At 40.2% G+C, this 72,089-nt stretch overlaps 1 pseudogene; it reads right to left on the reverse strand.

The window, feature by feature from the left end:
- Positions 1-20,564: 20,564 nt before the first annotated feature.
- Positions 20,565-20,682, reverse strand: LOC126459147 (5S ribosomal RNA; annotated as a pseudogene).
- Between the last annotated feature and the right edge of the window lie 51,407 nt (positions 20,683-72,089).

Below are 72,089 nucleotides of genomic sequence, written 5' to 3' on the forward strand. Positions count from 1 at the left end.
ATACAGAGTGCCCCAGGGGACATCTGTAACAGGTGAGTATTACTAGCTGTTTCTGCAAAATGTTCTGCGCCCGAAAATTCGTCAAAGAAAGCCTGATATCCTTGCAGCTGGCGTCCTCATTTTACACAATAATGCAACATCTTGCACAATAATGCAAGACCACATATTGCCATGCCAATGAGAGAAATTATCTACAAATATGGATGGGAGAAGCTCCCCCACCCGCCATACAGTCCTTATTTAAGCCCAGCTGAAGGAACAACATCATGAAAACGCTTTCATACAACTGATGAAGCTTTCAGTGCGGTGACCCAAGTAATCAGACAGCTCAACAATGAACGTGGCATATGGCGATTATATTGCACACCCTTAAAGATATTATGTAAAATGCACTATTTTTCTTCAATTCTGTCGTACAGTGTGCACAACCTGTGAGAAGACCATCGTGTAATCTGGAGAATTATCTGGCTACATAACTACGTCTTTTTGTGAGACAATCAGAATCCTATGTGAAGGATTCGACTCTCTTAGTTCAAAATTATACATGAGCAGCAAGAATAGCAAATTGATATAAAGGCAAACTTTGAAAGTCTTTCTTCACCAACACCTATATAACAAAATAAGCTTGATGGGAGCTGCAAGTTGTCTATCTAATGTCTTCCACCGCAACCAAATTCTGATTTTCATTATTTATTATAACTGTTGACAGAATTTAAAATTTTAAAACGTTTTCGAAATCTACTCACTAAGAGGTATAATGTTACATTAAAAGTTTAACACACTAAGACCGAAATTACTGTTACATATTGAGTATACGTCGTGAGGCAACGTAACTCAGTGCCCAAATTAGCCACAGTATATTTATGCAGTATTAGAGCTGGACAGCACTTAGCAACTTCCAACGAACTTTACACATAATATCTAACCTTCATTAACTTTTTCTCGCTGACAATCCCCATACGAACACACACAAAATGGTGAAATGAAAAAAGATTATCACTTACTACACTTTCGCTGTTCATGGAGTAAAACTTCAACAACAGGAGTGACATTTTAATTTATTCTACACCTATATTTATATCAATACTCCGCGAGTCACTTGACTGTATGCACTGGAGGATACTTCTGGGATCACTAACTGATGTCCCCTTCCCTGTTCTAAACGCGAAAGGGAAAAATGATTGTTGGCGAGCCTCGGTATTGCCTCTAATTTCTTGAATTTTCTGCTAGTGATCATTACGGGAGAAGTTATGAGGAGAAGTAATATGTTGTTCGACTCTTCACGGAAAAAATTCTCTCGAAATTTCAGTAGCAAACCTCTATTTGTTTTATGCGGTTACTCGACTTAAGGTCGCTCTGGATAGTTACTCGTAGATATTTTATGGCAAATACTGTTCTCAGCAACTTGTTGTCAACAGTGTAGTTGTACAGTAGTGGATTTAGTTTCCTAGAGAATTTATACTCCCTCACTCACTTCGGGTAATCCGGAAATTAGCTTTACATCTTTCGATTGTGTTCCTCGAAGAACGACATGTTGAGTTCTGTTTGCAAGGAAGTGTTGAATCTAGACGTGAATCTGGCCAGATACTTGGTAAGCTCGTATTTTTTTCACTAAACGGCAGTGCGGGACAGTGTCAAATGCGTCCCTCAAGTTAAGGAACATGGCATCAACCGGAGCGCCGTTGTTTATTATCTCGTCGAGTTATTGCATCTGACGCGGTAAGTATTGTGAACAAGAGGTCTGAGGGACAAAGGGATCTCCCCTCTCTCCTATAAAAACAGGTATATTTTCAAAAAGCGTTTGAGAAAACTGCCTCAAGTTCCAGGGAGCTGTTGACTACAATGCGTGGCCGTAACGGTCGTCGCCTTGCGCTAGGATAGGCAGAGCTACATAAGTTACATAAGCATATTAACAGCCTGCATAATAACATCCAGTGCACGTTAGAACAGGAAAGTAATGCTGCGATTCCGTTCCTGAAGCTGGAGGTCTACAGAACCATCATCAGGAAAGTGGGAAACCATGTCCACCAGAACCCCACCCACTCCAGTCGGGATCTACACCCTGAATCCCACCATCTTCCGGCTCAGAAGTGTTCCGTTCTGATTACGCAGACCGCCTGAACCCTTCATATCAATGATAAAACTATATCAAACATGCATTGGAAGAAGTGCATTGCTCCTTCAGTGCCAGTGGGTGCGGCAGCAAAGCAGCAAGAAGAACTACAGGAAGCCAGAAACTGAAAATAAAGGAATACTGCCGTGGCGCACTAACCTAACGTCAAAGGCGTCAGTGCTCACGTAGCCAAGGTGATTCCCTGAGGAGGCTACAAGCCAGTTTTACGGAGTGAATGGAAGATGCAGGGTTTGGCAGCGTCCATTAATTATGCTGTAAAAGCCCTCAAAGACGCGTGTGTATAAGAGGTAACATTGCGAGCGCTGTGATGTCTACATTGAGGAAACCACGAGGCCTCTTAGTACTTCAACAGCACAGCATGAGCGCTACGTTCCGCTGGGGCAGCACAACAGATCATCACGTTTGGATCATCATTGCGACAGATTATTAAATTCCAAGAAGCACGATTACGTGCAAAATAAGTGGGGCGGCTGAAATACTGAAGCAGCCAGACGTCATCAATAGAGAAGGTGGCTATAGGCTCCCGGTCGTCAGCAGTCCCGGGACGACGGGCCGTGTGTGATCGCAGGGAATTGGCCTCACCAGCAACAAACAGCGACCCACAACCGGCATCACTTCTTTCCAGGTGGGGACAGAGAAATGCGGCTTCCCGCTGATCTGTAGTGAGCTATCAGTCCCCTACAATCCCTCTAATCCACAAACAGTCTGCCACAAATCCCCTCCCTTTCCGGCAACCTCATTCAGTGGTATATTATGGCTGATAAAATTCTGAAGAAGGTGCAACAAATACAACATATCGAAACACTCACTCTCCAGTTATCTAGGAAGGCCTCCGTAACACAATCGAAACGTTGGTTACTTTACTGTCTTGACGATATCAGCACTCCCGGAAGGACTTAAGTGAGAGTGACACGGACCGCAGAAGCGAAGGGATTTATAAGTTCCCTGATACTGAATGTAGTGGCCGTGGTCGTTTAGCGGGTATAGGACTCTGTGCCTGATGGTCCCAGCTTCAGTCCTTCAATCCACGGTACGAACGGGGTTTTTCTTTGTTCCAGTCACTCCTGTACGGCCCAGATTCACTTAGCTTGCTATCAGATTTGGTTCCGGGGATATTTCCCGTAAAAAAAAAAAAAAAAAAAAAAAAAAAAAAAAAAAAAACATTGTTTCGCCACTGTCACCCATCTAATGCCGTGGAGAACGAAAGTTGCACTCTATCTGTAGGTAAGCCAGGAATCTGACCACGAGGTGGGCACCAAACACTTTACTATTTTTGTATTCATATACCACTGCCAAACGCTTACTGCAGTTTATTAACAATTTTTCTCAATTATTACACAGGCCACCGGAATTAAGAGTAATACAGTGGAAATTAGTAAGAGTGAACTGTAGTTAGTTTTCATAAAAGTAATCGAAGCTATGAAGTATTATCATCTACGAAAAATACTGGATACTATGGGAGGGTCTCATCTCTCTTCTTCACCCTGTATTAGATGACACCACGAGTGATTGCAGTCAAGCAATGTGAGCGATACTAGAAAAGACGTGGACAAATGTGTAACTGCCGCCCGCGGTGGCCGTGCGGTTCCAGGCGCTACAGTCCGGAACCGCGGGACTGCTACGGTCGCAGGTTCGAATCCTGCCTCGGGCATGGATGTGTGTTATGTCCTTAGGTTAGTTAGGTTTAAGTAGTTCTAAGTTCTAGGGGACTGATGACCTAAGATGTTAAGTCCCATAGTGCTCAGAGCCATTTTTTGAAATGTGTAGCTACCATTTTTACACCGCTTTGTTTCAGCAAGTTCTGGAAATGACACGACTGAAATTCTGAGATAATGCATTTGTCTTTTCTTATTGACTGAGGGACAAGTTCGAATAAGTCGTCCTTGGAACGAAGAAGTGACCGTCATCTATATCCTTCTCCATGTCGTCAATACGCGAGTGGATGGAACCTCAACGCACTTAACCCTAGAACAGGAAAGGGGAAGAAATGTTACATTCCTACTAAACCATCGTAAAGTTTACTACTTCACATTTTATTCAAACGAAGTCATAGTTTATAGGTTACGCATTAGTTAATTACAGTTGTTAGGTCTCCAGTGTTACGCTACATATCAAATTAAGCACAGAATTTCTTGTTTCGTATTACTGTAATCGTAAATTTTGCCAATGTTTAGTAATCTATGGTTAACAGAAGCTCGTATATGTTGTGGCAACGTGAGCTCCTTGTTATACAAAAAAAAGTTTTTCAGCTGTAGTTTTGAGGCGAAAATATTATATGCTGTCGGTTTTGAACCTAATGTGTTCCATCATTTTGCATCTTTATTTGAATAAGTTTCAACTCCTGTACATAAATCTGTATTGCTGTACATAAGCACGAGCTTCAAACCGATGTACCTCCCCATCTGCTTCACTGTATATACTCTTACAGCGGAGACTGCGCCAGGTAATGACATTCCACTCCCATCGTAATAGTATTTTCCAGAAATCTATTAATTATTTAATACATGTTACGTACACTGCAAACTATGCAAAAGCAGCGAAAGCGTTCGCGCTGTTGTAGCGAAGTATTCCACGGTTTTTATATAAGGGAATCATGATGAACTTCGGTTCATTTAACATTCTGAACAATGTAATCATGTTTCCGTCAGCAAATAAGTATTCACATTTAAAAAACATAAACGTGTTTACACACAAAAATGAACATAAAACTACTACTTTCTGCTATGCTATAATACAGTGATTTCGAGAAGGAATGGCAGTATTCATAGATGAGACAGAAACCTTCATTCGAAGCAAACCCTTGTACTGCAAGTACTTTGCTCTCGATATTTTTTGAGGAGGTAGTGTGGACCAAAACTAGAAAAAAATGTGGAGTGAACATGGGCTCGAAAATGCTTTCCTTAAGAGCTACGAGAACTTGTTCCATAGAAGAAATGTGTTTCATGGTAGCGAAGATGAATACATGCTCAAAATATGGAAACCAAAGAGCTTGCCGTACAAGACACATGTTTCACAGTATCGAAGATGAATAAATGCTCCTACCCGTTAAGGTATGCATTTTAGAACCTATGTTTACTAGACATTTTTGTTTCGAATGGTCATCCCATTCCCGTCCCTCAATATTGGCCATTCTTCCTGGGACATCTTGCATATCACGTCTACATAATTCGAGGCTAGTAAACTCTAAACTGTAAAACGTCCCATGGTTTGAATGATATTAGTTACTGCTTGCGTTGTGGAACACATGATTATTTTAGTGAGAAGCTATTAAATGTTACCAAGGAGACGATTTTCGTTCCAGCAACGAAGACGATCCTTTCCTCGTCGAACTGTTAATAATTAATGCTTGCGTTGTAACATGGAGCTGATTCGGCGGGAATGAGAAAACATAGTAGGGGCGCTAATAATGCTCAGGTCACAGGAAATGGAGGGAGGGAATGTTGTATTTAACATCCCGTCGACATCGAGGTCATTAGGGACGGATAACAAGCTCCGATTTTGTCAAGGATGGGGAAGGAAAGCGGCCGTACCCTTTCAAAGGAACGAAACCGGCATTTGCCGGGATGGATTTAAGGAAATCACGTAAAACCTAACTGTGTATGACCGGACGCGGGATTGAACCGCCGTCGTCCAGAATGAGAGTCCGGTGTGATAACCAGTGCACCACCTCACTCGGTTCCAGAGGGAAACATTGGTGCGGAACAGACTACGCGATGGAACTCTTCCGACTGCCTATTACTGTGATAAAGGGCGAATGGCTTTCGTTTGCCTTAAATTACTGAAATCCTAACACCAATGAGAGAAGTATTGTAATGAAATCTGTAAAATTTTCCTACGAAAATCAAAAATTCGAGTGACTGCTAGAACTCGCTTTTTTCATGAATATTAACACAGTAAAAATTTAATACGCTCAAGTGTGAAACATATCATTTCCTGTATAGTAAATGCAGTTGTGCAGTTGCGAGAGATTAGTGCATCGGATACAGAAGTTCTTAATTGAGCCTATTGCCATCGTCTGTACCAGCTGTAGGTCTGTTCAGCAGACAGATTCGTTCAGCTACGTCATGAAATGTAGAATAACAAGATGTCACCTATCAATTAGGCGTTATTTATTTCATGATTATTCTGAAGATTTTCTTACTGTTTTGTAAAATAACTCCTTCGTGTGAAAGGCCCTTCAACACTTGGCATTTTTGTAACGCTGTCATTGCTTTTGATCTCCTTGTCCCCCAATGCACCCCTAGCTACCACCCTCTCCGCCGAAGGCAAAGCATCCAAATAAAAATAAAACTGTATACTGCATAACTCAGTTTCATAACCTTAATATGGTGAAATTTGCTAAGCAGACTATGTATATTCTCATTGCTGCTTCAGTCAACGCCGATAAAAAGGGTTGTGAAAGACTAGACTATTGGTTCGTCACTAGAGAAAAAATACGAACATACTCATTCACAACCATACAGCACATTAAGTGTTTATACGAAAGGAAATGCTTCATATGATATGATCTGGCAATTAGTAGGCAAATGCAATGTCCACCAGCCATTTGCAGATTTTCTGTAATAATCTAGGAATTGTTGGAAAGGGCACTGTCTCTTTGATTCTCAGCATGCAGTATTTTGGTCAAGATCATTAATATACTTTTACTATATGCTTTTTTGCAATTCAGGCATTGCTACTGAGAGTAAAATCACATGAAATTTGAAACTGGTTAACGACTGTGCAGATAAAGACGTGCAGTGATTACTGCAGAAGCCTTTGGCACCTTCAAACAAGTTATATTCAGCAGTTGGTGTGCGACATGGATTCAAAATTTTTAACTAACTAATAGCTTGTTAGGATTTTACTTGTGGAAAGAGTTACATAGGTGGTATGCGTTGTTGCGCTCCCTTGTGCAGTTGCGAGAGATCAGTGCATCGGATACAGAAGTTCTTAATTGGGTCCATTTCCATCGTCTATACGAGCTATAGGTCTGACCAAAGATGAATCTCTCCTGCTTGTCACACAGGTAGCGAAGAATTGTGTAATATTTTAGTCTAGTGCTGTGGGTCATTTCCGAGCCATATTTACAGTAATACTTACTTAATTTGTTATATTAATTGATTAGAAAGGCAATTATTGTAAAATAAACAAATTTCTGGCTACATAATTTCAGGTTTAATATAATTTCTTATACAATGATAACTTAAGATACTAAAATCGTATGTCTATGAGTTATGAAATGACGAAAAAAATTCTCTGCTGACGTTCGTTGTCGTGGCAAACAACTCACTGATGTACCAGCGAGTTGTGACGAAGATTTCAGAAGTACCTCAGAGCAATCATGTACTGGTCAGTCACAAAACAATACGTCAAACTTGCGTATCACTCGTCAACACTTCTCACTGCGTCTTATACTTACGTTGGTACATTATTACTAAAAGTGAAAGTAAACCATATCAGCTTACCTCTTTTCTTGAAGGGAATTCCTGCCAGTACGATTTGTTGAAATACCAATAAAAATTAATAGAAAACTTCAGCATACCAAGCATTCGTCATAATTTCTCACGGTGGTTACAGTAATGTTCCGATAATAATAATATGGAACTGCTTCTCCATCTCTTAGTACATCTAGGAGAAAGTCGGTGTGTAGTCATCTCATCTAATCAAGTTAATGTACAGAATCACTAACTGCAAGAAGGTTAATAACCTCTAAATAAATGAATTTCAACATAGCATAAGCTCAAAAATGTTTTTTAATGGAAAACACGGCAAGTATAACGACATTCCTCAGTTACATAGTCCTCTCCTATATCCACTACCACACAAATTTTCCTTCAATTGAACCATGATTTTTTTTACTATATTCTACGAAATGTATTTCTTAACCTCTTCAATTAATAAATAATTACAGTCATTGCAAAAATTACTCTCCTTGCTTACACATCTTACCCTGTAGAAACCACTTAAAAGGAGGGAATGCTTGAATGTACGATTTTATAAAACTACTGTTCACAGATGTTATTATACACAAATTAGCAATTGATTAATGGCTGATACTGATGGTACCTCTGAATCTTTTCTGTCCTTTTACACGACGCGGAGTCGTCCGGAGGGTTTCGCCATCTGACATTCTTCGTTAGAAAAGATACCGCCTGGTTTCTTGCGGCTCTTTCAGAAAGCGCCGTCGTCTGCTAGCTTATTAGACATAAGTGAAACAAAATACAACAGCATCAATATATGCTCCTAGCAGTTCATCCCCTTCTTTCAAGGTTTTTAACCTAACTCCAATAACAAATCTCTCATGTTCATGTTTTTCACAATCAAACAGCACACGTGTAAGATCAACTCGAAATCACCGAAAAAAAAGACAAATAAGGTGAAATGAAGAGTGCAGGACCAATCTGAGCAAACTGCAGTCTTACAATAATTCACGACGAAACAGAATCGTCTAAATTATGGTGATTCAAAATTCCTATTACAGGCTTCTTGGGATTGTAGAGGGAACTTATGAGATGAAGTACTCGTAAGGAACAGATGTACGGAAATATACCGTTTGAATATGAAATAAGCTCCACGGTACACATACAGCGGTCACAATTAGCTCTGACCTGCCTACTGTAGGAGCACACGCAGTATGCAGTGTTTCGCCTACCTGATCTCGGCTTCTCTTCTACATGACGAAGGCTGTCTCTTCAGAGTCGCGAATGGAGAGCGTCTGTGGAGCAGCAGAGCCAACCCACCTACAATCGAACGTCTATTTCCTCGCAGCCGATGTTGTTGTTGGACGAAGGTGTTACGTGATGTCATAATTACATCAAGGACTGACTGTTATATAGTTAGAGAAGGCCGAAATGCACGCTATAAGCTCACGCAGGATGGCGTGAGGTCTGAAACAGGATACGGAATGAATGCTATAAAGAAAAGTACGTAGCTGCTGGAATACTTAATTTTAATACATCATTTGTATACATCGTCCTTGATGAGACATACTTCATACGATAACTATCAATTGCTATGGCGCCTTGCTAGGTCGTAGCCATTGACTTAGCTGAAGGCTAGTCTAACCATCTTCTCTGCAAATAAACGAGGCTTCGTCAGTGTTGCATCGCTAGCTAAGTCGTCCGTACAACTGGGGCGAGTGCTAGTACGTCTCTCTAGACCTGCCGTGTGGTGGCGCTCGGTCTGCAATTACTGACAGTGGCGTCACGCGGGTCCGACATGTATTAATGGACCGCGGCCGATTTAAAGCTACCACCTAGCAAGTGTGGTGTCTGGCGGTGACACCACACTGACAAAGGCGCCCTCTGCCCAGCTTGTGTGCTTAACGTGAAGTGGGGGATTTTAAAGTGATCCAATCTTCAATTTCATTTCACACCCAAAACGTACATTTCCGGTCATGGGTTCCTTATCAAAACGACATGTAATAACTCTGCTCTACACTTATAGTTCTGTAATAGGAATTTTGAATCAACCTGTATAGCTGTATCTCCTTGCTCATGAAGGCATGTATCTGTAAATTTCACAGCATTAGTAACGTGACTTTTGCAAGTAAGTGTAACATTGGAACTGTTTCTGCAATAAAAAGAGATAAAATAAGATGATATTAAATAACAAATCACATTTCATAATAATTCTGAAAATCAATTGAAAAGTGTCATTATGCCTGCGCTTGATAAAGGGGATTTTTAATATGCTCTCATCGCAAAGAAGGAAGCAGAATCTTGATTTACATAACATTGTGACGTTTTTCGTAGCAATTACAGAGAGAAAATGGATCCATTATCTGTATCTCCGTCACTTCATAACATTCAGTGCCGTGGTCAGCATATAGCTCACGTTGCTTTCGATATTTCATACAAGAGAGGTATTATTTAGGTACAATGAGATACAAATATTGCATTCTAAATGGAATTAATGATGTGTATTTATTACTTTCCATGGACGAAACGTAAACATTGAATCGAATGCCAATATAAATTCACGGTGTGCGACGATATTTGCTGGTTTACGTCGCAGCAGTAATTTCATTTCGTCGGTCCGTTGAGTTCGTCATTCAGGCACGAACGTGGCAGCTATTTAACGTGCCGTAATAGGCAAAGCCGAGGCTCCGGTACACAGATTTTATTCACAGGCCGAAGCCTGCAGCACCCGATACATTTAATTCCAAAGGCATCGGCCGTGTACTTATTACCGGATATGACCATCTTTCACTGTTACACTACGGGAAGATTTTCGTACGTTTGGTTATACAGCGGTGGTAGTGTTAGTTTCCATTTATTTACAATGTAAGGAAATAAAAAACTAATGATACGACATAGTCAGAAATGGCAACGTCAACAGAAAACATAATGTCGAAAGAGATCTTTCCTTACCAGTCAATTCAGAGTGTGCCCTACCGCTGAAGTTTCAAGAATTCGGTATTCCTAACGCACAGGACCCGAGCCGTTCTCTAAATCAAAGGCCAGTAACAGTTGACTGTTAAAATATACAGGGTGATTTTTCCCACCTTGTACAAACTCTAGGGATTGATCGACAAGAGGGTAAGGAAACAAAAAGATCTAGAGAACATATTTCCGGAAACGCATGCTTTCCATACTTAATGCTGCAATTTTTATTATTAGAACGGAATCTGAAGTGAGCGATAGTTCGACACGAACATTAGCCTACTTAGCTTATTTTAATTCGCTTAAGTCGTATGGTATTATATTTTTGGGTAACTCTTCCCATTCTAAAGGGATATTTTTGGCTCAGAAACGGGCGGTTCGGGCAATAAGTGGTGTAAGTTCACAAATCTCTTGTCGACCCCTGTTCACGAGGCTAGGTATTTTGACATTGGCCGCTCAATATATATATTCCTTACAGACATTTCTTCTAAAAAGTATTATCTTATTCCCCAGAATAAGCAGCTTTCACTGGGTTAATACTAGGCAGAAATCAAACCTTTATTTGGATCGGACTTTCTTAACTCTTGTGCAGAAAGATGTGCGGTATACCGCTGCATCCATTTTCAATAAGGTACCATTCGAATTCAAAAACCGTAGCAGTAATCCACGCACTTTCAAATCGAAACTAAAGAGTTTCCTCATGGGTAACTCCTTCTATTCTGTCGAGGAATTCCATGAATAATTAAGCTAATTCTTGTATTGTTGACTGCGTTTACTTAAACTTATGGATTGATTTTTTTCGGGTTCATAAAGATTTTATTTTTAAGTGTTATTACTTTTATGTTGTAATTTCATGAACTGACACATTCCATGACCTTGCAGATTTGCTCCTCAATTTGGTCCTACGGAATTTGATGTCTAAATAAAAATTAAAATAGAGAGCATTTATTCAGTTATACATTGTTACAGAGACTGTGGCCTAATACGCGCCCTACCATGCAGCCATGTGATGACAATGGTTTCCATGTGCATCAACGAATGCACGTACGCGCCGTAGTACGTTCTGTCTTTCATGTTCATATCGGTCAGGCTGCATCCGAACACTGTCAGATGCAGCATGAACACTCTGTTCCAGTGTCTCCACATCTGGAATGGGTACACCATACTTTTGATATGGACCCATAACCAGAAACCGCACTGGATGAGATACGATAAACGAACAGGCCATGTGATTGGACCCCCTCGTCCGATCAAGGAAGACACGATTGAGATGCGTCCTGACGTTAACGCGATGTAGGCTGGAGCACCATCAAGTGTCAGACACATAACCCTTCGAACCATCAATGACACTCCTTCCAGCTTGGGAAGCAAAGTCACCCGCAAGGAAACGCCGGTGGTTCCGGCCTGTGGCGACGTGGAAAGAAGACTGGTCCCAAAATACGGTCGCCAGTTATCCCGACCCACGCATTCCGGCTACACCGATGCTGATGATTCGCTGTCACCATAACATGGAGTTTCTGCAAAGTATCCCACAGATGACTGTTATGAACTCTGAAGATACCACTCCGCCTAAAGGTCGCCTCATCTGTGAATAGGTTGGATAACACGAACCCCGGAATCGTAATTGCCTGGTGAAGAAACCAGTGACAAAAGTGCTCCCGATATGGGAAGTCTGCCGCTAGTAAGCCTTGCACATGCTGTAAGTGATATCGGTAGTAACAACTGTCATGGACGATGTTCCACATGGGTGTCTGGCTTACCCTGTACTGGCGGGCCAACTGCCTGGTACTGACAAGGCGCTCACCTTCCATAGTGTTAATCACATTTTCCACCAGGTCTGGTGTCCGAACATTTCGGGTACCTCTTTCATGATATCCTTCTTCCTAGAACGGCCCTGTCTCAGGCAAACGGCGAAAGACTGTTGCAAACATTGAATGCTGTGTCTGTTGTCGGTAGAGATAGATCTCCTGATACAACTCGCTGCCCGCCGCCAGTTGCCATTTGCCTTTCAGTATGTAAACATCGTGTTGGCAAGCTCTCGATTCGAATACGGAACCATTGTGTACAACACTGTACCACCTCCACTAGAAGGTGAGTCAACAAGAGAAGTGAATCGGAGACAACTTTACCAATTACGGCGACAGAGTAGGACGCTAGGTTGAAAATGGTTCAGATGGCTCTAAGTACAATGGGACTTAACATCTGAGGCCATCAGTCCCTAGACTTAGAACTACTTAAACCGAACTAACCTAAAGACATCATACTCCCATGCCCGAGGCAGGATTCGAACGTGCGACCGCAGCAGCAGTACGATTCCGGACTGAGGCGCCTAGAACCGCTCGGCCACAGCGGCCGGCTAGGACGCTATCGCATGACCTATGAGGAAAAGTACCACCCTCTTGGAGGAAACCACGCATACTGTATGTGTGGCTGCATGGTACAGCGCGTATTAGACAGCAGTCTCTGTAACAAAGTATGATTGAAGAAATGGCCTCTAGGATGGAAACCATGCATTTCCTGACATAAGTTTATTAGACCCTTTTTGTTGCGTATCCCCTTATCGATCAACCCCTAGAGTTTGTACACGGCGGAAAAAATCACCCTGTATTTACTCTTGCAGGTAGAAACATTAACGTTTGAACTTGTATTCATTAAATTCCTAATCAAAATATTCAAAAAACTGATTTAGAAGAGCATACGCCTTTCGGTCAATATTAGTACCTTGGGTGCTTTCTAATGTGCGATTATAAAATATATCTTGGCGTACGCAAATGCAGCGTTATGCACCACTTGGAGACCTCGCGTTCCGTATTTTGGGCACAGTTTCGTAAGCTGAGTTCAAAACAGATGGCGCGGATACATTGCAACACTGCTGGCAGTCTGGCTGTAAGTTCTTGAAGTGGAACGTGTCACGGCGTTGACATTCTATTTTCGATGGCTTTTCTATGTCCTGAAGAGCAACGTACGAGAGACAACAGCGGCTGTATCAAAAGACGAATGCTCTCGCATATGCTGGTCGAGAGGGTAAAGGTGACGGTTCGCTATATTGGTGGTTGCGCTCTTTCGATTATGCTTGCACCAAAAAAGTAGTGTAATCTGTTCGCACAAGAGATCTGATCCACAACGTTCACCTCACCATATGTCACTATCTATCAAATGCCCTGTCTTCTCAACTTCGTGATTTCGTAGCATACAGGCGTATCCATTTAATCACTTCAGTCTGTCAATTATTTCCCCAATATCTGACGCAGAATGGCATGAAAAACATGTGTGCGTTTTTCACATGCACTTATCGATCCAGTTCTGCTGGCACTTATAAGACTAAATTTTTAGTGGATATTGTATGCTATGCTTCCAGTGGATTGTTGAATCAACGTTGAAAAATTGTAGTGCACACAGATCCATGCGTGAGCAGTCTCGGTGCTATTCCTAATCAAGAAATCAGTTCAACTTACCTTTAGTGGCGGTTTATCCACAAACAAAGTTTTGGATCTTCTTCATTAACATTTTCTTAGTGTTTTGCTATGAACCATGTTCTCTGGAAGGTCGCTATAGAGTAACCGCATTTTCAAAAATGGCTCAAATGAGTCTGAACACTATGGGACATAACATCTGAGGTCATCAGTCCCATAGACTTAGAACTACTTGAACCTAACTAACCTAAGGACATCACACACATCCAAGCCCGAGGCAGAATTCGAACCTGCGACCGTAGCAGCAGCGCGGTTCCAGTGTGAAGCCACTAGAACCACTCGACCACAGCGGCCGGGTTATCCGCATTTTGTTTGAGTTCTTACCTGAACTTATTTTGTATTGGTACTGCACTCCAACGCAAACGTCGGTCTCTTATGTTGCGTGATCTTTGTCTTTTCTTTGCTGGTCAACTGCCACTTTTTGTAACAACCTGATGTACACTCAACCGCCAAAGAAACTAGTATAGGCATGCATACTGAAATACAGAGATGTGTAAACAGGCAGAATACGGCGCTGAGGTCGGCAACGCCTGTATAAGACAACGATTGTCTGGCGCAGTTGTTACATCGGTTACTGCTGCTACAAAGGAAGGTTTTCAAGATTTTTGTGAGTTTGAACGTGGTGTTATAGTCGGCACACGAGCAGTGGAGCACAGCTGCTTCACCGAGATAGAGATGAAGTGGGAACTTAACCGAACGATCATTTCGTGAATGTACCGTGAAAATTAGGAAACATCAAATCTCCGATATCGCTGCGGTCGGAGAAAGATCTTGCAAGAACGGAACGAACGACACTGAAGAGAATTCTTCAACGTGACAGATGTGCAGCACTTCCCAAAATTGCTGCAGACTTCAATGCTGGGCCATCAACAAGTGTCAGCGTTTGGCTTTCGGAGCCGAAGGCACACTCGTGTAACCTTGTGACGACACAGAGCTTTACGCGTCGTCTGGGGACGTCAGCACCGATGTTGGACTGTTGATAGTCGGAAACATGTTGCCTGGTCGGACAAGTCTCGTTTCAAATTCTATCGAGCAGATGAACGTGTATGGGTATGGAGATAACCTCATGAATTCATGGACCCTGCCTGTCAGCAGGGGTCTGTTCAAGCTGCTTGAGGCTCTGTAATGGTGAGGGGCGAGTGCTGTTGGAGTGGTATGGGTCGCCTGATACGTTTAGATACGACTCTGACAGGTGACACGTACGTAAGCATCCTGTGTGAACACCTGCATCCATTCGTGTCCGTTGTACATTCCGACGGACTTAGGCAACTCCAACAGGACAATGCGACACCCCAGACATCCAGAAAAGCTACAAGTGGCTCCAGCATCACTCTTCTGAGTTTAAACACTTCCGCTGGCCATTAAACTCCCCAGACGTGAACATTATTTAGCATATATGGGATCCTTTGCAACTTGCTGCTCAGAAGAGATCTACACTCTCCTGCTCTTATGGATTTATGGACAGATATGGTGGATTCATGGAGTCAACTCCGTCCAGCACTGCTTCAGACAATAGTCGAGTCCATTCCACGTCGTGGTGCGAAACTTCTGTTGCTCGCGGCGAACCTACACGATATTTAGCATGCTCGCGGGGAACCTACGCGATATTTAGCAGGTTTAACACTTTCTTTGGCTCTTCAGTGTATTTTCGCAAAGTTCAGGACCTTCTCAGAATTCAATATGATGTCGACAAAGTCAGATTACTCCTCTAAACACAGAAAATTCACTACAGTGGACATGTATTGGATGACCGACGTTTTGAGAATCTATTGATTCTACTTTTCAAACATGGAGTACACACACGTGTACATTCTCGCATACTTTCAATCATACGACAAGTTGACCAAATAAGCCCATCGTAAAGCATAAAGGACCCGCCCGGTTGGCCGTGCGGTCTAACACACGATTTTCCGGGCGGGAAGGAGCGCCTGGTCCCGGTACGAATCCGCCCGGTGGATTTGTGTCGAGGTCCGGTGATCCGGCCATTCTGTGGATGGTTTTTAGGCGGTTTTCCATCTGCCTCGGCGAATGCGGGCTGCTTCCCCTTATTCCGCCTCAGTTACTCTATGTCGGCGATTGCTGCGCAAACAAGTTCTCCACGTACGCGTACACCACCATTGCTCCACCAAGCAAACATAGGGGTTACACTCGTCTCGTGTGAGACGTTCCCTGGGGGATCCACCGGGGGCCGAACCGCACAATAACCCTGGGTTCGGTGTGGAGCGGTGGAGGGGTGAAGTGGACTGCGGTAGTCGTCGTGGGGTTGCGGACCACTGCGGTTGTGGCGGGGACTGAGCCTCTCCGTCTTTTCTAGGTCCCCGGTTGACATACAATACAATACAATACGAAGGTTAACGGTGTGGCGTAACATTGAATGCAAGTATTACATGTATAAGAGATTGCAGTGTTTGTGTTGCTAAGGAATACGGTATGTGTAAAATTTGCACGATGGGCACGAGTGCGAGGTGTGGAGGTGTGGAGGTTGCAGTGAATGCAAGTATAACATCTATGCAATACTGCAGTGCCTGTATTGACAAGGAGAGAGGTGCGACTGGGATTTGCATGATGTGCACAAGAGCGTGTTGTAGGCTTGTGGGGTTGGTGTATGGGGGTCTCCGCGTGACGGGGCTTGGATCTGGCCGTGGGGTGTGGTTGGATGGCAGTGCCGGTTGGGGTGGCTACTCGGTGCGGATGCCTGTGCGGGATTTGCTTGAAGTGTGCGAGTGCGGGCTGTGAGCTTGTGGGGTAGGTTGGGGCGTCGGCGTTTGGGGTCTTGGGTTCGGACATAGGGAGTGCTCGGGGGACACTCTGTGCATGCAGGGTCTGGTCTTCAGTGCGGAACCGGCATAAATTTTGTGTCGTTATTCCATTACATTATTGAGGGTTGTTGATGAATACAAGATCTGTTACTATACAGGGTGTTACAAAATGGTATGGCCAAACCTTCAGGAAACATTCCTCACACACAAAGAAAGAAAATATGTTATGTGGACATGTGTCCGGAAACGCTTACTTTCCATGTTAGAGCTCATTTTATTACTTCAAATCACATTAATCATGGAATGGAAACACACAGCAACAGAACGTACCAGCGTGACTTCAAACACTTTGTTACAGGAAATGTTCAAAATGTCCTCCGTTAGCAAGGATACATGCATCCACCCTCCGTCGCATGGAATCCCTGATGCGCTGATGCGGCCCTGGAGAGTTTCGTGTTGTATCACAGCCGTCCACAATACGAGCACGAACAGTCTCTACATTTGTTACCGGGGTTGCGTAGACAAGAGCTTTCAAATGCCCCCATAAATGAAAGTCAAGAGGGTTGAGGTCAGGAGAGCGTGGAGGCCGTGGAATTGGTCCGCCTCTACCAATCCATCGGTCACCGAATCTGTTGTTGAGAAGCGTACGAACACTTCGACTGAAATGTGCAGGAACTCCATCGTGCCTGAACCACATGTTGTGTCGTACTTGTAAAGGCACATGTTCTAGCAGCACAGGTAGAGTATCCCGTATGAAATCATGATAACGTGCTCCATTGAGCGTCGGTGGAAGAACATGGGGCCCAATCAAGACATCACCAACAATGCCTGCCCAAACGTTCACAGAAAATCTGTGTTGATGACGTGATTCCACAATTGCGTGCGGATTCTCGTCAGCCCACACATGTGGCGGTGAATCGAGGAAGTACAGAACATACTGACGAAGCTAAAATGAGCTCTAACATGGAAATTAAGCGTTTCCGGACACATCCACATAACATCTTTTCTTCATTTGTGTGTGAGGAATGTTTCCTGAATGTTTGGCCGTACCTTTTTGTAACACCCTGTATAATAATTTAATGAACTTCGTTCTTTTCACTGTGTCAGGTCAAACACGTTCGGTTGGCTACAGTCACGAGGATTTCCACTGTCAAATTTCTCATAAAGATAATAATTTATTTCACATACACACTTCCTATCGAATGAAATTTTACTGGTTTAATAATGACATTCATGGGTGTCTGAAGAAATTTTTGCAAGAGGGATAAGATTCAAAAGTTGCCAGTTTTTATATAGCTTATTCTGTGAATCTGGAGACATATCATGTCCAAACAAATAAATATGACTACAAGCACACTAAATTTATTGTGTCTCAAGAGATCGGTAGTTGTCTACTTTATATTTTTAAGGTAGATCAATTTGGTACCTAAACAATAACGATATTTATTCAGTATATGCAAATTACATTTTTATGTGATTAATATTAATATGAATATCACCTAAATTAATTCAGTTTGAAGTTACATCCGCTTACGATTAAATCTAGCCCATGAACAAAAATGCAACATTAATAGACTTCGAAATCTTTCGAAGTGGAGGAACATGGAATAAACTTTAAAAAAGATTTATCCAACTCTGAAGCCAATAGGCCTACCCGACAATTCCAAGAAAGAGAACCGATTTCTGTTGTTTATTACACACAAACTATAAGTGATAGAAAAACATTGTGCATGTCACTGGACAGAAGAAGGTTCAAAGTTTTGATACAGATGCTCTGTTGTTCCTTTGTAGCAATTTGAAGACAACGCAGTGAAATGAATCATTCTCTGTGTTGCAATTTGCACAAAGGCAACCCTTTGTTCAAGTGCAACATGCATTCCGCCATGGACTGAGGAAAGAGAGGCCTCTGCACATGCGGACTTAAAATTGGCGTATATAATTCTTGAAAGTTTGTTGTCCCGTCTACGGCCGTTCTCTTCGAGATCTACGAAATAGAATTGTTGAAGCAGTCGACTCATTAAACAGGGACTTGTTGGTTCCTGTGTGGAATGAAAGGGACCACCGTCTAGTTTCTCGGGGAACACTTGGTGCTGATGTTGAGTGTACGGTGTAGTATCTTTAAGAACATAAAACTCTGAGCGTTCCCCTGTCGAGTGACATGTGCAACCTCTTTCTCTGTCTCACAATTCGTCTGTAATAAACAAACGAACTCAGTTCATTTTACGTTTGAATTACCCTGTACTTCGTTTCCTTATAAACTGATTGATAGATTCTTTGTCCATTTTTCGAACGAAACACATCACTGATTCTGCGTATCAGAAATCCGACAGTTTGTTGGTAGATTTTTGGTGGTAAGCGGCATTAGATCTCTACGCATGCCGGCCGGAGTGGCCTTGCGGCTCTAGGCGCTACAGTCTGGAACCACGCGACCGCTACGACGGCAGGTTCGAATCCTGCCTCGGGCATGGATGTGTGTGATGTCCTTAGGTTAGTTAGGTTCAATTGGTTCTAAGTTCTAGGCGACTGATGACCTCAGAAGTTAAGTTGCGTAGTGCTCAGAGCCATTTGAACCATTTCCTCTACGCACAGCTCATGTAATTCGGGTAAATAACGGACGGCTGATTCGCGTACGGAGTGATGGCACCCGACAGCGACCCAGACGGCTTACATTGGATTTAAGTCGGGCGAATTTGGTTCCCTAAACATCAACGTGAGTTCTACACAATGCTCCTAAAACCACTGTACCAATGGTTCCCGCTCCGGGACACTGCGGAAAGATAACATCTGCATCGACGAAAACATCAAGCATGAAGGAATGCAGGTGGTTCACAGCGGTCAGTTTATCATTGATTACTACCACAGATGCCGTGTAAGCGCAGGACAATGTCTCCCACAGCATAATACTGCTCCCAAGCGGCTGCGTCCGTGGCGCGCTGCACGTTCCGAGCCACCGTTCACCTCGCCGTTTGTGGAGACGAGCAGCAACCTGTTGTAGCAAAAATATGATTTACCCGAAGAGTCGACACGTTTACATTGATCGATGGTCGAATCTCGATGCTCCCGCCGTCACTACAATTGTAATTGACGATGTTGGGTCAACATAAGAGTACGTGGGGATGGTGTGCTGCGGTGCTCTATGTTCAACAATGAACGACGAACGGTGTGCTCCGAAAAACTTGTGCGTGCACCAGCACTGTGCTCTTTCGGCAGAGATTCCACATAGCACCATTTATTCTACTTTACAAAGCCGATAAGCCTCCGAACCCCACGTTCTGTGAAGAGTCGTGGGCGTCCTACCATTTAGGGCCTAGTGGTAATTTCACTGTCCTTCTACCTGTTTCCGTAGATACTCACGGCAGTAGCACGTGAGAATTCAACTAGATTCGCCATTTTAATGGATTTCCCCTTTCTCAGCCCATATCTTCGCTAGGGTGATCCCGCGTCCGTGTCTGCTCCGCTTACAGTATTTCTGTTACAGTATCACGTGACACCCCCCGTCCACCGCCCGCAACGAGACAATACGGCATCCAACGTTGCTGTGGCCATTGTCATGTTTTGGCTCATCAGTGTGAATTTATTGCACCATCTTCCAGCTTTCTGTTATCTAGAAACTAAGAAACTAAACACCTCCAGAACAGAACTTGAAGGCCCAAAGGTACAGACCGGCCGCCATGTCATCATCAGCCCACAGATGTCAGTGGATGTGGATATGGAGAGGTATGTGGTCAGCAGACCGCTCTCCCAGCCCTAGTTCAGTTTCCGAGACCGGAGCCGCTACTTCTCAATCAAGTAGCTCCTCAGTTTCTCTCACAAGGGCTGAGTGCACCCCGCTTGCCAACAGCGCTCGGCAGACCGGACGGTCAGCCATCCAAGTGCTAGCCCAGCCTGACAGCGCTTAACTTCGGTGATTTGACGGAAACCGGTGCTACCACTGAGGCAAGGCCGTTGGCCTAGTGTCGATTGGCACAAGTGAAACTGAACAAAATGCCTCCAGAAAGCAAAATTTTTAGCTTTATTATGTGAATTGTACCTCGGGTCAATATATAACTAGATGAGTTTGGAAAACCACCGAAAATTAATCTTAAAATGGTCATTAGAACCAATATTTTGCGTTCTAGGAACCCACAAAGATAAACTTCGTCTCTCTCGTATATCACGTAATTGTGCAGCATGACAAGTGGAATGCCGAATTCGTAGCTTTGTTAATGCACGTGGCGCTATGCTCCATTCATAGACTGTGAGGATGTTCCAATCCTGGAGAGCACTTTTTTTTAATCCCAAATTTCACATATTTTTCTTTCTTCCAGAGCAGATACCGGTAATTTCGTTTTTCGACTGGTATGTTAGAGATTCAGTATAGAGGAGATACTTGCATTACAGCATGTGTGTTCTTCCGAGTATAGTACAGTAGCTCCGTCATATAAAACTGAGTGCAGAATGCGGAAACCATTATACCTTCTCCTTTTCCACAGACAAATGTAAGATAGAGTTCTGAACCCGTTGTGCAACTCGGATATGCCATTATGGGAACTGAGGATGGATGTGGTGGGCGACTACTGTTGCGATATTAACTGGCTGAGAATCGGCGACGGTATCTGTAGCCAGGATGTTAAGCCGGGTCTCTTCTGCAGCTCGATAAGGGCTGTACGGGTAAGAAACACAAAAAGATTGAAGAGATTATTTCGGAATCGTTATGTGAATTTCGTATCGATCTTGGTTACGGATCAGCGCCGAAATCGCCGCCGCATCAAAGAACAGGCATAATTTACCGCGGAAAGAGTGACAACAAAGAAAACCAAAGATACATAGCGATAGCTGAGCCTACAGTATTTCTCGTCGCGGTCGGCAATGTCAAATCAACAGTGTAGTGGAGTCGCAGACCAAGATTGCTAGAAATTCTAGACAGTTATGTAATGAATAAAACGTTGGTACTCCAATTTCAGGAGAGGACAAGTGCCCTCTCTTGCCTCCCCATCCCCTTCCCACCTTGCGAACGTCTATGATAAATTTCACTAGGCTAAATGACGGCAATGTTTGTGATAATGAAACGTCCCCTTAGAAAATTTATACATGACTGTGCTTAAACTGACACACAAAATTTTTTAGCGTAACGCAATCTGACTTTCAATAATCCCTACAAGAGAATGGCCCTGACTAAATTAACCTATACGTTTCACAAATCACTTACCTCACAAAAATCTTCGTTATTCGAACTACTGCGATACAGCGAGCGCCAATACTGCCAGCTAAATAAAAGATTCAAACTACTGATAGGCACAGTTAGTAAAAGAAAGATTTTGATAGAGAACAAACAATGTATTTACCTTAATATTGTTCAAAAGTCATTATATATATCAGTCCATGATATCCAATATTACAAATTTACTCTTTCTGATGGACACACGTTCAGATCGTCCGCTCTCAAAATTCCACCATCTCTCTCCCCACATCCACCACTGCTGGCGGCTCACCTCCAACTGCGCAACGCTACGCGCTGTTAACAGCCAACTGCCCAACACTACAATAGCCAATTCCAACAATGCCACCCAGCCACAGACTGCATACAGCACAGCCAGTGATTTTCATACAGAGCGCTACGTGGCAGTGGAGTTAGCAATATAAGAACCTAAACAGCCTACTTCCATAGGCTCCATGCTCCCCACAAAAAATTTTACAAACTGTTTTGGGCATTGGCCAATACATATTTGTTAAAATTTTTTCACAATTACAATAACAAAAAAATCTAATGCACACACTTATTGATGCACTGTTGGTCAAAAGCTAAAATTTTCTCACAGTCCATAAAGACAGTCCTGATCATTCATCACAGTAAAATTGCAGTGTTTTTGTCAAAGTCTGAGCAATAAAGGAAAATGCACACGGAAGTAGTGGATTTCCACGCAGTCTTGAAGAAGTAGTGTTGTCCTTCCAACGGAAAGACAGTGCTGACTCTTGACATGCAGACAGGTAATGGGCCACAACAGAGCAAACCCATAGCAGAGTCAGTCGAAGTTTTGAAGAATATTGGTAGACAGGTCGTCACAGAGCAGACCACTGTAGTCTTGTTAGAGACTACGGTATTGGTGGGCCACCAGAGGTGCAACCCACTGCAGTCCTTGTAGAAATAATGGTATTGGCGGGCCATCAAAGATGCAGACCCACTGTAGTCCTTGTAGATACGGCCAACAGTCATCTGTTGCGACTGTGCAGGTGCACAATCACCATCGAAGAGTCTTGCGGTCAATATAGCAAGTCCATAAACCACCACTTGTGCAGTCACAAAGTTTTTGGAATTGTCCTTAGAACCAGCAATGCTGTTAACTAGTCCCTTGCTGAATTATCAACACACGTGCTAACACTAACGGTCCCAACTTCTCACATATTGTGCATATACTATGACCAACAGAATCGTGTGCACTGAAATGAATGCTTACAAGTTACTTAATTTGCTGAACTGGCGTCCATTACAATTGTATAATGTGAGAATACAATTACAAAGATACAGAAAACGTCATTAAAACATTAAAACATACAGATAACATTTGTAGGAATACAGGTTTCAGAAAAGAATAGAAATAAACATATACATCAGTGTTTACAGGAATTATGACATAAGAAAGTATATAAAATAATCAGAATAGTTTTCGAAACATTAATTTCACACATGACCATTGAAACAGAACAGAATTAAAAATGTCTAAACATCTTTACAAAGTAAATAACATATTATTAATGCAAATTATATTTGAGGACAACAGTATTCCTCATCATAGTGAATGTAGCTTAGTAGAAAAATTCTACAACATAAATCGTATTAGCTAAACACATAAAGATAGAAAAAACACAAATACACTGGAGTACACAAACACATAGCAGAATAACACAGGAGGAAAGGACAGGGTTGGTTCTGAGTGTAACACTTGGTACTGCAGTCCAACCCAAAACTTCATTCCATAGATCATTTGTCTCATTTCAACATTTGTTTCCACCACAAAAATCCTATCCAAGCATGCTTTCTGTATTTATATGTTCACATATTTCTTACCTCATTATTTATTTTCCATTATCTTACCTCATCATCTATTTCCAAGAACATCCTACCTAAAGCTGTTTTCCCTAAACCTGTTTCCCTAAACCCTACTTTTTTGTTCATATCCTCTTTCAAAATACTTTTTTTGGCCAAACCATTTTCTTACAGCTTCTCAATGCATTTCTTCCAATTCATCACAACTCGTTCTCTTATATAGCTTACGCCATCTTAAGCTAACTTAAATCTACTGAGATCAGATGCTAAGCTAAGGGACGAGACAATGCAGCAGCACAAAACAATTCAGACAAACAGCAATGACAAAAAAATGGAAATTGGCAAAACAAGCAGCAGTATATCTAAATTAGCAAAGCACATGCAATATTACAACTAACATAAGGCAATGTGCAGCAAATAAGAAAAATAAATCAGTAGGTAAAACTGGATTAACAGAGTAATAAAAAGTGAAATTCAGTAGCACTATGCCTGGCAAACAGCAGCAGCAAATGTAATAACTTATATCTAAACATGAAAAACCCACAAGCAGAAAAAATAGTACACAAAAGACAACAATGCAGATAAGGGAAATGTATATTCACATCTTAATGTCCATGTAATTAAAGTGTTGCACCACAAAAATTTATTCTACAAAGAATTACCAAGTATTTCAAAAGAAAATTATATGTGCAGTTATTGTTATTAGTCCCTTCTTGTTGTTCTTTCCTTTCCAAGTTCTACTTTTTCGAAGAATGTGGATCATAAAATTATTACTTAATAAATCTGTTGACAGAAAGTGTTCACATTAGCAAATGCATTTAATTTTATTTTATATAACCAATGCTGCAGTACAGCTGGAAACTAGATATCAAATGAAATAAGCAACTATGTAAAGCAAAGCATAAAAATATCATTCAATAGCCATGTGGCATTTCATAAGTCAGTAGAAATTCTCTCAAGTCTCATAGAAAGACACTTGTCATAATCAGGTGTACAGATGTAAGAATATTTCCCATCAACTCATAAGCATATGAGCACGTAGCACAAAGTACATGCTCCACAGTACAATCATATGTTTCCAAGTAATAGAGTGTCATTTTTGCGAAGCTTTCTACAAAGGAATGTCAATAGCAAGGTTAATGGCCTCTTTTTCCTCCACTTAATGGCTTTCTCTCCAGGCAGCTGGCACAGCAGTCCGCTCACAACGCATTATGTCAAGGTCACTTGGCTTTCTTACCGAAATATTTATGACAGTAGTTTGCACTACAGTGACAGTCTCATATAAAAAATTTCACAGGTCGAGAATTTCAGTTACAAATGTGTAGAAACAAAATCCTATAATTATAACAGTGTCCAAAAAATTTTTGCTCGAATTGTGATACATTCACGCATTTACACACATTTCATAGCTCTTAAACTACGATTCTTGGTTGCCAACATCCTTTTTCACAAATTAGAGTCCCTAACCAATACTCATTATTCCTTACTTATTTACACATACACATATTCGACGACATTCTTCAATATTTCATCATTATAAATATGTAGCATAATCAAATTCCTCATATAGCATCAGCTTATTGATCATAAACATACCTTAACAGCATAATACACATCGTTGTCATAAAAATAATATCAAACACCTCAGTCAAATCTCAAAATCGTCATAGCTTTCTACAATAATTTCAAAACCTAAAAAGAATCCTCTGCTTATTTCAATAGTGTCATCTACGTCAAACGTATTTTAAAAATCATGCTCCCTTACCAAATACGACATTCAGTGCTCTCATAGTATCACAGTGGTTCCAAAAAAATTTGAACAGTTCACACAGTGCAGATAAAATACAATTTCATAAGTGTGAAGTTATCCAACTACATGATTGCGTAAACATGTGTCACTGACATAGTAATTAAAATTTTTGTTTCTCTTTTAAATAATCAGATAGCTGTGTAATTCAGTGTTAGAGATATATGGTACCGATGTGTAAAGTTGTATAAGCAAATACCATATTAGCTAGGGCTCCTTGTGCATGCCAAACACATGGTACACAAAGTAAGCGTGTACCCCCTGAGGATTAATGTAATTATAACCTCAGGTGTTACAGATTGCAGCAATGGAATGAAATGTATCATGGAAAACTACTTTGCGTATAGATATCTTAGTTATTACGCTTATTTCCGTGATGAAGAAAGTACTGTGCTGTAACATATTGTTGTGCTACGGAAAAGGCTGTCTCATTGTAGCTATACCACAAAAGTTACTACTAAAACATGTTTTACTTTCCAGAATAATATAGAAAAACTGTGCAGATATAAATCAGATACACCGCAAAAGCAACAATGTAAATTGTGTCACATATTAGTAGCGTTGTGATATAATCGTGTAGCTGTCAAAGAAACCAAAAGCTAAGTCATCTTTTATCTCACAGAATACACTTCAAATAAAGAATATCTTTTCCAATAAATCAAAAAGTTTCATTAATATCTCATTAGCAGTATATGTTCTAAGAATGTAAGCTGTATATTCGTTTGATAATCGTGCAACTAACAAGCAAGAATGTACAAATAACACACCGTGTCGTCTGTTCACTATAACAACGCATTCGTAATTTCTGTTTAAATAAGTTATCTTGGTCCTTGACTGGATATTAACTTCAAACATTGTTGCATGTTAACAGTTTCTAAGTCTGACAAAGCATACTAGTAACGTGAAGTGAAAAGTTTTATGGCAAAGACAAAGTTAAAAAGCAGATTATCTTTTAATAAATGGTTTTGCATGTGAAATGTGGTGTAAACCTTTACTCTTCCTAGTAAGCACAGTTTCAACTTCAACGGAATTATTATGTGGTATATGGTACATCGGTAAAGAATGCTCAAATTTTTCTCAAGGTTAGCGTTTATGTTATTTTTCTCTGAGCCAGCCGGCGCACGTGGCTGCCTGTGGTGCGAGTCATTGTGTGTCTCTTTGTTGGGGTGCGTCGTTATTGGGATTTGGAGATCTAACTTCTACAAATTGACCTTGTCGAGAGGGCCCTGCCCTGTTTGAGTCTCGCCAGTTCTGACGAAATTCAGGTCCATCGTTACGATTATATCGTCTGTTGTCATGTCGGTAGTTTACATAGTTTCGTTTTTGTCGGTCATGTGGTGGAGAATTTCTCCTGGAATCGTTACTGCGTAGTGGACCGTTGCGTCTGACGTTATTCTGTCTCCCTTGATAATAGTTATTTTGGTTCCCATATTGTTGGTTTCTCTGATCGTCTCTGTGATAGTCATTACTGCGGAGAGGTGATCTTTCCCTGTAATTATTATTACTCTGCCAACGATTGTCACACGGGTGGTGTCTGTTTTGGTCACGATTTACGTTGTAAGAATAGCTTTGTCGTGTCCAGTTATTATTTCTTTCCTCGCGGAATTGTGACGGATGTGACCTGTAATTGTTGTGTTCCTGTTTTCACGTCCCGCGATTTTTAGTGTCGATTTCCATTTCTTGTAAGTGTCCCTGAAAAGCTTCGATGTCGTCTTTGCAACGTCCTGCCAAAATAATATGTTGTAAATGTTCTGGCAATATGATTAAGCAAATGCGGATGAGTTCTGAGGGGCTGTATGGGTTTGACAGATACTGATTCTTGTGCAACATATCTCCAAATATTTCGCAAGACTGGAAAATTCTGATTGTTCGAAATGTTTCATCATTATGATGCTATGTTTTACTCGGTCTTATGTAGCTTGAGACCAATATGCTGAGAGGAAGGAATGATAAAATTCTCCTTCGCTGTGACAATCGTGAATGACCGATCGCATTCTTACAGATGGTTCATTCTCTAAATAGCCACACACAAATACTAATTTGTGCTCTAATGAACAGTTGGGAGGAAAACAATGAGAGAATTGATGAAGTCACGCTTGTGGATGAATGTCGTTGCCGGAATTCTTAAATGATTTCAATTTACGTGTAGTAATAAACAGCTCATAGTCAAAATCATCATGTAGGCAAGTCGCATATCGGTCATTGTTACTTCGTTTCCGCGGTTCCATCTCAGAATTCGGTGTACCTTGACAATTTCTTTCATAATTTCCGAAGTGTTATTATTTTGTGGCTGTTCCGTATTTCTATATCCCTCTTCCCGTATTGGAGCGCGAGTGTCCTCTGAAATATGTAATTCTTGTATTACCTGTGTCAACTGATCTTGTACTTACCGGATTTCTCTTTTGTACTGTGTATTGATTTGATTTTGATTTTGTTTGAATTTTCTAATTCGTTCATACTCTTCTGCGTCAGTGAAGGCTTCGGGTCTTGTGTCATTCTGATCATCATCTACCTTTGTAGATAAGTTAGTGAACTGATCCGAAAGTTCGGCTACTTTCTCCGACAGTGAACAGATTTCCTCAATGTGTTTTTCTGAACCAAGTTTCAGAGCGTCCATTTGTGTAGAAATCGTATCTACTGTCTCCTTTAAGTTTTCCTGAGTTTTTGCAAGTTGCGTAACCAAATCGGTAGATGCAACTGAGTCAATTTTAGGTTGCAAGGTGTCGTGATTTTCATGAACAATAGTTTGCAGTTGTTTTATTGCTGCTTCGTGATTCTGTAATGCATTTTCATGACGTGAAAAAATAGGTTGAAAATGCTCACAAACTTGTGTTTTTACGTCATTACGGACTTTTTGACATTTCGATTCGATTTTGAGTAACACATCAGTTAAACCTTAACGTGTTTGTTCAAGCGTTTGTTCCAATGAGACTAACTTTTGAAGCTGTTGCTGTGTTTGTCGCTGATTTTGTTCCATTGTATCCAACTTTTGAAGATTTTGTCCCATATGTTTCTGATTTTGTTCAAGGATCGTGTCTAACTTTTGTAGCCTTTTTCCCATTTGTTGCATTAACTGTAATAACAATGCACTGGTGTCTGAAACATGTTCCTCAGCGCTATTCGGCAGTGCATTTGAACCGGCAATATTCGCATTTTGAAAAGCAGAAAATGTGTCTTGGCTTATTTGAGAAAACGGTGAGGACGCAAAACCTGAATCTACAGTGTTTGCAAGATCGTGTCCGGTCATTTCGGATTCCTGATGCGAGCTGTTGCCGACCGATCGATCGGTAATGCTTCCCTGTTCACTAATTGTTTCACTGCCTGCACCATTATTTGCAGCCCACTGCATTTCCCTATGCACAGTTACCAAATTACTACTTTGAACATTAGTTAATTCATTACACGGTGGCGCTAACACACTGCTTCCGTCTTCACTGTCATTTCTTAGTTTACTTTGGAGTCTAGTATTACGTTTCTCGCACGCCATTATTGTCACAATGTTTCACACGATAACACAGAAAAGCACCATTTGAAGAGGAAAATAAGAAAAAACATTGGCATAGCACTGAAAATAATGTCTAGTTAATTGAAAGCGCAGGTGCGAAATACTGAAATACTTGGTGCAAATCTGTATGCATGCCACAACTGTACTACTGTACAAAAATGAAAAACTACAACTACGAAGAAGATTCTCTCTACAATTACGCGCTAGCAATAAACAATACTTACACTAATTACACAAACTACAAGAAAAAATCAGAAGATTTCAGTGAGGTATCCTCAGCTAAGTGTCGACATATGAAACGTCCCCTTAGAAAAATTATACATGACTGTGCTTAAACTGACACACAATATTTTTTAGCGCAACGCAATCCGACTTTGAGTAATCCCTACAAGAGAATGGCCCTGACTAAATTAACCTATACGTTTCACAAATCACTTACCTCACAAAAATCTTCGTTATTCGAACTACTGCGATACAGCGAGCGCCAATACTGCCAGCTAAATAAAAGATTCAAACTACTGAAGGCACTAACTACTGATAGGCATAGTTAGCAAAAGAAAGATTTTGATAGAAAACAAACAATGTATTTAACTTAATATTGTTCAAAAGTCATTTTTTATATATATATATATATATATATATATATATATATATATATATATATCAGTCCATGATATCCAATAATACAAATTTACTCTTTCTGATGGACACACGTCCAGATCGACTGCTCTCAAAATTCCACCATCTCTCTCCCCACATCCACCACTGCTGGCGGCTCACCTCCAACTGCGCAACGCTACGCGCTGTTAACAGCCAACTGCCCAACACTACAATAGCAAATTCCAACAATGCTACCCAGCCACAGACTGCACACAGTACAGCCAGTGATTTTCATACAGAGCGCTACGTGGCGGTGGCGTTACCAATATAAGAACCTAGACAGCCTACTTCCAATAAAACTAAAAGCAGTTTGCGTCTGGCACACTTGGGAGGCTTGTTGTTATTAGTCCTTCAACAATGATGTATTTCTAGCAGTTTCGTACCTCTTTGACGATACTGGCTGTTGCTGTACGCTGCCGGACGTGTGGTATTCTCCTGTCGAAGCCACTTGTCTATTAGTGACGGCGGCTCTTGGTACCCCTTTTGACAAATTACGTAGAACGTATTGTGCAACCAAAATGTTGCTCTTGGGCGTACTCCATTCACAAAGATAAAGGAAATAAAATTCTTAAGCAACGCAAGAGAAACTACAGGGTGAGATATGAAGTGCTGTTTCAGGAAAACGCGATACAGTTGTATCAAACTGTAAAAACCAGATTAGATTGATTTATTTGGCTACATGCTCCCTTATCAAACATTTCAATTCACATAAAACTTCGCGCTGTGTCCTTTCAGACATCAAAGGACCTAGTTTGGTTGTCAAAATTCTGATGTCTGCATAATATTTTACTGCTCCACAAACATAGTTCATTCACTTGCCGGGGTCCCTAAATACGAGGGGGGTTAAATATGTATTTTAACAATTTTTTGTGAAAGCAGGGTGGTTTTATTCAGTATTCGAATACAGCATATCATTCTCCAGTCTTTTGGTTACAAAACCCAATTTTTTTTACCATAGACTCTGTTCAATGCGAGAGCCTTACACCACCTTACCGGGTGGCCCGTTTACACGCATTGTACTACTCTGCTGGTCAATGTCAAAGCCAACGTATTGATGCATTAATAACCACCCGTTCTTCCACGTACTGTTTGCCAAAGAGTGCATCCTTCTATTGCGCAAATAGATGGAAGTTGGAAGACGAAAGATCCGGGCTGTAGAGTGAATGATGAAGAACAGTCCGATGAAGTTTTGTGAGTTCCTTTCGGTTGTGTAAACTTGTGTGAAACTTTGCGTTGTTGTAGACAAGGAGAAGTTCGTTTTTGTGACAACGAATACGTTGAACTCGTTTCTTCAATTTCCTAACGGTAAGACAATAAACTGCAGAGCTGATCGCCTGTGATGGTGTTACAAAAAAAAGAAAAAGTCAAAATCAGCCTCACAGCGTGCAAGCAGTTCCGTACAGATTGTCCTTCGTTGTCCTTTGTGTTGTTCTGTTTGGGAGCGAGGTACTCAGGAGGGACACAGCTCTGAGTACCCCAACGGTGGACGAGTGTGTCAGCACTACCAGCAGAGACATCCAAGTGAGCAGCGAAGTCTGCTATTGCGATCCGTCGATCACATCAAATGAGAGTGTCCGCACGTTCCAACATTGCGGGAGTCACAGCTGCTTGCGGCCAGCCTGCACGCGGAGACCGGAAGGGTTTGCACGATCTTTTCGCAAATTTTTTCAAGCGAAACTGGCCGAGAAAAGAAGTATTGCATTACTTGTTGAACGCTCTCGTAAATCAGCCTATTTGTAACATTATTAATAACGCTTTATCATAATCCTCTCTTCACACTTCCTCCTCCCATTATCCTTGCTGCAGTGTTTCTCAGTAACGTAGCCTAAAAGCTATCCGTCATTAAGATTTCAAAATGTATTGAGCTCCTCTTGCTTGTGTTTATAGCCTTAAAGCTATTCGAATTAACACTTTCAAAATGTCTTTGTCTCTTTTCTTCTCGATTGTGAATCTTCCCTTGTAAGTACTTTTGCCCTCTCTTCAATCTTCCAATCCACTTTACTGCTTTCCTTCTGTATCTCCATATACTCTGAATTTTTTTTAGCTAAGCTGTGGTTAGTATTAAGTCCATCAAACAGCTCTAACTAACCCCATTATGTGCAACTGTAACTCGATGATTTTCAAAACTCAACATCCTCTAATCCGACATCACTCTTTACTACACAGCTAAGCACTTCTTTTAGCACTCCTTTTTGCAAGTCCAATCTACTACTTTTCTTCTGCACCGAGATTTGTAAACTGTACATACTACAGTATTTCCACTCAAACCTACTCTCAACTATCAACTATCGACGGCCTCCTACTTAGTTTAAAAGCAAAGATGACATTTATCCTGTTCCGAACTGAGTGAAATACTTTACTCAATTTCACTAATTGTTACGTCATTCGTATTTAACATATAATAAAAGCCCTCATAAACTAGTTATATCTGTGTAAAAGTATATATGCCAAGTAGCATAATGAGAATATATATTATAAACCAGACAAACAGAGAAAATGAAACAGCTTTCCACATGAACGTATAACTGCATAACCACTTTATTCTTCGCCCTCGAGCTACCATTAAGTGCCGCTTGATTTCTTGGTTTTGTTTTCTCCCCCGTATGAGTAGTTCATTAAATCTTCACTTTCTGTTGTACATTTTGGTACTTGCGTACTACAGGCTTCTCACTAGTGTGAAAATATTTTCACAGAAACAAAGGTAAATGGTTTAACAACGATAAAAAATTACAAGTAAATCCTAAATAAGTTGTTGCTGTGTGATGAATTACCGCAGACTTGGTCTCCCATGAGAAAAAGGACTCAGAAAGTACGTCTGAACAGCCTCTGACCTTTTTTCGACGAAGCTGTGGCCCATAATGCATTTTTAGCTGAACGGATATTTAAGTAATAACGAGTGAAGCTAGTTACTTACGTCCTAAACAGGTTCCCTAATGCTTGTGCGAGTGTGTGTGTGTGTGTGTGTGTGTGTGTGTGGGAGAGAGAGAGAGAGAGAGAGAGATAGAGAGTGGAAGGAGGGATTTCGGGGACAGTGAGGGACGTAGGTATGGATGGAGGGAGGGAATTGAAGGGAGACACCGCCTGGTAGCTGAGGAACGCCAGCTCATTGATCTGTACACCGGTAATTGCTCATCTGAAGTGTTATTGGCAGCTGTCAACGTATTTCCAATACGTCAGGATGCTAATCCATCGAGAAAGGAGAGCTTTTGTGAGTAATGAACAGTGCTCATAAGAGGGCAGGAATTTTCAGACAAAAGTTAACATACAGAAGAGTGAAAAACAGTGAGATCAACCAATCTACCTTTTCGGTAGCTATGGCTCGTCCTTGAGCTTGAATTCCTTCAGTGTATCTGTGTGAGGTCACTGAAGTATGAACGAAAGTTGACCACTGACTGGAATTTTTATAAAACAATCTTTCATTTCCTTCCGAACTCAAAACGCGAGACTATCTTACGAATAGTTAGCTAAGTGATTTTCTCATGTTAATACAAATATCCAGCTGAGATCGGTACTGCAATTCTCTTAATGTTCCCCAGGCCCTTCCAGAGCTGAAGTAGTTTAAAACATTATAAAATGCATACGAAAATTGCAAAAACGATTGTGCAAAAGTTGAACGCTTTACTAGTAAGAAAATTTCCTTGCACGGTTCATGGGCAGACCCATACTTCCATGTGTTCTAGTGTCTACGTTCCATTGTGCTCCCATAGAAGTCGTACCATTCCCACACATAGATAGATAATATTTTGCTCGTGAGATCACTTGGCTTTGACATTAAATACGGTAGGGCAGTATCTGTATTTTATGTGTGTATAGTTCGATGCAGTGTTCCTTCGGAACGTCAAGGACAGCACCTACTGTTCTGGAAGTCAACACTGGCATTACTGTACGCTAGAGATGAGCCTTTTATCGAATGTTCCGAAATACCAGTTGTACTGATTAATATCATCTCTCACTGATTATACAGAAGACCAGTGCAAAAACGTGGAAAGGGAAAAGCAAAAAATTACACACGAACGATCTTCATTGGGCATGAGTTTCGAAGATGTACAACAAATCCGACCTGTACATCGAGGTGGACGCCGCAAGAGACCTTCATTTCTACTTTTTACTGCAGGGAGTAAGCAGAGCTAGCAACCTCAGATGCGGCCTACTTATGGGACGCCAATATTGCAGCAGGCTGGGAGTGGGTCACAGGAAATCTCAACAGGAAATATTTAGGTGGCGGCATGGAGTTCCCAAACTCGCCTGACAAAGAAAACTTTCCAGAAATCTTGGGCAGAACAGGAGGGATTTGACAGTTAACAGCATATCACCAGAAACTTGCACCGCAAATATTGTGGAAATAGAAAATGCCACTGATGTTAGTTTTTCACAGAATGGATTCGTAGTCAGCAGCTCGTATTTTTAGCCAATAGACAGATTGTAACAATACTTACAAAGTGTATTTTTGAGCACGCTACACTTTTTTAACTGCAACATTGCCTATTGACAATAAAAAGCTAAGAGTAGGATGAATTACAATATCAATCGTGTTTGTTGCAGGTTTCTAGTGTGCGCCATTTACGAGACATCGAATTCTGAAAAATTTCCATACCGATACTTGTATGTGATATTCAATCTCAGTAGTTGCTAAGTGTGATGGTGTAATGTTTGCTTACAATGTGCTTGTCTGTTCCTTGAGTGCATTGTGACGTTCTAGTCAATTAGTGTGTGACAGTCCAAGCAATGTGTCGTGTGTGGACGTTGGGACTTACCAATGAGGAAAAAGTCGATCTATGGAAAGTTAACAAGTAATGCAGTTCTTTCTCCAAGGGTATATGCGTCAAGATGTACAGGAAACATCATAAGACGTCAAATGGAAAGCGCATGAGACGCTCGAGATGCTCTCTGATATATAGATCTCTATATAATTTTAATAGTTTGATATGTCGACCACATGCTCTCAACTAGGATTTTTTAACCGAAGACGTTGAAATAGTTCGCTGGTCTCATAAAATAATGTGAATATTGTGCATAAAATTTGGAACTCGTGCTTAGGTGCACTGCAGTAATAAACACGTAACCCTAAATTATATTTACGAATGATTTCTAATTTAAACATGTGCCGAGTGCTCACTGCATTCCTTCAGACGATTTTGTTTGATTTAGTTTATTTATTAGGTCAACATTATGGAATAATAAATTTTTTAATACTTTATTTAATAAATATTTTTCATAAGCACATATTAATGATCACAATTATATTTCGTGTTGATGTGTCATAGCACCTAGTAGGAGTGCTTTCTGAGAACCAGAGCGAGATGTTCCAAACAATCAAAGATGGCAAGCAGACAAAAGTAGATATTCATCTGTTGTTAAAAATTTTCTCATATCAAATATCCGGAAATGTAAGATCTGCAGTAACAATTTTTAAAGCCGTACTGCTGTGCCAGTATGCTATCTGGTGCGTGTGCGCAGCATAGCTCTGGAATACATGGATAAATTCCACTATACTATGTGGAAAAATGGCTTATAGCTATAAGACAGTTGCCACGGTTGTAAAAGTTCCTAGCAGCCTTATTTGTTGGAACTGGGAAGGTGTAACACCATAGTTTGGACACTACGTCCCTTTTGTTGATGCATTTTGCTTTCTATTTTGTTCAACATTCCATTGTTGAGCTTCTGTAAATGTTGTTTGATACAATCGATAACACAAAATTGTATAGTCCTTCCTTTGTAAAAACTTTGATGCCATGATTTGATTCTATGCAATGTAGTGTATCTATCATTTAAGTTCTTTGTCTCATTTGGAGGGAAACAAAACTTACTGTATATATTTGGAATTTGGGTGAATGATTTTTTGTAGAAATGTCAATATGTGCAAATGTTCTTTTTTGTTTAATATGTTTGGTTGCTGTTATGTAAACTGCTGAGCTTCACTAAGGGTTCCTAGTTATTTTGAATGTTAAAGGTGGAGTGGTTCCCTTGGGAACGGAACTGTGTAGCGCGTGCAAAATGTTGTGGGCATGGATAAAAAGGTGCAATCAAGAGTCAGTTGGGGACGAGCTACCAAACTATCAACTGTTCATGTAAAACTTGTGTATTGTGCTGGTTCCAAGAGAGGCTTTTCCTAACGCTTCTCAATGCCTCAGATGGATGGATAAAGAGCTGCAACTATTCTGAAATTAGTATTTATCATCGCCACCAAGAAATGACAGAGTCCAGCAATTTTACCTGAAAATCCACCTACGAACATGCAATCGCCACCACGTTGCGCAATCACCGAAAAGGAACCGAGGAATTATAAAAATGTACATTGAAGGATCAGCTCATGTGAATGATTTATTTGTTTTCAAGAATATGGTACCGAAAAGACTATTTATGAAAACTTACTTTGATTTATCTTCTGTCATATTTCCACTTAGGATCCTTCCCATGCTAAAGTGATTACCGAGTGTTTTTATTGAAAGAACATTTAAGCTCAGTGTTTTACTAATTAATGCCACTTGAAGATAGTAAGAATAAACTAAGTTAAATTTAATGTAGCAGAACTGAGTAATATAGTAAATGATGCTTCCTCAAAATAATTTTTCTATTAAAACTGCCAACTTCTAAAGTAAATATTCCCAAAACTGGGGCTTATAGAGTTTTGCAAATTAAATGATCACAGTGTAGTCTGTTGAAAGTCACCCAATGGTGAGCTATTGTCTTTTAACCACATTAAGTTGTGTTCTACTGCAGTAAAAGTTGAGGACTATTACTGTTGAAGGTTACATGTCCATATTTGTTAAGGGCTTGTTTCTTTAATGTATTGAAAGTGTGTTTAGTTTGCTCTGCTACAGTGGTCAAGATTAAGCCCCCCCCCTCCATTGAAAGTAGTTCAAGTACACAAAGTTACTTAATTATAGAAAGTTTTAATTACTCTTGCTGTTCAAGTCAAATTCTGTACAATATTGGGCTCCTCTTGAGTATTAAAAGTGTATATTAATGGTGTAACAGGATCCACTTTTTGTCTATTATGCTCATGCTAGATAATAATTAATAGAAAGACCACTATCTAAGGAAACAGTAACTTCTTTATTCAAAAGACAATGAGAAATAATTTGTTAGCGAATTCCATTTAATTTTCATTCTAAGTACGAAGATGTTGAGTAGTGAGAGACTTCATCCTTGCACAATAACTAATTTTGCTGTGAACCATATCCATATTTCTTGTCAGGTAGGAATATATTTGAAGAAGTAATATTGAACCTATGTCCATCTTATGATTCTACAGTGAATATTGATAGTAATATTATTGAGACCAGTCAGTTTGACCAAACCTTAAAGGCAAAAGTGTATGTCATTTTCTGTTACCATTATGTAAATAGCCATGTTCTCCTATATCTGTTAGCACTTTCTTTAACGTCAACATCTGCTAGTGGCTCTGTTGCTTTGTACCATTATTGCTTTAACAAGATAGTTCCATTTTACGATCTGCTTCTAACTTTACGGTTATGGTATAACAGTGGCAGGCGTAAGTGTTTTACATGGCTTTTCCATGACAGGACTATTTGTTCTGTTAGGGCATAGTACATAATGAACCGAATTTTGTATTTGATTGCACAAGCTACGTTAGACCAGTTGCAGTGTTATATGTGGCGTCCTGTGACAGGACGATGTTCGCTTTACAGCTACTGATTGGAAAAGCATAAGTATTAACTGTTTTACAAAAGTAAAGGGAGAATAAAACGTCCAGTGCCACAAACCTGTAACTTATTTGACAGAACAGATAGTGAAAGTTCAGCTTAAATTAAAAATAACAATAACTAAAATGGACAGAAAACTAGAAATAACTCTAGACAAGCGAGTACTGAATACAGCCGATAGCAGTTCAGACAACACATCAACAGATGGCACTACGCGCGAGTTAAATTATGTACGATATTACGGGAACGTAAATAAACAGATTGGAGCTATGAATGTCACGCGTATTAAACAAGACAAAACATGTGATGTTACTGAAGACAGTGGCTATGCAAATGAATTGAGGGATATGTTTGAATCTCCAAAACTAGAAAGGGATGTAGAATTTGAACACGAAAATGCAGTAGAAACTAAAAGTGAAAAGAATCCAGATATGACAGAATTGTGAAAAATATTGTCTGCACAAATCGCAGCACAGGGGCAACAAAATGCCCCGCAAAATGACAATATTAAGGCACAAACTGCAGCACACAGTGACAATACTAATGTACGAATAGCAGCACAGGGTACTGATATCAGTTGACAAATGCAAGTGCGAAGGAAGAATCTTAGTGAACAAATCGAGAAGGTAGATGTAAAAGTAGACATTGTGAGTAATAAAATTAGAAACCTTAAAAGCGAAATTACTGTCATCAATGGCAATATTGTCAAAGTACAAGAACAGATTGATGACATTAACGAAAGATTTGGCACTGAAGTAATTTAAATTCAAGATCAAATAGAACCCGTAGTCAGTACTAAAGTGGACGAAAATGTTTTCGGCATTAAATCCGAAACACAAACAGAATGGAATACGGAATTGGCACAGATTAAACAATGTGTAACAGAAACAAGTAGAGAACTAACCAAACAGATTGTTACTTGCGAAAAGAAGTGCGACCACAAGACTTCACAAATCCAAGACAAAATGTATGACTTGGAAAGAAAATTGCAAATAGGAACTACAAATATTACTGAAAGAATACCCCTCAGTAAAATATTAAAGGGAGAGGAAAAATTCGACCCTGCAAAGAGACATAACAGATGGCACCCACTCGATTTTGTTAAAAATTGCGAAAGCAACTTTCCTGAATATTTATCTCAGCAGGAAAAAATTAATCTTGTAATCAGTGCATTAATGGTAGAAGCAAAAATGAGGGGGTTGCATATGCATACTAACCAGATGTCTTTGGAAATCTTTAAACAAAAATTTATTGACGAGTACTGGCCAGAACAAAACCAAGATCACTTGTGGCGTGAGTTCCTAATTGCCAGACTGTATATCAGAGGTAGGCAAACGATGAAAGAATTTTGTGAATCATGGTATAGAAAACTGATACACCTAAAAACTAGAAGGACTGAAGCCGAGATCGTTTGGGTTCTTTGGCAGAAACTGCCTGATGATTGTAAACGATATGTTGGGAGTACCCATAAAAGTTTTTCTGCGTTCTTAGAATGGGTAGAGGATGAAGATCACTGGCGAAGAAATCGTGAGTCTCGTCCCCATAATATCAACAATTATTCACGAGAAAGTAATGACCAAAATGAGGACCTGAAAATGATAGATTTCGTTTAAACACGATTCAAAGAGGTCGCGCGAGAGGAAGGGGAAACTATACGATGCGTGCTGGGGGATACATGGCGCGGAATTTCCAAAATAGAGATGAAGTGGAAAACTGAAAACCGCGTGTGTTACGGGCTGGATTCACGCTGAAACCGGTTTTGTGCTCAAAGATAAGATGTAAAATAATAAATTCTAGAAGGAAGGAGGTAAAATACGGGCAGGAAGGTCAAGGACGCGCCTATGGAAGACGTGCGTGCAGTGATACATAGTGACGAGCCCAGTGCGAATTCATGTGATCGCTTATGCTCGGGACAGCGCTTGCCGAAGCACTGTGCATTGCACATAGTAGCACACAGACATGGCCGAGGTCAGAACAAGATGGCTGCCATAGAGAGAAACAGAAGAGGCGGATTCGGCCACTTCCGTTGGCCGGTTTCAGTAATAGACGAATGTAAAGCTGAAAATAAAATTCATATGTCATATGATAAAGATAACCAAATATCAGAATCATACGAAAAGGCATTATTAAAGAATAAAAGAGAGCAAGATAGTACGATTGGGGAAAAAGATATTTGTACTGATAGTAATGTATATGAGAAAAAGGACATAGATGCAGGGGAGGTTAGTATAAATAAAGATGAAAAGAAAGTGGATTACGCCACCCAAAAGTCATTTGCACAGTTAATGAGAGGTGAATATGATGTAAAGGAGGACGTTAGTAAATATGACGTTATAAACAGTGCAAATAAAATTATTGTTAATGAAAAAATGTTTTGTGATTCAGATACAGAAAAGTCAGGTAGCAGTTTCGCACGATTATCTGAAAATGATAGTATGGAAGGAAGTGAAATGAAGGTTATCAAAGTATATGACGATTTTACTAAGTACGATAGTAGCGCTGAAATCGTTCGAATTGAAACTACAAAAGTACCTGAATGTTCAAACTATGTGCAATGTGTAGAAAGTAATCCGAAAAACGAAGTGAATAAGCATCTAATGATGAATTACTGCACTGTCTGAAAATTGCATTCCTGCTCGAATCTGAGGAAGATTATTAAATCAGTCATAGTTCAGATGATGAAGGGTATATGAATACAGATAAGAAGGAATATACTAACTTTCCCTATTCTTCAAAAGTCGCGTACTTACGTGCCTCTGGTGGTGAGGAAGAGAGTAGTGATGACTCCAGTGAAGATGAATTTTCAGGTGTAAACGAAAGTGAATATATTTTTACAGAAAGAGGCTACGAAAAATTTAATGACATCTTTTCGAAACAAAATCCGGAATGCATAACGGAAACAAAGCTGAAAGAGCCGCCAGATGACACTTTATTAGGGCAAGCCTTACTTAATGTAATGAAAGAAGTAGATTTACAGAAACCTAAAGAACCTCCTGATATAAATATAGTAGAACATGAACTATTGAAAAAGTTTAAAGATGTAGAGGTCAAAAACCCAAAAAGCCACCTGATGAAACAAAACGTTGGCAAGATCTGAATAGCTTAATGAACGATGTAGAAAACAGGAGGCCTAAAAAGCCACCAGTCTTAAGTGACTGTTTTAGTGAACCATAAAAGACTGCCTTGTTAATAAAGCGACTAGGGCAGGATGTTGTATATATTGTTAACATAATGCATGACCTTATTATTGTGTTACTGAGTTTTGCCTAAAAGGGAATTACTGTTTTGCTGTTTTATTGATCTTGAGGCCTGTGGCAGGTTGTTGCTTATTTACTGTAGTGTACGATTTGACTTTGCTTAGGAACTGTTTATTTTCAATTGAATACTTATTATTGCCAGTCTAATTATGAAGATAGGGGCATGTAGTGTGAAAAACCTAAAACCTTTATGAATACTGATCCTTATGGTAAATTAATGAAAGTGCAATGAACTCCACAAGATAATAATTATTTCCTAATGCACTTAAAGAGCTGAAAGTGTCGATGTTTGCAATATGTTGTATATTTGAAGGTACATATTCTCAGATAAGGGTTGTTACTCCTCAGGGGACATGCACTGTTTGCACTGTCAGTTGTCTGATGAGCACCAGGTACCCAGTCGTTGCCGGCACTACTTCCATTTCTTTTTGTGTTGTCAACCTTCCTCTTCTTTCCTTCTTCTCTATCAGAGCAAACTGAATAGTGTGGAAATAATGTATGATACTTTGTACTGTTTGTGGACATGAATATGGATAATGAAATTGGGCACACAAGAAAATGACCAAGAATAATGTAAGTATAGTGGGTACTGTAAAGGGAAAATGTATTGGGAAAGGGAATAAAAAAAATATGGATGACAATAGATAAGGATACTGACGACAAGTTAAATGAATGCTATAATATGACTAAATGTAAATATTTTTGAAAAAAAGGGGTATATATGATGTTGAAAAACTGAGTGTGTGTTCAAAACTGAGTAGCTAAACCTGACTAATGTGTGTAAAATATATATGAGATGTATGTGTCTAGTGACACAAAACATTGGCAGAAATCGCAATAGGATTTAAAATTATTGTCCTGATCTTGACATCTGTGATAACCTAAATGTGTGTGAAAATAATTAAATTGAATATTGCTGATAAAAGAAATATTACTGAGTAAGAAAGTGGGGAGTAAAACCACAAATCTGGGACTCTCAAATATCCCCTTAACATTGTCATTATACCAAAAATGTCATTTTAATTTTCTTTATTAATGATGTGTATGTTACCTAATGTTGTCACGGTGTAAAGGAAGGTTCATTATTATCTTGTTTAAGTGTTTCAAAGTTAGAGGTTTTATGTTTTATACCATTAATGCAATTTGTACCAAAGATGTGATGAAATGATGAAAAAACTTGAAGATGATGGCAATAAACTGCTCATAAATGTGTTATTGGGCAACAAACCAAAACAACGATAATGCCAATTAGTTCTGAAGCTGAGGACTAGCAAATATGTTATGTGAGTAGTAGCAAAACGACTTGCCATTGTGGATAAAGGGGTTGATAAGTGGTCACGAACTGCCAAACCTAAAGGGTGGGGCAGTGTGTCAACTTAAAATGGTGTTATTTTAGTGTTCTTACTCTAAATTCTGTTCCTGTGCCTAAATGTTTACATACAAAGACTGCCAAAACAATAATGGGCAGGATGTGAATTTGTAATGAATTTTTTGTGTTATATGTAGAAAATTGTGTTTAAGTATTTTGAACTTGAACTGCTAGTGCTGAGGCAAGCAGTGAAGTAAGTTCGGTTGTTTGACCAATGTGTTATGGACTGACTATTCTTATTAAAGTGAGTGAAAAGTTACTATAAAATATGTATGGAATTTTATTCAAATGGTTGTAGATGTTTTTGAGACTAGGTTTTCTGGAATCACTTAAAGTTTTGGACTGTCTTGTTTTAAAAGACAGCAGTGATAATTAAAGATAGGTTCTGGATATGTTAGTGTTTTTATGTGCAACAAACATTTGGGCTGCTATAAACGAAGAGTAGCTTTAAAAAATTGATAATTTGGAAAAAACCTTGAAAAGTTACTTTTGTATTTAAAGAATCAGTTGGAAAACGTTCTCATAGCTGTTTGGTCTAAATATTTGTACATATGTGGATTGAAACTAAATTTTTCGACGTTTCATTAATTGCTGAACCTTGTAAAATGTACTATGATCATCAGTGTGCTTCTGTGTCTGTGAATATTTACATTCTTTAAAAATATTGAAAGACAAATTTGTCTTTTGTTAAGCTAAAATGTTCTGTGCTGTTATATATAATGATGAACTTTTTGTTTCCTAAAATGATTTAAAGATGACTTGTTTTGAGTAGTAATGGAAGTGTATGTAAATGTCTTATTTTGGAAATGTTTTAGAAGAAATGTATGAAATTTCTTGGTGTATATACTGTATGTCTATAATACATCTTTTTTTTTTTTTCTCCGAACACCACTTAGGTGTTATAGATGTTTCCTTGAAGTACCCTTATGGGAAACGTCAACAAAACATGGGGCATCGGTAACACCATAGTTTGGACATTACATACCTTTTGTTGATGAATTTTGCTTTCTATTTTGTTCAACATTCCATTGTTGAGCTTCTGTAAATGTTGCTTGATTGAATCGATAACACAAAATTGTATACTCCTTTCTTTGTAAAAAATTTGATGTCATGGTTTGGTTCGATGCAATGTAGTGTATCTATCATTAAAGATCTTTGTCTCATTTGGAGGGAAACAAAACTTACTGTATATATTTGGAATTCGGGAGAATAATTTTTTGTACAGATGTCAATATGTGCATATGTTCTTTTTTGTTTAATATGTTTCGTTGGAGTTACGTCAACTGCTTACCTTCACTAAGGGTTCTTAGTTATTTTGAATGTTAAAGATGGAGTGGTTCCCCTTGGGAACGGAACTGTGTGGCGTGCGCAAAATGTTGTGGGCATGGATAAAAAGGTGGAATCAAGAGTCAGTTGGGGATGAGCTACCAAACTATCAACTGCTCATGTAAGACTTGTGTATTGTGCTGGTTCCAAGAGAGGCTTTCGTGACGCTTTCCAATGCCTCGGATGGATGGATAAGGAGCTGCAACTATTCTGAAATTGGTATTTATCATCGCCACAAAGAAATGACATAGTGCAGCAATTCTACCTGCAAATCCACCTTCCAACATGCAATCGCCACCATATTACGCAATCACTGAAAAGGAGCCAAGGAATTATAAAAATGTACAGTGAAGGATCGGCTCATGTGGATGATTTATTTGTTTTCAATGATAAGGCAAACAAAAGACAATTTATGAAAACTTACTTTGATTTATCTTCTGTCAAATTTCCATTTATGATCCTTCCCATGCTAAAGTGATTACCGAGTGTCCTTATTGAAAGAACATTTAAGCTCAGTGTTTTGCTAATTAATGCCACTTGAAGATAGTAAGAATAAACTAAATTAAAGATAATGTAGCAGAACTGAGTAATATAGTGAATGATGAAACTTCCTGGCAGATTAAAACTGTGTGCCCGACCGAGACTCGAACTCGGGACCTTTGCCTTTCGCGGGCAAGTGCTCTACCATCTGAGCCACCGAAGCACGACTCACGCCCGGTACTCACAACTTTACTTCTGCCAGTATCTCGTCTCCTACCTTCCAAACTTTACAGAAGCTCTCCTGCGAACCTTGCAGAACTAGCACTCCTGAAAGAAAGGATACTGTGGAGACATGGCTTGGCCACAGCCTGGGGGGATGTTTCCAGAATGAGATTTTCATCCAAAGGTGAGCAAATGTCTTGTAACCACATCAAGTTGTGTTCTATTGCAGTAAAAGTTCAGAACTATTACTGTTGAAGGTTACATGTTCATGTTTGTTAAGGGTTTGTTTCTTTAATGTAATGAAAGTGTGTTTAGTTTGCTCTGCTACAGTGGTCAAGATTAAATGCCCCCCTCCATAGAAAGTAGTTCAAGTACACAAAGCTACTTAATTATAGAAAGTTTTAATTACTCTTGCTATTCATGTCAAATTCTGTACAATATTGGGCTCCTCTTGATATAGACTCGCGTGGATACTTGTATCAAACAAATTTTCCTGGAAAAGACCACAACAACAAGGACAGTTACTTTATAGGTCCAAAACTCCCGACAGCAAAATCTTTAGCAGACAGAATTTCAAATTTAGTTTTTGTGCGCTTCTACAGAATGACTTCTGTAACGATTAAACGAGTCAGGAGAAAGGTGAACAGACATGATACAACTATTTCAGTTTTAGAGCTACTAAAAGAGCGGAAATTGAGACTGGCCAGCTCACAAGTAGATCGACAGTGGGCGACACCAGCAGCAGGGCCAGCAGCGGCTCCAAGGGGCGCGAGCAGCCCCGATCAGCGCTCGAAGGTCGTTCTATTTTCTACTTCCGCCGAAAATGAGTTTGAGCGAATCGAACAGCAGTGTCACTTCGCCAGACGACTATAAATGACCTGCGCCGCGATTGCAACGCGCAGTTCCAGCGAAGTCAGACGCATCGGGAAGTCCTCTCCTGGACGGCGCGCTTCCTCGATCAGTTCCCCCTCTCTTCGTCGCGACTGTGAAGTGGAACTCTGCCAACAGGACGCCGCCGAGTGCAGAGGACTTAGTATTCTGTTTCCACTCTACGAAAGTACTGGTCTTGATGCCATCACAAAAAAACTTCAGTCATACAGACTCTAAAAGATTCAACCTGTGACTGTTTCTTTCGGAACTTAATTATTTGAACATTCTCTCAGTAAGAAAGTTTTTTTTGTGTTTCATTTTTCTTCAGGAGTTAAATTGTTGCCCTAATACCACATCTGTGAAGTTGTTTCACGTTTGATGGTATACCTGGTGAACGTTCCGTGTGATATAACCGAAGCGAGGAAGATATCAGAGGTACTGTGTTGTTGCATTATTGTACAAATTTACTCTTCGTTCTTTAAGATGTTTACTTATTACAGTCCTCATTAATATGAAATGCTGGCCAACACGAGAATGACACTAGCTTTTATATGCAGATGAAGGACAGTGCAGAGTCGTGAAACCAAGATGCAGTGCGTTTTCACTCGTGATATAGCGTTACCTTAATTTTCTTGTTAACACTATCAGATAGATCCTATAACCTCGTTTGCAACACAATATGGTAGTATCATATGGGGTAGCCAAACAAACCCTCACAAAAACTGAACGACGAAAATGTATGCAAAACTTGACCAAAAAAAACTGAAATACTTAGTATCCTAATAATGTCATCAGAAAATCTGTATGAGATACAAAATGATTTTAACAAGACATGATATGAAAAACGAAAAATTTTAGGTCCTGGACAAATGCACTAAAATTGCTGTGTTAAATGTTGTTAAGACGACAAATCGTCCAAAATTAAAGATCGTCGATTCACCTAAATACCTAAGCACAGAAATTAGGAGCAACTTCAATTGATTGAACCACACAGAAAATGGTATTGGAAAGCCGACCAGAAACTGCGTTTTGTTGGCAGAATACTTAGAAGAAGCAACAAATCTACTGAAGAGACTGCTTACACTACACTTCTCCAGTCTCTTCTGGAGTATTGCACAGTAAACGACTGCTTACCAGACGCTATTAACGGAGGACATCGCAAAATGTCAAAGACGGGCAGCCCTTTTCGTTTTACCGAGAAGTAGGACGGAGCATGTCACGGATACGATACATTAGGAGTACCAAGGGTTCAATCATGGGTCCACTTCTGTTCTTGATATACGTGAACGACCACCCTTTCTATCTGAAACAGGAAGCTGAAGTGACACTGTTTTCTGATGATACAAGCATTATTATTAATCCAGTAAAAGAAACTCCAATTGGAAGTGATACAAATAAGGTCTTTGGAAAAGTCATTAACTGGTTTTCTGCAAATGGGCTTGCTCTAAACTTTGAAACAACACAGTACATCCAGTTTTCTGCTGCAAAAAGTACAAATCCTCCAATAAACATAACACATCAACAGAAGTCAGTAGAATGAGTAGAGCATATTAAGTTTTTGGGTGTACATATAGATGAGAATCTTAATTGGAAAACTCATATTTTGGATCTTCTAAACGACTAGGTTCAGCGACTTTCGCAATCAGAATAATTTCCAATTTTGAGGATATAGAAATCAGTAAGCTAACATACTTTGCATTCCTTCACTCTCTTATGTCATACGGAATAATATTTTGGGGTAACTCAACGTTTAGACAAAAAGTATTCACTCCTCGAAAGAAAGTGGTTAGAATAATGTGTGGGTTCATAGTCGTACATCTTGTAGGCATTTTCCTAAAAGATTGGAAATTCTTACAACAGCCTCAAAGTACATTTACTCACTAATGAAATTTGTTCTCAGCAACATGGACCAGTTTAAAAACAACAGTGACATTCATGATTATAATACCAGAAAAAAGAAAGACTTACACTATCCTTTACTCAACCTGTCTTTGGCACAGAAAGGGGAACAATACGCTGCTATAAATTTTTTTTACAAATTACCAGATGAAACAAAACGTCTGACAGACAGCAGTAATAGCATCAAATATACACTGAAATCATAATTCCTTGAAAACTCCTTCTATACCCTAGATGAATCCTTGAATAGGAATAAATAAATTTATAAATATGGTATTGCATTTTGTGCCACTTTAGGGAATGTGGTAAATAACGGAAATATTAATCTTTGTATTATATTAAAAAATCTTGTTTCATGTGTGCATTTCTTGTGCACTTGACACATTCCACATCATAACAGCTACTGCAGCGTGCGATTGATCAATGGAACACGCAACCAACTAACTAACTAACAAGAACTAGCGTGGAAACCATCAACACAAACGGGTTTTTCGCTACGTCGAGAACTTTACACAAAATTTAAACCACCAGCATTCTCCTCCGAATGCGAAGGGAGAAATTAACATCGTCATAAAATAAGAAAATAATATATCGAACGCAAAGGTTTCATTCATTCCGCGTACTGTTCGCGAGTGTGATGTTCGAGAAATAGTCTGAAAATGGTTCTATGAAACCTCTGACAAGCACTTAAATTTTTAATTATACAGTGGTGACTTAGATGTAGATACAGATTAATCTCGACTGCTGATTGAGTTCAATCCTTTGTGTAAGGGGAGGGGGGTTGATTCGGCTGATTCAGGACCAGCTCAAGGCCGTAAACAACCTAATTAACCAATGCCAGAGGGCCGGAATAGCCGGGCGGTTCTAGGCGCTACAGTCTGGAACCGCGTGACCGCTACGGTCGCAGGTTCGAATCCTGCCTCGGGCATGGATGTGTGTGATGTCCTTAGATTAGTTAGGTTTAAGTAGTTCTAAGTTCTAGGGGACTGATGACCTCAGACGTTAAGTCCCATAGTGCTCAGAGCCATTTGAACCATTGTAATTTCACAACACTTAAGCTCTGGAGGTCAACGGCAGTGGGTTTAACTCCGTACGTGCATAAATAGCTTCATCAATGGCCTACACTTCCTAATGGAAGACTTAAGTACCATCACGCAGACACTTTCGGGGTGACTCATGAGTCCCAGGTGAGAGCCCACGTGGCACCCATAGGTGTAGCAAGTGTACACCACACCTAAAGAGTAGTTTGTCGGAAGCGCTCATTTACACGGTCGTTTTGCACATAATTTGTTGAGCCAGGCGCCATTGGGCGCCATTGGCTGACTTCCTTGATGAGTTTCGTCCATTTGCTGTGGTCTTCAGAGAGCTCCTCTCATTTGTTTCAGTTAACATTAAAAGCGTTCATATCACGCTTGACGTAATCTTGCGAAGGCAAAGCAGGTCTTCCAGGGAGTCTCTTGGCAAGTGCTGTCTCACGAATCAATTCGCTGTCCCAAACTTTTGCCTCTTCTTAAACTATCTTTTTAGCGTTGTCAGATAAAATACGACATTCAGTTATGTCTTGAGTCACAGCGTATGAGATGTCTTGAATTTTACAGGTTTTATCTAATTGGTTAATACCTCTTTTAACATGAGGTATATTTATTTTTTATTATTTAGCTTCATTATTTAGCTTTTATTATTTAGCTTTCTTCCAGTAGTTGTAAGTCGGTAAATGTAGTTCAACTGATACATGATATTACCCATGCTAAAGCAATTACGTAGTTTGGAGATTTGGCCTTGTTATTTATCAGGTCATTAGCATCTGTCTAGCTACTATGTGATGACAGTATTCTCAGCCACGAACTCAGTACTCTGTTTGGTACTCACCTAATGACACATCATGCGAGGAAGGCGTATGGTTCGATCGGTTTCTGTATTTATTCTGTTCAGAAATATTCTGGTACGTTATCACCTTCCCTGTACTTCGGAATAAATGTTCTAGGGTTTGTTGGCTGGGCTTTGGAAACAATAAATATTTCCGTCGACCAGTTTGGTAAGCATTATTTCTCCAAGGATGGTTTAAATTTGGAGATACGGTCGAAATCACGGACGTTCAGTCTCTGTTTGCGTGGATCTGCCATTTTAATATGGCTGTATATAGTATCTAGTAGTTTATTATGACGAGTATCAAGTTGTTTCATGCGTACCGTACATAAATGTGTGCCGTGCGGAGTACACTTTCCTTGTCGCACAATATCGATAGATGCATCTGGTTGGCAGAATCGCTGGAGGTAGTTGGGCAACGAACGGTTGTCTGCCACCAGAGGAAAGACAGAGTCTCGTGAAAGACGATTTAAGCGTGGACACAGTGGGCAGTGCTGTCAGTCAGTTCGGGGCAGGCAGTGAGCAGCGAGGAAAGGCAGTGACTTAGTGGCCGGCGGTATACTTGGACAGCACTTACGTTTAAAACAATAGTCTGCGCTGGTCCGAGGTGCCGGTGCTCTGCTTGACAAGTGAATATTGCCCGACGTGGAACTTGTTCCGATGTGACGGTCGGACATTTACTTGTGCTCGACATTTAAGTGTCTGAAAGAAACCTGTGTCAACTGTTGTGACAAGTTTGCTACCTGCGAGACCGTTCCAATCATTTCCGGCAAGGACGGTTTGTGGATTACGTGCTATTGGTTCCTGATCGACAACTGTATTCTGTAAGGGCTCAGTTGGTGGCAGTCTGTTATTCGGGGCCGCCACTGACCTATAATCAGAAATTATTATGAGAATTTTTTTTCTTTGCAGCTGTTACATCGTTAAAAGATCTTGCCAAATTTTTTTCAAAAATACAATAGAATCAGCGAACTAGTTATGTCATGTTGGCTGTTAATTGATTTCCTAGTAGTTGTCTTTAATTGATCTGACGGTATTAAGGCGAAACGACAGGGTGACGGTCGAAAAACTTCAGAATTTTTTTCATTGCGGAATTCGAATGTGTATTCATTGAAGAATTATTCTCCAAAATATTATGCGAGCGCACCGAAAAGTAACGATTCTCAGAGCGTGCAAGGCGTGCACGGCCTGCCTCGGCGTTAGAGAACCTCTTCCGCGCTCACACTTCCTTCGTTGCCATTGCCACTAATCGTTATCGATGCCATCACCCCTATTTATACCGATTTGAGTAACCCTGATTTGTTAGAGCGTTGATTGGACTGTTTTACTGAAAACGTGAACGAAAGTTCCGATAATCTTATTTGGAGATACGCTCCAAAAATAACATCCACCCACAGCGAAAATGTCAACATTGCTTCAAATTTAGCCTTAAGTCTATTCAATGTAGGCCGTATTGTATCGGCCATGAAATGCGCCGATTCTGTGAAGATTGAGGCGCCAGCAGTGGGTGATTGGCTCAGCGACGAAAAGGGGTTTGAGGACGAAATTGAGGGTTTTTTAGGTCAAAGGACCATCCACAAGCCGGGGCGATAGTTACTATGGACCAGGCATCGATGTACCCCGTAAGTTGCAAGCTTTGTCCCTTTTTTCATACGACATATACTTGTCAAACTTTAAACACGTTTTTCTTAAAACCATGTTTTTCGGCATGGTTGTCGTCGCCCACACACCGATTTTCATCCGATTTTAAAGACTTTTGGTCTCCCTTGAAGCAAACTGAATTGTCTTCACTCCATCGCAGCCTATTTTTTTAATGTTGATACTTAGTATTGTTTTCAGCCAAAAAATAAGGGATCCAAAAAACGGACATTTTTTCAAGTATCTATAATCTCGCGACTTTTTTTTTTTTTTTGCAGATCCTAACAATGAACTCAAATTACATCTGAAGGATCAGAGTGACATGTTAATTTCGTGTTTAAGATAACCACAACCGGATTTACAGCGGCAAACGTCCTTCTATCTCCTTTCAGAGCTGCCTCGGGAAAATCCAAATTACACAGTGAAGATACGAATATTTTTCAATAAAAATACCAATAAAAATTTCAATGGATCCTTTATTCATTGCAGCAAGTCTCAGTTGTCTGCTACGTTCCAGTATGGAAAGAACCTTGAATTTGAGGAATATTTTCATTAGTCATGGCGTCGTTCCCCCTTAATGGAGCCACTTGGCCACTTCGGGTCGTGTAGATTGAGAGTCGTGTTCAAAACTGTAAAGAGTCGTTTGATTTAAGTCACTCCTGCGATGTGGCAGTTACAGATATTTCTTGTACCTTATAAGGACGAGGTGCCCCTTATCCTGAAGGAGGTCTGTTTTGTAAATGTATAGTTTGTAATTTTTAAGACTGTTCATCTGTGTGTCGTCTGTTAAAGGAAGGGTAACTTTTAATTCTCTCAGTTGATTTTTCATCTACGTATTCCTGCGTTCCGGATACGGATAAACATAATTACAGGTACCGGCTCTACTGAATGAGGTAGTTGACGTGCATAATAAGACTCTTTTAAAATTGAAAAAGACAGTATTTAACTAACACAGATTGCGCTAATGGAGCTAAATTAAGAAATTAGTCTGGCCAACTGTTTCGTGCTGCTAAGCCAAATTTCTGATTTGGTTGTGCTTCCGTTATGATATTGCGTTTCTATGTTACAGAGAGAATTTTGTGCTATTTCAGGCATGTTTAACGGTCTGTCTTATTCGAGGTGTGTACCATTTGTTTTGACGTTCACTATTTGAAAGGGCCTTGCTGGTCCAGTAGTAGTCAACATATTTCCTCCCATATCTCGTTGGGATACCCACCCTGAATTAAATTTAACTTCTAGTTAAACTCTCATTGCAAGATTAAATTTTAGTTACGCCACGGGGATTTTTAAAAAATATGGCAAATGCTATTTAACTTTCTGTTCATTTCGCCATTCTATTAGATTCTACCAGCAGTTGTTTTTCGTGAATACACTGTAGTAAATTTCTGTCTGTCGTCAAATTAATTTTTGCCAGCTGATGTTTTTCTTACGCTACGTTAGAATATCGTATTGGTAGTAGTGCTTAATACCTGATGTCAATAATAGCTTTTTACTAAACCTGCCAAATGTACACACATCAAAAAATGTTTTGCATCACAGCGGTTCCCAGAACTCGTGAAGATAAACGTTGACGGTGGCTATTGCATCACAGACACAGTCCCAATGACTCTTCAGAGATGTCAATAAACCAGCCCAAAGATATAAACAACCATGCATGAGCAGCGTCTATTAGACGGAGTGGGTCCGACAGGCGATCAGTTGCAGTCATTCCGCCAGAAGGAGGTACATGGCTCCTGTTCACTGTAGTTCAACCATGGCTATACGGTCAATACCGCGGTTCGATGGCGTCCGCATTGTTACTTTGTGACAGGAAGGGCTCTCAACAAGGGAAGTGTCCAGGCGCCTCGGAGTGAACCAAAGCGATGTTTTTCGGACATGGAGGAGATACAGAGAGACAGGAAATGTTGATGACATGCCTCGCTCAGGCCGCCCAAGGGCTGCTACTGCAGTGGATGACCGCTACCTACGGATTATGGGTCGCAGGAACCCTGACAGCAACGCCACCGTGTTGAATAAGGCTTTTCGTGCAGCCACAGGACGACGTGTTACGACTCCAACCGTGCGCAACAGGCTGCATGATCCGCAACTTCACTCCAGACGTCCATGGTGAGGTCCATCTTTGCCAAATGGACCGCTCAAGATTGGCACAACTTCGTCTTCACCGATGAGTGTCACATTTGCCTTCAACCAGACATTCGTTGGAGACTTGTTTCGAGGCAACCCGGTCAGGCTGAAGGCCGTAGACACATTGTCCAGCGAGTGCAGCAAGGTGGAGGTTTCCTGCTGTTTTGGAGTGGCATTATATGGGGCCGACGTACGATACCGTGAATGCCATCCTCCGACCGATAGTACAACCATATCGGCAGCATATTGGCGAGTCATTCGTCTTCATGGACGACAATTTGCGCCCCCATCGTGCACATCTTGTGAATGACTTCCTGCAAGATAGTGACGTTGCTCAACTAGAGTGGTCAGCATGTTCTCCAGACATGAACCCTATCAAACGTGCCTGGGATAGATTGCAAAGGGCTGTTTATGGACGACTCGACCCGCCAACCACTCTGAGGAATCTACGCCGAATCGCCGTTGAGGAGTGGGGAAATCTGGACCAACAGTGCCTTGATGAACTTGTGGATCGTATGCCACGACCAATACGGGCATGCATCAATGCAAAAGGACGTGCAACTGGGTATTAGAGGTGCCTGTGTGTACGGCAGTCTGGACCATCACCTTTTAAGGTCTCGCTGTGTGGTCTTACAACATGTAATGTGTGGTTATCATGAGCAATATAAAGGGCGGAAATGATGTTTATGTTGATGTCTATTCCAGTTTTCTGGAAACTCAGAACCGAGTTGATGTAAAACTTCTTTTGATGTGTTTAGGTTTCATGAAATCACAAGAGTAAACCTGGATGTGCTTTGATATATAGTAATTTTTAGTAAATTCTGTTGGCAATGGTTGCTGAAATTTTTGTTGTAACAACAAACCTTATTTGCAATTTTTCTTAATATTGATATCAGTGAATTGCTGTGTTGAGGTACTTAGTAAGTTCTGCCGCAAGTTGCCTTTTGTAAAGTCATATTAATAAATTCTGATGGTATTTGTTCTTATGTGACTTGTTACAACCTTCTCTCAGAGTTTGTTTGGGTATAATTTTTTTTGTTTGTTTAAATAAAGTGACTGGTTTGATTTTTAATAAATTAGTTCTGGTCTACCTTAAAACGCAACACCAACTCGCACCCGCTTCAGTATGATGTGGTTATACCCCAGAATTATTTGTGAAAGTATCAGTCCATTTATATGACCTCCGTATTGTTTCCACATACGGTTCTTTATATTCTTCTGTTCAATTACACCATCATGGACTCTTTCATATGAGAAAACGTTGAATAGTGGTGTATTCCATAGCGCTTAACCATAGTTGCGAATTAGTAACTGTAAAATTATCGTCTGTGATCCGTCTGTAGATTCTTTGAAATTCGTTTTGTTCCAATTATTTGGCAATTGATATTCCGTTGTCTGCACAACTGCATTTCATGTCTTTCCTTTTACAGATACAGCCCACGCATATTTAGAGTATGTGTCAATTATAGTTAGGATATATTTGAAACTTCTATTTTTGCATATTGCGTAACGTCTACAAGATACCACAAATCTACCAAACCTTGTAGTATAACACGTCTCCACGGAAAATTTTTCAGTGCAAGCCTGTGAACTTTGTGAACTGCAGTTTCCATAGTTATTTTATGATGTTTCATTCTCTCAGTTCTGAAATAAATGAAATTTTTCATTCATATGCGCCATATTAGTGGCTGTTGTTGAAGCCACAAACAGTTTTAAATGATGTAAAATCTCATTGCGGTTGTCGTAATACATGAATTGTATAGATAAAGTTTCCTGTTTATTATGTTCAATGTCGATTATGGTACCCCACTACCATCATTTGACCGTTCAGTGTTAATTGAATTTTTTTTTTACATTTATTACTATAGATCCGTTTTATTCCACCACTGTTTTCCTCATGAACTTTTGTCATGCATGGTATTTTCACATCCGTCTTTATCTCTTGCGGTCTGTAGCTTTTGAGTTCTGATGACTTTTCTTAAGAATATAAGGTTTAATAAACCAAGCATTGATGTAAAATGTCTGTCTCCGATATGAATTGCTTCCCTGGATAATTTTATCGGAAGTCTTTCAATGCAGACACCATATAGTGTATGTTCTATGTAAACCTGCAACTCCATGCTCTTTAATATATGCTTCAATCGTTTCGTCTCCCGCACGACAAGTTGTTTTATTGACTGAGACACAGTCAGGGTTTTTGGTAAGAAATTTAAAATTTTCTTTGAAAAACTCATCTATAGTCTGCTTTTCTGCTTGTAAAAACAGTAACTTTTTATGTATAGCTTCACCTGCATCAATAATTTTCTGTTTTGTCGACAGGTTGGTGAATACTAAAGTAGTATAGAGAGTAAATGCAATTATATGTTTCTTTTATTTTTCATTTTACTTTCTTGCGTGATTATAACTTTTGGAAGTAGTGAACTGAATGTCCTCCATAATTTTTCAAGATTTCCGTCAGTTCATTGTCATTTCTATCAAGATTTAATTTAATTACCTGCTGCATATTATCCAGCCTCATATTAAGATCTAAAATACGTTTCTCCAGTGCTGAGTAACATATAAACATGAATTTTGCATCTTAAACCTCTTGGGGTGTGTATCTGAACACCTGCCAAACATGCCCGTTACTGACGTAATTACTTTTGTATGTCACTAGATACAACTAATTATAATTACAGATTATAATAGATCTATTAAAACAATTCTGAAAATTACTTATGTACAGTCCAGTTTTAGAGCTGTATCAATGAGTAGAGATCCATACTTCTTAGTTCCAACATTCTGCAGAGATGCTTTTGAAACCATTGAATGTATATCTGTATCGAATCCATCTGAATGGGCTAATACTACCATAAGTAGATTTGTTTTACCACCACATCTAGCTCTCAAGCCCACACCTTTCAGAATAGCGTGACTACAGTTCATCAGATTTATAAAAGTATCTTCCCCCAGGAGAATACTTTCACTATTATTACATAGCTTTATACAGTGGGGAAAGCCCGCACTGCACACTGTGTTATTTCCTAAATTCAGTGTATGAGTTTAAATCTTTTGAGTAAACATTTCAGATTATTGGAATTTGCGTATAAGTGTTCCCACTCATAACTCGTTGATTTCTCTTCGCTTTTAATGTATTGTAGGTTTTCAAATGCAATAGCAAGCTTAAAATTACAATTTGGACAATCCCTATAAACACATGATTCGTATCACTGTTGTTTAAACTAGATGCAATGTTGTAAAGTGCACTTTTCAAGTCATTACTGTTCAAAGTACTTGTAGCGGTGTGGAGTAGAATTGGTATTCCAGCACATTGCTTACAAGAGTGATAATGTTACTTATAAAAACATTGTCACAGTCATGTTAGTGAATTGTGTATATCACTTACTAGGGTGACGGCAAGGTCTTTCCGTGTTGTTTAACGCAAGCACTTCTGATGACCATATTCTCATCTCTGTCATGCGTCTCTGTCTTTACATCGTAAAATGCCCAAAACGAAGAACATTCATAGCAACCGTAAATTTTACGGTCCCCAACACAGGCGTGCTATTGGAAAACTTAAAACTGAAAAAATAGTTAAGATGCAGCGAAGTGAGATTAGGGGCGAAAGTTCGCCATTTAGAGTTTCAAAAGTCAAGTTGAAACTTCTTACCGAAAATGAACAATATTTCGGTGTTGTACGTAGTTAAAATAACTGTTACATTTTAATTAGCCAGTGCGAGCTTTCAGAACTGCTTCTATCTGTTGCTAAGCGAAAACTCCCTTATGTTTGGTAAGAACATAAGAGAAGAGACCTATCGAGACAAAATTTAGAGGAATGTCGTGTAAAGTAACGAAATGTACAATGACATCTCCTGTATCATGCCCAAAATAAAGTAAAGTAAATATTCGCCTTGTTTATGCCATGGGCTGTATTCGGAAAGGAAGGAAAACAGCCCAGATATTCATTTCGTGCAATGATGCATTTCTGACCGCCATCAGGCGAATTAACGCTTGCATAACGTCATAACAGAAGTCACTGAAGCATCTATGCAGAGGAGAGTGAGACTGCAGATATTCGTCAATCTACTCAGTTTATTCCTGCTTTGGGTGGTTCCTGGCACAAGAGAGGCCATACACTGCAGAATGGAGTTGTCACAGTTGACCTCTGCACAAAAGGAGACAGTTCATGATATAACAGGTGTGAAGCAAATGGACAAAAACATACACATGCACACCCCATGCCTGGAACAGTTATGGTGGAACTAAAGCCACTATAAAGCGATCGTTCAGATTCTAAACTCATTAAAAATGTCTACATGGAAAAACAAAGAATCCAAATGAAAGCTACAATAGTTGAATTTGGGAACGCTTGCCGAAAACTTTTCTTTTTGTGTCATCTCACATTAGTGTGATGGACGTTATAAAATGTTTTAATGACGGAGTAACAAGCAGATTAAAAGCCATGAGCAGACTAGGCATCTAAACAGGGACAACATGAGAAGTGGATGCTACGAGTGGATAGGCAACTTGCCACTGAAGTTGAAAAAGCTGCCGAAAGCATGACATAGGTGCCCAGAATAATAAAGAAAAGAAAGAAAATTAAAGAAGATGAAAAGAACACTCAGTATCAACAAGATTATGGAGCTCGAATGTTTTGATATGTTCTCATTACAGAAATGACATGAATATCTATAGTTCCAATATCCAGTAATCAACCTTTTTTCTTATGTAGGTATCACTACCTCATCCAATATCAATACTACAAAAACAAAATTTTGCATGAATAATAATATAACGCTTGCCTACACAGTGATCGACATTTTTCAGTAATATATCACGTGTTTAATGCGGGAGCATATCATACGAGTATTAAGTTATAAAGAGAAAAACTGACCTCTCAAAATAACGTTTTTAAAATTCATAACACAACAAATTGGTAAATATTCTTAGATTTTCGACTCTATAATACGTTTTAGTAACGTCTTCCAATGGTGCCTCATTTTCACTAACCCTACTTATGGAATTATGTGATTTTCAAAATCTTCATAGAGGAAGTTTCAGAAATGAGAGGGGGGGGGGGGGTGATAGCATAGCATCTGCAGTTCTGCTAGAGGCGCAGGATTATCTCGTTATGGTTGTGCAACATAGTCGCTAACCCCCCCCCCCCCCCCCCCCTTAAAGTCTGACTCTCATATAAAGTTTTCACGACTGCTTTGAAGTTTTAATTGTATGATGAGAGAGCTCACTAATTAAATGGTCAATAAACTGCTCCATTGTTCCAGATCTGAAAATCAGAAACTTGTTAAGATAATATTTGTTATTGATGGCTACATGAACCGTAGGTCGAAATTAAGTTGTAAAAAACGCCATACTTCAAAGATAACTCCATAAAAATACTGGTATACACATAGGAATAGGAACGTTCTCCAGCGTAACGTAAGGACACGTCTGTAGTAAACTTATCCTTCACCGAAACCGACTTTATAGAGCAAATTGAATCATACCGCAGCACAAGTACACAATCCTGGGTCGAAAATTAGTGTACATTTACATCTGCATCCATGTCTGCAAGCTATCAAACGATGCATGGCAGAGGGTAGCTTGTAGCACTGCTACTCATTCCCTTCCGTGTTCCACTCACAAATAGAGACATGTAAAACTATTGACTACATGTTTTCGTACGAAGCCTGATTTATTTGGGGCCCTTACGCGAGATGTATGTTCGTTGCAACAGGTTCGTTCTGAAGTCTGTCGCAAATTCCGGTTCTGCAAATTCTCTCATTAGTGTTTCGTGGAAAGAACATCTTCTTCTCATCAGGCATTCTAGTTTTGGTTCGTGGAGAATCTTCATAGTAGCCAAGTGTTGACAAAATCTACATGCAACAAATCTAGCAGCAAAAGCGTACCAGTATTCCACGACGAATAGGCTTTAGTAATGATAGCAAGGGACGTGAAATTTACACTGCTTCAACAGTCACCAAGAGTAATCACAAGAAAATGCAAACACAGACGTGTAGTTCACAAAGATTTATTACACATATCCCCAAAACAGTTTTACAAAATCTTTCACCAAACCGGCCTTTCAAGGGCCGCCAATAACAAGGATAATCAAAGCCCTTATACAATCTCTACATGATTACTTAGAATGAAACAAGTTAAGTAAAGATCCTTCCTTTTTAATTAAACAAATAAACGGACCCCAGTGAATATGAATGACGTTCATAATTCCCCACAAAGGTAACAGGAATTTACCGGGACAATATCCCCGCAGGTGCATTAAGCAACAGTATAGAAAATTTAATAACAACTTGTTAAAGAGCAAATTCAGCAATAGGAAGCTTAGTCCATTAACCAGATCAACGGAATTCCACTAATAATGTAATGATTATTCCACAGAACTCACTCGTGGAATTCCTTCGAAGTATAACAGCAAATAAGTGCAAACCAATTGTTTTAATAGTCACTTTAAATTCCATGCAACACCGGGCACACCCCGTCGGATGACCCACACGGATGCAAGAAAAACCAATTACTAGGAACAGGGGACCCACCTCGGTGCAACTCGAACAACCTAACGGGAGAAATGTCCAAATAATAGCAACGAGAGAAAAATACTCAACTTCTGTTAACTACTGGGGCGAGCAGCGACTCTGACAGGAGAGCGTCACCAAAACGTAGCTGGCAGAGCTAACGGCGTGCGAACACACTTCGCCGAATGCACCGCCCCCTGTATCGGTCAATCCGGAACTGGTTGTGCCCGCCTTGGGAGTACACTGGAGCGTTTTTAAAACAAAACAAGGACGGACAACCAAACAGGCAACGCAAAACACTCTAATTTTAAGATTACGCCCCCTTTAAATTAAACAGCCTTAATAGAAAGAAAAACTCAAATAAATGACATGGAAAATTATTCACTTCTTAAAGCTCATAATTCAAAATTTTACAGGCAACCGCCCGCCCCCCCCCCCTCCCATTAACGAACATAAAGTCAGGAGAAGTTAAAAACCTCCGAAACAAAGAATATTACATGACACGATGTCACGGTCCATTCAAACGGCGACCGCAGTATAAATCACAAGATACTTTAGTACACCAGAAACCCACTGTATTATTACAAAACATGGCCTGCACACTGTGCTAGAATGACTCACACAAGTTTCACACTACTCACGCTTAGTACTCTCGTCACTGGGCAATGTTTCATACTCACACAACTACTATTCAACATATATCTACCGGAACCAAGAGTGAATTCTTTTTATTCCCGCCACGACGGGGATAATCACATACAAATCACTGTTTCCGACTGTGAAAACAAATTAAGATCAGATTCATCACAAAACACAACTACAAAGAAATAGCTGATGCCCACCTTTAGTAGCAGAAAACGACGAGAAGCCCCATAGCATACGTGGGCACCATCATCAGATAGTACAATATACGCACTTGCTAGTGCATTGAAGGCCATCACCACCAGCCCGCCGCCGACACACTCCTCAGATTGTAACACAACGCCGCGAGCAACCAACGCTTCGCCGTAACGGTCCCTCCAAGACTAGCCAAAACAACATATGCTCAGGCAACAGGTAAGCGTACGACCACTAGGGGCCCGGAGCAGAGAAACAAGAAAACCATAGCCGGAAGCGCCGCGCTTAAATAAAGGCCAGAACGAGCGGGATTACTACTCCTACTAGATAAGAAAATCACTGGCACCAGCGACTCCCCAACAGCTCAGAGCAGTTTCATTTTTTTGTGTCAAACACTGTAGTTTTGTGAAATTCTAGATTAACGTGGCATGACACGAAATGCAACATTTACGAGTGTTTGTCAAAATCAAGTTCACCTCGTGTATAAATCAAATATTTTCGTAACTGAATGTAGTTAAAGCTAGGAAAAAAATGGTTCGAATGGCTCTGAGCAGTATGGGACTTAACTTCTGAGGTCATCAGTCCCCTAGAACTTAGAACTACTTAGAGAACTACTAGAGAGATTCCAGCTTGCACGGAGGCTTTCCGGCAGTCGTTCTTCGCGCGAACCATACGCGACTGGAACAGAAAAGGGAGGTAATCACAGTGGCACGTTAAGTACCCTCCGCCACACACCATTGGGTGGCTTGCGGAGTATAAATGTAGATGTAGATGTAGAAACCTAACTAACCTAAGGACATCACACACACCCATTCCCGAGGCAGGATTCGAACCTGCGACCGTAGCGGTCGCGCGGTTCCAGACTGTAGCGCCTAGAACCGCTCGGCCACCCCGGCCGGCTACAGCTAGGAGGTCTCTTCCCAAACTACATACTGAGTTTAGTCTGTAGCGCCTCCTTTATGAGTATTTAGTTACGTTTTCAAAAAAGCGTCCGAAAGATACGGAAAAATATATATTGCGTTAACTCTAAACGGACACTTCTTACCCCCAGCCGCACTTCGACGAATCCGACTCGAGTAAACAAATGCACATCTGACGTAAGCATGACGAGTCACGGTCGTGGGAACGAAAGTCGGCACTAACATTTTTTTTGTATTTGTCTGGTACGAACATTATCCAAAAAAACACAGAGAATGAAAACATTTCTTGATTACCGAATAAATATAGCAAAGGTAAAGTTAAAAATATGTCCAACTGCTGGAGTACGAAAATCATGGTAAACCTAGTAGTCAAACACCTCTTCCCAAAGAATATCGACCCGACGCCCAAACCAAACCAACAAGGATGTGCATGGTTTGCAGAATTACAAAGTACAAAGCAAAACGCTGTGTAAGTGGCGTTACATTTACCACAGATTCGAAACTGTCGTGGCATGCAGGACTACTAATTTTTAGAGTCGTGAATGTTCTCCTATTAGAAATTCGTTCTAGTTGAGTATTTCTTCTTCGAATTACATTTTTAGTTGAGAATATCTGCGTTTAGACGTCGTATTATTAGACTCTTCTGAAGAAGTCGCACCTGAATATGCCCGCGAAGTTTATAATTCCTATTAAAATACTGTTTATGTGTAAACCCATACATTTATATTTATAAGTATTTTTTCAAATATTATATTACAAAAATACACTAGAGTGCCGAAGAAACTGGTGTAGACATGCGTATTCAAATAAAGAGATATCTAAACAGGCACAATACGGTGTTGCTGTCGGCAACGCCTATATAAGACAACAAGTGTCTGCTGCTACAATGGCAGGTTATCAAGATTTAAGTGAGTTTCAGTGTGATGTTATAGTTAGCGCATCAGCGATGGGACACAGCATCTCCGAGGTAGCGATGAAGTGGGGATTTTCCCGTACGACCGTTTCACAAGTGTCCCGTGAAAATCAGGAATCCGGTAAAATATCAAATCTCTGACATCACTGCGACCGGAAAAAGATCCTGCGACAACGGGACCAACGACAACTGAAGAGAATCTGCGAACCATTCACGAAAACATCATCGAAATAGGCTTTCGGAGCCGAGTGCCTACTCGTGTAATGTAGATGACTGCACGACACAAAGCTTTATGCCTCGTCAGGGCCCGTCAACATCGACGGTGGACTGTTTGTGACTGGAAATATGTTGTCAGGTCGGACGAGTCTGTTTCATATTGTATCGAGCGGATGGACGTGTACGGATATGGCAACAACCTTATGAATTCATAGAAGCTGCATGTCAGCTGGGAGCTGTTCAACATGGTGGAGGCTCTGTAATGGTGTGGGGCGTGTGCAGTTGGAGTGATATGGGATCCCAGATACGTCTAGATACTACTCTGGCAGGTGACACGTACGTAAGCAGCCTGTCTAATCACACTCATCCATTCCTTCCCATTGTGCATTCCAACGGATTTGGGCAATTCCAGCAGAACAATGCGACATCCCACAGGACCAGAAAGGCTACAGAGTGGTTCCAAGAACACTCTCCCGAGTTTAAACACTTCCGCTGGCCACCAAACTCCCCAGACACGTGCGTTATTGAGCATATCTGGGATGCCTTGCAACGTGTTGTTCGGAAGAGATCTTCACCCCCTCGCACTCTTACTGATTTATGGACGGCCCTGCCAGAAACATGGTGTCAGTTCCCTCCAGCACTGCTTCAGACATTAGTCGAGTCCATGCTTCGTCGTTTTGCGGCAGTTCTGTGTGCTCGCGAGTGGCCTACATTATATTAAGTAGGTGTACCGGTTTCTTTGGTTCTTCAATGTGTATATAAATAAGGATCAAGAATTAAATTAGTTTTAAGGCCAGCAAGAGCCAAACAAACGTGTAGCTATATAACATACACGTCGGCTTGTACGGCGATCGTCTGTGCATCACACTGGTTCCTCTCACACCCGTCGTTTTCAATCGCTTGGGAACGGAATGGTACAGGAAGGGGTTAACGGATGCGCTGAGATGCTGGAGGTTAGCCGAGGATGTATTCCGGAGAACATAAGAGAGACAGAGAAGAAGAGAGGGAGAGAGAAACAGGGAGAGAGAGATGTAGGAAAAGAAAGAGAAAGATTTGATAGATAGTGGAAGAGAAACGGTGTTTAAACGGGTCAGAGACTGCAGTTCCGTTTCTAGTGAAATCAATTGCGACAGCTTTCCAGCGAGTCTGCCGTAATTGGAATGTAGATCCGGCCACTCGTATTGCTGTCGCCTGACTCTGCCTAGAGCAGCAAGCTGCAGTGAATTAGTCTGGCTTCGTGTGCCCTCCCCGGCTAAGTACGAGGATTCTGTTGCCGGCGTCACCTCCAGTGCAGCTGACGCCATGGCATTCAGGCGCAGCTTCCGGCGCAGATGTCGAGTAGCATAGCCCCAACAACTGTGCAGAGTCCTAGTCGGTATCAGGCATCGAGGAGATGAGCTTATAACTGGGAAGGGTCCTAAAACAGACCATGTGCGTCCATTGAACTTACTCATTGAAAGGATGAGAGGGGGAAGCTGGCACGGCAAGTTGCCAGACCGCTGCACAGAAACAATAAAATCTGCACAAGTTTATTGCGGCGGCTCTTCACAATAATTACAAGGAATTAAACACGTACCATACCAGAATTTAAAGAATTTATAACAAAATGCGTTACTACGGAAGCACCAAAAGAAGCAGGCCAAATTTAAAAGAACTAGCGAAGTTGTACAAGAGATCGTAATGTAGCACAAATTTCAATGAATTTCTGTCTCTTAATCTGGCAGAAAATCCAGAGAGTTTTTGGTCGTACGTGAAATACAACAGCGTGAATGTTACCCATGCCACTGAAGCAGAGTTACTAAACACGGTTCTTCGATATTTGTTCACCACAGAAGACGAAGCAAATATTCCAAAATTAGTATCAAGAACTCGTGCCAATGTGAGTAACTTGGAACTAGATATCCTCGGTGTAGGAAAGCAGCTCACATCACTCAATAAAGGTAAACTTACAATCCGTATTGTATACCAGTTACAGTCCTTTCAGAGTATGTTGCTAAAATAGTTCCATAATTAGCAATCCGATGCAACCTCCAGCTCGACGAAGGACCGGTACCCAAAGACTGTAAAGTTGGACAGGTCACACCAGTACTCAAGAAGGAAATATTAATAATCCGCTGATTTATAGACCCGTATCATTGTCGTCTTTTTGTAGTAGCGTTCTTTGTTCGGACATTATGAATTAACTCGAAGAAATCGCCACAGTGACAAACAGTCAGCACAGATTCAGAAATATCATTCCTGTGCAGCACAATTAGCTCTTAATTCTATCAAGTAATAAGTACTATCGACAAGGAATCTAAAATTAATTCCATATTCCTGGATTTCACGGTTTTGGATGCAGTTCCTCACAAACGGCTTTTATTGAAATTGCGTACATGTGGAGCATCGTCTCAGTTGGGCGACTGGATTGGTGAGTTCCTATCAGAAAGGCAACATTTCGTTGTAACTGCTGAAATGTCATCGAGTAATGCAGAAGTAATATCTGGTGTTCCGCAAAGAAGTGTTATAGATCCTCCGCTGTTCCTGTTCTACGTAAAGGATTTAGGAGACAACCTGAGTCGCCCTCGTAGTTTGTCTGCAAATGATGCTGTTATTTACCGTCTTCTAAAGTCATCAAATGATTGCAAAATGACTTAGACATGATATCTGTATTTTGCGAAAAGTGGCAAAAGACTGTAAAGTTGGACAGGTCGTCCACACTAGCTCTAAAATTTATTCGTTAATTTTAGGTTACATAGGGATTACCATTACGAACAACTTGAACTGGAACGCAGGACTCTATAGAAGATTCAACAAATCTGGCTGCCTACGCTACGATCTTTTTCCTCTGTTAGAGTACTGATGTACGGTATGCGATCGCTACCAATGAGGATTGACGAAGGACATCGAAAAATTTCATAGGCAGCTCCTTTCGTACGATAGAGTGCCACGGACATAATACTTGAATTGGCGTGGCAGCCATTAAAACAAAGGCGTTGTTCGTTGTAACGAGATCTACTCACGAAATTTCAGTCTACAACGTTCTCCTCCGAATGCGAAATTAGAGAAATCAGACCTCACATGGAGAGATTTAGGTGTTCAGTTTTCCCGTGCGCGTTCCGGGAGTGGGACAGTTGAGAAATAGTATGAAAGCTGCTTCAATGAACCGTCTGAGAAGACTTAACTGTGAATTGCAGCATAGTCATGTAGATGTAGATGCAGATGTAGTTGTGGGCAATTTGCAATCAGCGTCTAGTATCTATCACTGAGACTGGACACAGTTACTAAATGAAAAAATAAAAAAAAATTATTATTTTAACAATTTTCTACTAACGTTTATACGAGGGTTGTCCAGAAAGTACGTTCCGATCGGTGGCGAAATGGACACCACAGTGAAAACCTGATGAATCTTTGCACAGATGTGTTGGGTAGTGTCTCTAGTATGAAAGTCGATCGCATCAAGACGCTCTTTCCAGTTGTGAGCGCATTGTGCGCGAGTAAAGGTGCCTAGAACAAAAATGTCTCCCGCCAAGTAGGAGGGCCTGCTGAGAGGCTTCGCCTTAATGCATGCAGCCCACCTAATACAACTGCCACGCACTTCCTTCTTAAAGGCGATTCTCAGCCACATTCTGCAGTGAAGACGCTCCTGCAGCCTTTTCGATGGGAAGTGCTCGATCCCCACAACACAGCCCTAATTGGCTCGTCCTGAGTATCATGTCTGTTCACATGAAACGCTGGATACGAAGACAACACTTGGGCGCAGGCTACACGCTATAGACCAGCGTAGAGAATTATCGGAAACCACAGGTTGCAGCCTTCTATGACGATGGCATTGGAAATATGGTATAACGCTCTGACAAATGTCTAAGTCGGAGCGGCCACTATGTAGAGAAGTATCTGGAAAGTGTATCTAACTCTTGTAAATAAAATGTTTCTGATTTTCACTATGGATTACATCTAGCGATCAATCGGAACGTTCTTTCTGGACAACCCTCGTATATTGTACGTGGTGAGAAATTGTGATAAATTTTATTGAACTATAACAATGAAATCTTACACAAAGCTGTAATGAATTCGTGCTATAAAGTTTGTTCATGAATTTTTATCAAGATTATTTCTGTCATATGAAATCTAATGAGATAAAACATTGTAATATTTCATAATTTATGTTAATAAATGTCTTTCTTAAAGTAGGTCCACTCCAAGCCAAAGCTCTCTGTGGTTTCTATTGTGGGATTTGAGTAAAACCACTGAAAATATTTGACTGTGCCGCCTATCAGGAAAATCACAGAACTTCTTTAGCGTTAGGTCGAAAATTGTAGATTCCTTTTTTAGCTGAATAGTATGTTTAAATCTCGTAGAAGCTTGCTCAACTCGTCTTTAACATACGTTACTCGCCTCGCGGTATTTTTGAAATTAAGTTGTGACTGGGATTGCATAAATAACACACACTATTCAGAATAACACTGTGTTTTCAAACTACGTATAAAACCTACACTTACATTAAATCGGCAATGAATAGGAGAGATCAAATCATCAAAAAACACGATGAGAATACGAATGAGAACTCGAATGCTATAGAAAGAGTCTACATTGTTTCCTCACTTATATATCAACTTTGATAAAACATTCTCGTCAGTTTATGACGTTGTTTGTATTATGACTCCTTGCTCTCTTATAATCTTATCCACAATCCTTGAACATCAACTATTATTAGTTACACGTAACTAAGAAACAATGAAAACTACAAATTTCAGGAAACTATGCGCACTCTGCCCGGCAAACTGATGTAATTTGAGAATCTGACACAGTAAAATAGCCGTACATGGTATCTAAAACTTTTAGAAAAAACTCACATAACCTATCGAATGATAAAACACAGTCGATAATGCACAATAATAGATTGGAGTTATGCAGCTTGAATACATGCAGTTAACTCAAAAAATTTCAAATTACGCATGAAGCAGCTAAACCCTAAAATTTTCAGCTTACATATAAAGCATGCAAAACAAAATAACCTTCAGAGCTATGAATAAACGCTAGTGAAAATCCAATAGAACGAAGTAAAAGAACTATTAACGATTAAGAACCGTCAGACAGGCAATAACTGATGCCGATACAAGAGCACAATCGCATACACTTTTATAAACAGCTTCTTAAACGCTTTGGCAGTGATTTACAAACCTTTTTAACCTCCTGGCATGGGAGTAACAATCTGAGAACACAGTCAGAGCCAGACTACGCTGCCAATACACTGCAAAGCAAACAAAGTTGCGTAAGTTAAATGAAGTTAGTTACAAGTTCGTCTTGAAAGAATAACGCACACAAGTGTCTTGCTGAGGCGCACCGGCAGACTGAAAGAGTGTGTTCTAAAGGGCTTCTCACCTGATTAATTTTCTTGAGAGTTGTGCTGGAGTTTCCGTGAAGCAGGTAGACGTTTGCTAGGTCCTTAGGTATAGGCGGAATCGGTGTATCAGAGGCCAGGCCCTTGAGACTATCGCATGTGCAGGGATAGATCGCCTCCAATGCTGTTCACAGACTGTATCTTCTCGGTCGATGCTAGTGGGGGCTGCGTATAGCACAGTAGCGGTTCGGTGTAGCCAGGCTAATAGCGGTACGAAGCCTCCAAAGGATTCACTAGTGAACACATATTGGCAAGGGAAACTTCAGACCTATTAATAACGGATTTTGATGAGTCTTGGCTATGGTTCCTAAGCAGTGGTCCGCGGACCGTCAGCGGTCCGCTAGAGCTAAAATATGGAGTGAGAAAGATTTAAAATTTCAAACTTTTATTCGTTTTAAATTATTATTAACTAATTACGATGGCGGTGCAGCTCTGAGCACACGCTATGCCGACCGCAGGGAGCCGGGAGAAAGATAAGTTATGATGACGCAACAAAGCTCGAACCGGTCAATCAGTCGTACTTCTGAGCATGCTCTTTTTGTCTTGCTCTGTTGTGTCAGTGATTATAAGTATCTGTTCAGTGGTTCGACGATATCAGTAGTTTAACTGACCGTTAGTCCTCAACATTTTTGTCAGTTACTGACTTATGTGAAAGAGATAAGCACACATTTTTCTGTGTTACGCTCTTTTAACCAAAACTAGGTTTTACAAAAGGGAACGTAGGCATGTATGTGTGTATGTACCTGCCTTACAGTAAGTTCACAACAGTTAGGTGCATTTCGTTGACTAATTAGGTCATATTATAGAACGATATGTAATTAAATATAAATTTATTAAAACATATTTACTTATTTGCTATTACATTATTTACTTGCTTTATTATTGACAAGTACATTATTTTTAGGCTTTCGCTTGCTTCGTTTGTATTCAATTGCGGTTCTGTTTTATTTTTAGAAAATAGCGCCTAAGAGAAAATACGACAGTATTTGCATTAAATTCGGATTTACTTCGTTAGAAAATAATGGACAAATAAAACCACAGTGCGTTATATGAGCAACCGTTCTCTGGAAAGACTCCTTGAAGCCAGCGAAATTAAAACGCCATTTACAAACGGTACATCATAATTTCTCTGACCAAACGCTAGAATTCTCTGAAAAACAAACTCAGAGAAACTGAAAAAATGAAACTCGGGCCTAGTTAGAAGCGTCGTTTGAGGTATCGAAATTTATAGTGAGATCAAAAATGCTTTACGCAGTAGAAGAAACACTAGTGAAGCCTTTTTTTATTAAAGCTATCAGACGTTTTAGGGTTAGGAGAAAAAATAAAACTGTATCGAACAACACGATAAAAGCTCGAATTAAACTAATTTCAAATGATATCGAGAAGCAACTTGTTTCAAGAATTAAAATGTCGTCATGCTTCGCTTTGTAGTGCCATGAATCGACAGATATTTCTTTTGCTGTCAGTCACTCGTGTTTGTAGATGTAGATGGCGACAGTATAACCAAAGAAGAACTGTTGATTTCGCGAACACTGGGAAGGACACCAAGATTTATGGAGGTCGGGAAAATAATAATTAAATATTTTCAGAAACATAACGTTATGTGGGAAAAGCTGATCGGTTTCTATACGGAAGGCGATGAGTTAGAATCACACACCGGTCTAGCGACGTTAATAAAACAGGTGAGTCTAATGAAACAGATGAGTCCTTCGGCGTTAACAACACATTGTGCCATACTTCGCCAGGCTTTAGCTTCCAAGATTCTTCCTGAGAACCATAGAAATACAATGCATTTAGCCATAAATAGGGTAAATATGATCAGAAGCAAGCCGTAAATACAAGCCTTTTCAGCAAACTGTGCACTGATATGGTCTCCGACCATGAGATCATTCTCGTTCACACAGAAGTTCGTCGGACGTCGAAAGGTAATATACGGGGAAGATTATACGACCTCAGAGCCGATGTCGCGTTGTTTCTAGGTGAGAAAGAAATGAAAGACTTACTAGAGCAGTTTTATGATCTGACATCTCAGATGCTTTTGGCTTATCTGGTGGATATTTTCACAAACTTCAATAAGTTGAACTTGTAATTGCAAGGTTCCGTAAATAGAGGTTTAGAAATCGTTGCAGATATACTTAAATCTGAAGATAAATTTCGTGCTTTTATTTGCAAGCTTTAATTATGGATAGGTAAAACTGGCGATTCCAGTTATTTTGCGTTAGCTGATTATTAAAAGGATGGCAAGACTGGGTCATATATACAAGAAAACATCAAGAGTCATCTGCAAATACTCTTTCATCAAATTAATCATTACCAGTCAGTTTATTTAGGTTTTCTTATTGGTAACGCCACGTAGTGCTCTGTATGAAAATCACTGGCTGTGCTGGCTAGTTTGCATTGTTGTCTGCCATTGTAGTGTTGGGCAGCTGGATGTTAACAGCGCGTAGCGTTGCGCAGTTGGAGGCGAGCCGCCAGCGGTGGTGGATGTGGGGAAGTGAGACGGCCGATTTTTGAGAATGGATAATCTGGAGGTGTGTCCATCAGAAACAGTACATTTGTAAGAATGGATGTCATGAACTGCTATGTATATTATGACTATTAAGGTAAATACATTGTTTGTTCTCTTTAAAATCTTTCATTTGCTAACTATGCCTATCAGTAGTTAGTGCCCTCCGTAGTTTGAATCTTTTATTTAGCTGGCAGTAGTGGCGCTCGCTGTATTGCAGTAGTTCGAGTAATGAAGATTTTTGAGAGGTAAGTGATTTGTGAAAGGTATAGGTTAATGTTAGTCAGGGCCATTCCTTTGTAGGGATTATTGAAAGTCACATTGCGTTGCGCTAAAAAATATTGAGTGTCAGTTTAAGCACAGTCTTGTACAATTTTTCTAAGGGGACGTTTCACAGTGACCAAAAACTGATCTGCAACACTGCAATAAACTATAAGGATGTATTTCAATACGACTCTCTTGACCAGTTTTGGTGTAAAAAACCTGCTTTATAAGGTGAAATTTGATAAATCGCCTTGCGCAATCGCTTGCCTTTCTACAGATCTTATTTACCTGACAAGGGTTTTCTGCTCTGGTGGTCATAAAAACAAGTCCAGGAATCGAGTGAAAGTAACTGATGATGTAGGTGTAGATTTGAACAACAAAATAATTCCCAGGATTACGGAACGTGTATAGAAGAGGTCATCTCAAAAATCATGTTTATGCAAACCGAATTTAACTGTGCATTTAAAGGTGTTGTGGTTTATAGTATAATAGTAATGTTAATGCATATTACTTTTGAGTTTAATGAATATGGTAAAAGTTTTAATTAAAGTCTACTTTTAGATCGACATAGTTAAAGAAATCGAAGTGGTACCTGATAAAGAAAGGTTGTAATCACTGTTGCAGAGGGACCTGTCAGAACTGCCGGGCTAGCGGGTTTCATACGACGTTCCCTAGTTTCCGAAAAACTCGATAATGAAGAATTATGCGTACCTGCTATATTGGTAGCGAGCGTAGCGAAGTGCAGGGACTACAGCTGGGTCGGATTCAAAACCTGCCCGTGAACTTCTTTTTCAGGTGCATCGTGCAGAAAGTCATGAAACAGAATTTGTCATCGAGAATTATTCAAAAACAGTCATTTCAGCAATAATAATTTCAGTAATAAATCATTCATAACAGTAAACTTTCTTCAAATATGCGTTCCAGTTCTTACAGACTGGATTATAGAACTGCCTTAGACGCTATCGCTTGCATCGGTTGCTGCGCTAGACCATAATTCCGGGTGGTATTTGTCACAAACGCAACCGAATCACAGATCCGTTGAGCACACTGCATATTTAATTAAAAGCTACTGCTTTGCAGGCACGCGGATTTTTCAGAAGAATTGCCAAAAAACACAGCTGGTTCGACTTCAAAGAAATTTGTTCTTTCTTCGATCAGTTGCGATGCAAACCACGCTCAGTTGATCATTCCTGTGAAAGTAGGTGCACTAAATTGAAGCACAATTAAAGAGTGTGTTTTTCAGGACTTTTCCTTCGAAGCAATTTCTCTTTAGCAAGTCGGTAGCATTTTCTGTTTTTTCGTGAAAATTTTGACCCGGCTGTAAAATAAACATCTCAGACTTGGCAAAATGGAATGCATTCGGGTGGGATAATGATTACGGTGCAGATGCATGATTATCTTTCACCTAAAACGGTGTGGTCGTAGAATGACTGATCAATCTCCCCTTCACCGCGAATCAATAATGTAAAGAAATTTATCTTGTCCCACATTCGGAACAATGAGAGATTTTAAAAACTTTCTTTGTAGCACTTTCGTGAAATTCGCTGATTTTGTCCTGGTCGCAGTTACATTCTTTTTTTGAGCCATGAGTTTAGTCAGGTCTTGTTTGAACAACTCAGTATCACAGATGATTTTTGGATACGTAAGAAAACGGAATGTTTTTCCTGACGCAGTTATAGCATAATGTGTAGTGAAGGAATGACTAATCTTGTTCAAATCGGTTTTCACTCCTTGTTCCGCAAGAGATTTACTGTACGTCGTCTGGTAATGGTTGCCGGGTTCATCGCTTTGAATTACATAATCGAGATCAAAATTAGGGATGAGTACTTTCGTCTGTATCTGGAAACCTTCCGCAGCTGCTAACACTTCGTCCATCTTTGAGAACTCTTTGCAGTTCTCCAAATATTTGGAATTTGAAGTATGAACCATGGGCAAAATACACATTTGAAGAAAATTTTCTATAATGATCGGCTTTTTAATGAAATTACTAAAGCGGAAATGCCTACTTCTGGATAAATTCTGCATGACGTATTGTATTGCATGACATTCTGAACGTCGGAATTAAAATGATTTTCTAACGACTAATAGATTCCAA

The sequence above is a fragment of the Schistocerca serialis genome, chromosome 2 (assembly GCF_023864345.2).
Source record: "Schistocerca serialis cubense isolate TAMUIC-IGC-003099 chromosome 2, iqSchSeri2.2, whole genome shotgun sequence".
Taxonomy (NCBI): domain Eukaryota; kingdom Metazoa; phylum Arthropoda; class Insecta; order Orthoptera; family Acrididae; genus Schistocerca; species Schistocerca serialis.